Below are 72,089 nucleotides of genomic sequence, written 5' to 3'. Positions count from 1 at the left end.
AACTAAACGACAAAAGTCAAAGCATAAATGAGTCAGAAAAATTCTTTTAAGAAGGAACATATATCAGAGCAAAAACTTTGGTAAATTCTTAAACAGAATGTGTATCAAAACATATGAGGGATAAGAATGTGTTAGAGCATATTCTGCCATGAGAATATCAGAACATTCTTCCTTCTTGCTTCTGATCTTTGAAGCTTCACAGCACTAAGCTTGCTTCAAAATCCAAGAACATGCTTCTTTCTTGAAATAGCATATTCTTCATGTGTTTGCTTCTCAAGCTAATCACATGTTCTTCATGTATTTGCTTCTTATGCCAATAACATCTTCTTATGCCAATCCTGCAAAGATATTCTCAAAGACATAGAACTAGCAAATAGCGTTAGAAATGTTGAGACATAATCCCAGCAACTGATAATATAAATCAAATCAATTATCACGTTTTCTCCCCCTTTTTGTCATAACATCAAAAAGCATATAAAAAATTCAGATGAAAAACAAACAATATGAGAGAAGAGGATAAATTTCATTGATTCAACAAAAATTATCAGAAGATACAAAATGAGAGAGGCAGATGCAGGAAACAGATGCAAGAACAAAGAGACAACTAAGACCAAAGACTACGACTAGCCTAGCTTAGAAATAATCTTGACCATAGGGCTTTGAATCTCATAGGTGCTTTCAGACTGCTTCTCCATAAAAGTTCTGAACTCCTTATGGGTTTCTTCATGCTTATCCAAATGAGAAGCTAGAGCATCTTGGTTCTGTTGAAGAGCCTTGATAGTGTTCACCAGAACGGAGGGTTCAGCAGAAGAAGCTTCACAGCTATCGTTCAGAGGGATAGCATTTCCAGCAACAACATCTAACATGAGAACATCATCTTGATTTTCCTGAACAGGAAGTTTCTCAGCAGGATGATTCTCAGCATCTTGATTCTTAACATCAGCTTCTGACATAGAAGCATCTTCAGAATATTCTGGAGCAGGGATCTCAGAATCTTCATTCTCCAGAGCCTTAAGAATCTCAGCCAAATTCTTTGGAGGAATGGGAGCAGCAACTTCTGAAGGATATACAACTTCTGGATACACCATATCTGGTGCTTTCTTTGAGGGATTCTCCCTTAGCCAATTGAATATCGACTGAAAATCTCCAGTTAAAACAGAATATGGAGGCTTCCATACGACCATAGTTAGGCATAGTGCTTGATCAGACACATCTTCTGCAAGCTCATCAAGACAAACTTTTTCTTCAAGACAATACCTGCCCTTGAGATGACTGACCCATAAATCTTCATAGGATCTGAGAGTCTTAAGAGGACCTGGAGCTTCTGCCATACACAACTTCTGAAGCTTCAGAAACTCAGCATCCATCTTTCTTTTGAGCATCCTCCAGAGATTCCTGAAAGCAACATCATCCATCCCAGCATGATGTGCGGCCTTCAAGGCATCTAACCCTGTCTGCATATTAATGTTTAACAATTCAATAAGTACACCAACAGAAGGTTCCCGGCGGGATTTGAGTTTTGTGATGGCAGACTCTGGATGAAGAATGAAGTAAGGAGAAGGTTCTCTATCAAGACAGAAAGAGGATTCTGCTTCATTCTCAGATTCTAACACAACTAGCTCAGGTTCAGGACGGGGCTTTGGTGTTTAGTTGCAGTCACGGAACAATTGTTCTAATGCTGCAGAATTTGGAATGTCAGATATGGTAGGATTATTTTGCGTGGGGGAAGAGATTGGTTCATAGTTTGAGTGAGGAGGAGGTTGAGAAATGGAGATATTTGTGTGAGGGGGAATGAGAGTTTGGAGAGGTAGAATATCAAGAATGGTTTCAGAATGAGCGTGGTCAGAAGGAACATTGGTTTTGGGTGAAGAAGGAGGGGTTAGAACTTTGGTGGTGGAAGATGATATGGAACAGAAGCAGAGTTAGGGTCAGAATTTTGAATACCTGAAGTTCTCTTCTTCTTAGGCCTCTCAGATTCAGCTTCTGTAGCCTTTCGCTTCTTCTTCTTCTCAAAAACTGTCCTCACCTTTGCTAGAGCCAGTTCTCTCCTTCTGGCGGCTTCCTTCTGCTCTTCTTCTTTATTGACTTCTTCTTGAATCACTTCTTCTTCAGATCTCTTTTCAACTTCAACAGTTTTCTTTTTCTTTTTCTTATCTTTCTTCTTCTTCTTCTTCTCTACATCCTTCTCATTATTCTTCTCATCTTCTTCTTTCTTGGACTTCTTCTTTTTCTTCTTTTTCTCAGCAACTTCTTGTTCTTATCTTTCACTTTCAACAACAACAGTTTCAACAACTGCTGCAGCAGCAACTTCTTCTTGATTATTCTTCTCTTCACAAATAGAAGGAAGATCTTGCTTGCGCTTAGTTCTTCTTTCCTTAAGATGGGCAGCTTCTGAGACAACTTCTGGAACATCTTCTGATACTCCAGCCTTGGAAGTAGAAGGCCTCTTACGACTTACTTCAGCAGGAGCATCATTGGCACTATCCTTCTTGAGAGTCTTATGATACTTAACCTCAACTTCTGAAAGTTCTTTACTGAAAAACGTTTCAAATTCAGCTAGAACAGGGCCTCTTCTGATTCTGATTCCAGGAATAGGTTAAGGAGCATGTTCAACAGCTTGAATAAGATTCATCTTTCTCAAGGTGTTAGCGTTCAAGACACTTCCAGTGACGGTGAGAAGATTCTTGATGACACCAGCAGATTCTAGTTTTTCAACCATCTTGGTTTGAACCAGAATATTGGTAATGATTCTTCCAAAAGGAATAATATTGCCTTTCTTCGTTCTGTTCGAATCCCTAGAATCTCTTACAGCATTCCACAGATGATTGAAAATGATGTAAGGAGCATCAACCTTCTTCTGAGTACCAATGCAATACAGGATGTATTGTTGATCTCTGTTGATAAAGTTTGGAGAATGAGTTGCTTTCCTGTGATAGAAACAACCAAGAAGAATATTTGTCCAGATTTTGTAGATGTCCTTCAAATCCCTAACATCCTTAGTCTTCGTCACATCTCGGTATAGCTCAGTAAGAACCTCTGCCCAGTTTGCTCTTTCAGAAAGATCATAAGCGCCAACAGGCTCTTTCAAATCAAACAAGATTCTCAAGGTATCTTCAGTGATAGCAAAGAACCTTCCATGAACAAACGATACAACTGCTTTAGGAATGACGAAAGCATACGCCCAGAACTCTTTAACAAGGTCAGGATAGACTGGTCTGCAGAACTCATGAAACAGCGATGACCATCCTTTAAAGACCATATTGTCTTTGACATAAAACTGATGTTCTTCAAGGTTATCAAAATCAACCATCAACTCACAAATAACTTCTAAATCTTCCGGAGGAATCGAACACGTGACCGGTGGAAAGAATAGTTGTTCTTCTTCTAGTTGATGTTGTTGAGTAGGCAATGAAGAATCAGCAATGTGTGATGAAGAAGCAGCCATATTCGCACAACTGAGTTGTCTGGGTTTCTTTATTTTAGGGTAAGAAAATAGGGCAAAAAGGTTGTAGAAGTGCATAAATAAGAGAGAGAAAGAATGCGAAAAAGAGAAAATGTTATGATGAGAGAAGTATATATAGACACAGATTTGAAAAAGAATGTAATGAATTTATGAGAATGAACAGTTACAGAATCAAAAGAATCAAATTCATTTAATGATGAATGACTTTAGGTGGGATAACGTGAAATTTGAAATGATTTGCACAGTTACCTAGGGCGGCGTCTCATCAGTTGCACGCATGCCTGTCCAAATAGAGTGAACACATGTTCAACTTCTGGAACAGTTGGTGACAACTGTTTTTGCTTTAACTTTGATTCTGAAAGAGTTAGAACTTCTCATCTTCTCATTCTGATCATAAGTTCTTACTGACATCTTTTAGAAAAGATCTTGTTCTGATAGGATCTTCTTTCTTTCTAAGAATGACATCTTCTGAGTGAGCAGAGGTGAGTCTGGAAGATCTTTTGATAGTTGGTTCTTCAGAAATTCTGAGATTCTCTAAAGAAGCAACAACTCTATCTTTTGATCCTTTGCTTCTGGGTTCTCCAGCTTCTGAGTCACAGACTTCAATATCTGCAAAATTCTCAAACTGCTTTGGCTTTTCAAGACCAAGCTTATCATCATATCTGATATTGATTGATTCTTCAACAATCAATGTTTCAGTATTGTATACTCTGTAGCCTTTTGAGCGTTCAGAATATCCAAGAAGGAAACACTTCCATGCCTTAGAATCAAACTTACTCAGATGATCCTTAGTGTTCAGAATATAACAAATACATCCAAAAGGATGAAAATATGAAATGTTGGGCTTTCTGTTCTTCCACAATTCATAAGGAGTCTTATTAAGAATAGGTCTTATAGAGATTCTATTCTGAATATAACATGCAATATGTATTGCTTCTACCTAGAAATGCTTAGCCATATTGGTCTCGTTGATCATGGTTCTGGCCATTTCTTGTAGAGTCCTATTATTTCGCTCTACAACTCCATTTTGCTGTGTAGTTCTAGGGCAAGAGAAATCATGGGCAATACCATTTTCTTTGAAATAAATCTCAAAGAATATGTTCTCAAATTCGCCGCCATAATCACTTCTGACCTTTATGATTTTACACTCTTTCTCAGATTGAATTTGAGTGCAGAAGTCAAAGAACACTGAATGAGACTCATCCTTGTGTTTTAAGAACTTTACCTATGTCCAACGGCTATAATCATCTACGATGACTAATCCATATTTCTTCCCTCTGACAGAAGCTATTTTGACTGGGCCAAACAGATCAATGTGCAGAAGTTCTAGCGGCCTAGAGGAAGAGACAACATTCTTAGATTTGAATGCAGGTTTGGAGAACTTGCCCTTCTGACATGCTTCGCAAAGAGCATCTGATTTATATTTCAGATTTGGGAGCCCTCTGACTAGATTTAGTTTGTTATTCTGAGAAATCTTTCTCAAACTAGCATGGCCTAATCTTCTGTGTCAGACCCATTGCTCTTTGCTAACAGACATGAGGCAAGTCACCTTCTGATTCTTAAGATCTTGAAGATCAATCTTATAGATGTTGTTCTTTCTCTTGCCTATAAATAGGATTGAGCCATCCTTCTAACTTACAGCCTTGTAAGACTTTTGATTGAAGATTATGTCATAACCATTGTCACTTAATTGACTTATGGACAGTAAGTTATGCGCTAATCCTTCTATAAGAAGTACATTAGATATGGAAGGAGAGTTACCAGTACTTATGATTCTAGAGCCAATAATCTTGCCCTTCTGATCTCCTCCAAACTTTACTTCTCCAGCGGACTTAAGCACCAGGTCTTGGAACATAGACCTTCTTCCCGTCATGTGCCGCAAGCACCCAGAGTCCAGGTACCATGACATGCTTTGCTTTGTCTTCTTTGCTGCCAAGGATATCTGCAACAGAAATTATCTTCTCCTTAGGTACCCACAACTTCTTGGGTCCTTTATTGTTAGTTCTCCTCAAGTTCTGATTGAACTTGGGTTTAGCATAATAAACAACAGGAGGTACAACATGATATTCCTTAGGTTTAGCAGCATGATATTTTCTAGGTTGTGTCACATGCTTCTTAGTGTGTGCAACATGAAATCTTTTGGCATGTGAAGTGAGCCTAATATCATGTGAGTGGACATACCTGAACTGATCATACAATGGCTTGTATGTGATTTTCATATCATCTACAGGTTCAAGTTTGTGTGGGGTATCACCCTCATAGCCAATGCCAACTCTCTTGTTTCCAGAAACAGCATATATCATAGAAGCAAGATGACTTCTGCCAATACTTCTAGATAAGAATTTCCTGAAACTCAAGTTATATTCTTTAAGAATATGGTTAAAGCTTGGAATAGATTCTTCTGAACCAGAAGATGACTCAGCACCTTTGGATAGTTTTAAAACTTTTTCTTTGAGTTCAGAATTTTCTAATACAAGCTTCTCAGTTTCAGATACAAAGAGCTTTCTCAGCTTCTTGTATTTGATACTGATCTTAGCCTTAATTTCAAGAATTTCAGCTAAACTGGAAGCAAGCTCTTCTCTAGATAGATCAGAAAATACCTCTTCAGAGTCAGATTCTGATTCTAATGTAGATTCTGCTTCATCATCCACAGTGGCCATCAGCGCAATGTTAGCCTGCTCGCCTTCAGAGTCTAATTCTGATTCTAATGAATCTGAATCATCCCAAGTTGCCATAAGACCCTTCTTCTTATGAAAATTTTTCTTGGGCTTCTCCTTCTGAAGCTTTGGACACTCACTCTTGTAGTGACCTGGCTCATTGCACACGAAGCAAATGACCTTCTTCTTGTTAGATCTTCTGCTTCTAGAAGATTCTCCTTGTTTAGGCTTCTTAGAACTTATGAAGTTCTTGAACTTCCTTTGTTTGCTCTTCCAGAGTTGGTTTACCCTTCTGGAGATCATGGACAGCTCATCTTCTTCTTCTTTTGATTCTGATTCTTCAGAATCTTGTTCTTCTGCCTGAAATGCGTTAGTACATTTTTTATAATGATTTTAACGCAATAGACTTACCTTTCTTCTAAGGTTCATTAGCATCTAGCTCAATTTCATGACTCCTCAGAGCACTGATCAGCTCTTCAAGAGAGACTTCATTCAGGTTCTTGGCAATTTTGAAAGCAGTCACCATTGGACCCCATCTTCTTGGCAAGCTTCTGATGATCTTCTTGACGTGATCAGCCTTGGTGTATCCCTTGTCAAGAACTCTTAATCTAGCAGTTAGAGTTTGAAATCTTGAGAACATTGTTTCAATGTTTTCATCATCCTCCATCTTGAAGGCTTCGTATTTCTGGATCAAGGCAAGAGCTTTGGTCTCCTTGACTTGGGCGTTTCCTTCATGAGTCATTTTCAATGATTCAGATATATCATAGGCAGATTCTTTGTTAGATATCTTCTCATATTCAGCATGAGAAATAGCATTCATCAGAATAGTCCTACACTTGTGATGATTTTTGAATTGCTTCTTTTGATCATCACTTATTTCTTGTCTTGTGAGCTTTACACCACTAGCTTTCACTGGATGTTTGTAACCATCCACCAGAAGATCCCATAAGTCACCATCTAAACCAAGAAAGTAACTTTCAAGTTGTCATACCCCAAAATTTGCCCATTATAGTTCAAGACATTTGGTCTCCTCATACTCAAGTATCCAAGGTTTTCACTAGATAAAAGTGTCTCCAAAGTGACATCGCCCAAAATTAGGGTTGTGGTTCTTTTCAAGAAAATTGAACTTCTAAGGCTTCAAATGGAATTTATGGTGTCCCATAGGATCCAGGGTATCCTCATACCAAAATTCAAAGCTTTGAATCACAAGATTGCTCATGCAACAGCACAGATGATCAACAGTCGACTAGTTTAAACCTAAAAGTCAACTATGGTCAAATCATAACCAAAACTCCTGATTTTTTATCAACATCAACCTCTTGAAGTATTATTCATCATTTGATCAAGGGTTGATCATGATTCATCAGGGAAAGGTCCAAAATCATCAAAAGAGAAAGTTTCTAAATTAGGTTTTTAAAGAAGAAAGTCAACCCAACTTTGACCAGTCATAACTCTCACATGGTTCATCACAAATTTCCCAACCAAAGCCTATTCTCAAGGAAATTTCATTATCTACAACTTTGATGTTGGGTTCAAAGTCAAGAAATGCACCAGTTGAAAGATACAAGCTAATACATTATAGGTCCTTTTGAAAGTCAACAAAAAGACACTTTTTCTCAAAGGATGGTAAATGAACATGGTAAACTCAATGAAGGTGAAACCAAAAGGATCTTTTAGAGGACTCTTTGAACTGTCTAAAAAGTATAAGAACACCTTCATATGATTAAAAATATGGGAGATAGGCTTGGTACAAGTTGGTCGATTTTCAAGAAAAACATGAAAACCTAAATGGCAAAAATCAAACTTTTAAGTAATGGGCCATATGTTTTGGATTAGCCATGTGAGTTTAAGACCATTCAAGGCCCAAGGATCATTTGATAAGTATTTTTTTATTTTTATTATATTTATTTTGATTTTATTTATTTAAAACCAATATAAATCAAATAAAATCAAAATAAATCAAAATCAAATCACACAAAAAACTTCCATTCATAAAAAAATGTCAAAGTTCATCCCAATATTCAATTACACGTGAAAGAAAAGGAGTGGAAAATAGATGGAAGTTCAAAAACGAAAGATTTGATTCAAAAAACAAATCAAATTTTCTTCAATTAAAATAAACGATTCTTTCTATTTTTTTAACCCTAATATGGTCTACTATATATTCATAATATTGCATCCCTTAAGAGGAACGAAAAAGGTAGCCTCCAAGAGCATTCTAAAAGTTGCAAAAAATTTCAAGAAAAGTGTGTTTTTCGTTTTCTTGGTGGCAGTCTCATTCAAAGACAAACAACCCTTCCAAACATACCTCCAGGTAATATAGAAGGAGAATGGATCATAGTTGAGATCCCATGACACGTATCATGATAACACCATGTTTAAAATTTTCATGCATTCATGAACTTTTAGTTTACCATGTATTAATGCATTTCAATTGATTCTAATGTCTTTTATAAGTTTTTGGTGATGCTTAGGACAGGTATGAGCCATCGGGACAGGCCATAAGGCGTAGAATATAGTTCACCATGGCTAGGGCATAAATTCGTGAGGCCGTCGTTCTCATAGATGCCACGGGTTTCAGGCCAAACAAACCTCACCAATCAACTCCTAGGGGTCAAATTAGTTGATCTGGGTTGATATGTTTTTGTCTTGTTGTCTCTTGTTCGTGTTTCAAATTTGCAGGTGTGGGGAATGACGAACTCGCAACAAAATCCGCAGGTAAATCCCTGGTAGAATCCGCAGCAAAATCCGCAGGGCTGGAGGAAGAAGATGATGACGAGGACCCTGGACTCTTTGACTGCAGACGTGTGGGTTTGCCATTCGCCGGTCAACCACTTCATCTCTCTCCACGCGCGTGTCAATTTTTGGTTCGCTGGTCAAAATCCTCCAGCCTTCTCTCCAAACGTGATTCGCTGATCAAAAGAAAGGGGGGGCCCGGACGCAGACTTTGCATTGAAATTTCATTAATCATTTTTTTGTCTATTTATGTTTTGTTTGATCATTTACTAACAAATAACCATCTGCAGCACAGACGGCCAAGGGACAAATCCAGCATTGTTGAGGACCTGGGTTCGATCCCAGGGTCCCTCAATCCGTTTTTCCTGATTTTCCAACTTTTTTAACTTCACTTTTTAATTAATTATTAACCATATAATTAACAATTAACCAGCTAACAATAATAATAAGAAAACCACTAAAAAGTAACATTTTATTTTTATTTTAGGCTTTAGAATTTGAATTAATTTATTTAATCATTTATCTCTTTTTAATTTCTAGGTTTTTATTTTTAATTAATTTCAATATTAGTTTAATTTAGGATTTAATTTAACTTAGTCATTAATTAATTAATAAAATTAGGTTATTTAGTATAATTTGGTTTAATAAATAATTTAAATATTTTAGGATTTAGCTAATTAGACATTTATAATTAATTTAAGTTAATTTAGAACCAATTACAATTAAAATTAATTTTATCTTCTCTCGATTTCTTCTCTCACCTCAAAATCCTTTGTATGACGCATGTTTTTTTATTTATTTCAGACGGTAGAATGTACATAGGTGAAAAAATGTAAATATCATAGTGAATATCTTTACTTTTCTGCATCTTTATATTATTGTATGATAATTATGCTAGATGTATGTTAAACTAGGATATGTATGGCTAGGGGTGGCAAAACGGGCCGCCTGCCCCGCCCCGCCCCGCATAATGCCCGCCAAAAAGGAAGCGGGGCGGACATGCCCGCCGCGTTGAATTGGGCATATAATTCTAGCCCGCCCCGCCAAGGTGACGGGCTGGCGGGCGGCGGGCATGCCCGCCTTCTTTTATTTTATTTTTTTTCCATTCTTTTAAAGAAATCTAAAGGCTTTTTTTTAACATTTCAATAAAAAAGCATCAAACCAACAATTAGAAAGCATAAATGGCAAACGACTAAAACCATAAGTATTAATTTTCAACTAAAAATATAACCTTCAACAAATATTCACCTAAAATAGTAGAAACTATGAAGCTTCAACAACACAAGTATTCACCTAATAAGCATACTGCATAGTACAACATATTTATTATAACCCTACATGCATTTGTATCAAGCTTACAAAGCATTGAAATAAGCTTTAGCAAGCATTTTAGGTGAAGTCCATTTCAAGGTAGTAGAACTTTAAAGCATTTTAGCTTCAGCAAGCATTTTAGCTTCAGCAAACATTTTATGATGGAGTTTTTTTCACCTAATAAGCATAAGATTCCAATAAGCATAATGCAACAGAGATATATTTCACCTAAAGTTTAAGTTCAACCAACCAAAACCATAAAATTCAACATCAAAGTTTAAGTTCAACCAACAAAAACCATAATAACATTGTCTAACAAAATAAGAGTGAAGTATTATAAAATCTAAATCCTAATCATCAAGGTCAAGAATATTAGATGCACTCTTAGAACAAGTTGGACCATCTTTTTCATCTTCATTGTCATCATCATTTCCATCTACATTACATATATTAAAAAAATAATAGATAACTATATTCATATTAAAAATAATTACCATCATCAAAGGAATGCAACCAATTGCGATAACAAAGCAATGCTTCAACATTTTCAGACAATAATCGATTTCTATACTTGTTAAGAACTCTAGAACCAATACTAAAAGAAGATTTTGATGCAACAGTGGTAATAGGAATGCTTAACAAGTCTCGAGCCATTACTGAAAGTTCAGGAAATTTTTGTCTAGTGTTCTTCCACCATTGTAGTACATCAAAATGTTCTGTGTAATCAAGATCCAACGCCGGCTCTTCCAAATATATGTCAAGCTGACTTTGACCAATTCTTTTTGCTGTGCTAGATTGTTGTCTACCCAATCTAATATCCTAAAATTATGACAATTGAATAATAAATTAGAAGAAACCAATTAGTAAATCACGCTTTCATATAGTTAAAAAGAAATTAATTAGTAAAACATGAACAAAAAACTTACATCAAATAGGCTTGGCTCAGTTGACATAGTTAAAGAGGTGGTAGGAGGAGTACTTAAAGCATTGGAAGAAGAAACAGAATATTCTGCAAACAACTTGTACAATTTCAGTTTTATGTTTTCCAACTTCAATTTCCAATTTAGTGGATCAACCACTTTATAACAATAGCCCAATGAATCCAACTTCATTCTTGGATCTAAAACAGCCCAAAATGCAAGAACAACACTATACTCATCCCAATACTTCTCAAATTTCAAAATCATGCTTTCGGCCATTTTTTTTATAACTCCATCTACATCTTTTTGGTTGTCTATCAAAAGATGTTGTGAAATTCTAGACTCAGACACGTGATGTCTAACAGGATGTCACGACATTACTATCTGAACGTTTTTAAACAAAAGAACAAAGAGTAAACAGAAAAACTACACAGGAAAGTTGTTAACCCAGTTCGGTGCAAACACACCTACATCTGGGGGCTACCAAGCCAGGGAGGAAGTCCACTATAAGTAATATCAATTAAAGGTAATACAAATCAAGATTACGCCTTTCACTTAATATCTACCCAATGCAACTTCAATCTAAACAACTTAGACCAGAGATCCTACTCACTCCCCCTCAATCACAGCAGTGATGAAAACTAACCAACGAATAACAAAAGAAGACACTCTTCAAGGACACAACTTGATCTTGCTTAAAAGCTTTGATCAAGTACAATAGTACTCTTGCTTAAAAGCTTTGAGTACTTCTTACAACTCAAAACAAAACGCCTAGACCAAGACAATCATCATGATGATTGTTTGGCTTACAAGGAAGCTACAACGAAAGACTTAAAAACAAAGAACTCTAAAAGTTTCTCAAACAAAAACCCTAACATCAACAGCAGCACCTGCGTGAAATAAATAGCCTTCATACAATACAGCAGCTGGGCCTTGGATCCACAAAATAGTTTTAACCCTAATAAAACTAATCTCCATAAATCAAGGAACTAATAATAATAATCATCCAAGACGTCCTTAAAACAGATCAAAATCCATCATTACCAAATAAAGCGCATAGGATCTTATCAGATCACATAACCATAAATAGTAATAGAAAAGAACGAACAGCTGCGAATGTCATGACATCGGCCTTGACATCAGGTAAAGGCCTGCATCAGAAAAGTCTTCACAACAGCAGAATGCATGTCATGACACCAGTTTTGACAAGATAGAACCACAACTAGTTTTACCAAAAATTACAGCCAATCAACAACATCTACAAACTCCCCCTTTGGCAAATTTTTGGCTAAAACACTAATAGATGTAAACAGATATCAGAGCATACACAGCAGCCAACAACAGAAAAATAAATTCTGTAACAGAAAAATAAATTCTGACAGCAACTTGATTAATCACCAGAAAACCAGAAAACATCTACTTAATCAACTGTTATAGAAACCACTTGTCATTGTCAGGGAGAACCAGAGAAAACCCAAAATAAAGAAAACCACAAAACAACCATGTCCAAAAAAAAACCAATCACCAAAATAACAGAACAACCATTACAACAAAACAACCACTACCACTACACTACCACTACCAATTACTCCCCCTTTTTAGCCACAAAAGGAGCCAAAACATATGCAGCTCAGCAGAGCTAATCATCAGACCCATCACTGTCTTCATCACTAGAGCCACCAGGATTGTCATCACATGAGCTACTAGTCCATTCAGCAGCATCACTACTCCCACTCTCAGCACCCTCAGCTTCTTCCTCAGCCTCTTTGTCTTCATCCATATTGTCACCACCCTTTTCACCAGCAAGATCATCATCTGTAGACTGCTCAAGACTGTGGATGAGATTTTCAAGTTTCAGCTTCCTGTTGTCCAACTCTTGACAAGTCTCTTTTAGCTCAGCAATAAGAAGAGCTTTGTTCACAGATTTGCTGGGTTGTGATGTCCCAGCAGATGTCTTGTCATCAGACCTCTGCAGCAGCTTGTAGTGAAAAGACAAAGCACTCTCCCTCTTACATACAGAATCTTTACTTTTCAGAATTCCAGGGTGTTGCTTGAGGATTATTCCACATATCAGAGATGGGAAAGCAATGGGAAGCTTGGTAGCAGAGGTACCAACATGCCTCATAGTTTGATCAAATATGTAGGTCCCATAGTCAAATTTTGTCTTGGTTCCCACAGCATATATGAATCTTCCTAGGCCAACAGCAACGGTGGAAGTGTGATTGGTAGGCACCCAGTTAGCAGCACCAATTTTGTGCAGCAATGCATACCTGACATTAAGAGAACTAGCAGACAGTTTGCTCTTTATGGGCCACTTCTTAACCTTACCACCAGTGATTACCTTGCAAACCTCATTATCAGTCACTTCAAGCTCAGGTTGAGCCTTAGCATCTCTACCTAGATATAGGTTGATAACAGCAGGGGAAAAATCTATACACTTTCTTCTAACATACACCTTATGAAAATCATCAGTTGTTCCATCACCACAATCTTGAGACAAATTCACAATAAATTCCTTCACCAGCATTTCATAACACTTTGAAAAATGAGTAACAGTTTTAATCAAACCTGCGGCCTTGATGAGCTTCATGACCTCTTGACATTCCAGAGCATCATTTGCTAATTCTCTTTCCAGAGCCAGCCTTCTTTGATAGACAAACTTCCACTGGATAGCATTTAAAGCATAGTGCAAGTAAATGTTATCCAAAGGAACATCACGAACCTTTGTGGAGGACTTTGTGACAACAATCTTCTTCTTGGATGGGATGTCAGGGACATCACTTAAGACATCATCTTCTGGGACAGAAACACTTCTTTCCTTCCTCTTCTTCACAGTAGCCTTGCTCCCTGTGGTTGAAGGTTCAGCAAGGACCTTCTTGTCCTTCTTTATAGTGACCTTCTTTTGAGGAGTAACCTGAGGTTTGGAGAAATCTTGATCACAAGCCTGTTTTCCCTTACGAGTCTTGACTCTATGAGAGATGCTAGAGATGAGTTCATCATCAACAATGTCAATAGAATCATCCAGATCATCCAGATTCACAACATCATGCACAGTAGGACCTTCATTAGGGGTTTCTTTAGAAGCAGCAACAGGAACCTCTTCAGCTTTCTCAGGCTCAAGAACTTCAGCATCTTTAGTACCAGATGTTTCAACATTAATAGCTTCAGATGTCTCAACTTCTTTGGCACCTGGGTTCTTCTCATCAGTGTTATCAACCGATGTCTCAACATCACCCTGATCTTTGCTAGCATCATCTTGACCATCTTGATCATCTTTGCTGTTCTCAGAGGCAGACATCTGGGCTAGAGGAACAGATATCCCATCAACCTTGTGCCCTTCATTCAAGATTCTTGTGACAATACCTGCGATCGCATTGTGAACATAAGCAGAACCCTCTCTACCTTGAACAGAAAAGGTTTCAGAACAGATCCCCCAGTTGATTTTCTTGCATGCATCTTTCTTGGTGGATTACGAACAGTATCGGTAGCAGGAACAGAGTTCAATGGCACAACATCCAGCACAACATCTTGATCACTCACAACATTTGGTGCCCTAGAACCTGATGCTGTTTCAGAGGTAGGAGAAGATTTCTTTGAGGGAGAACTCTGAGACATGGTGAGAGAAAGTGGAAAGCTGGGTAAGGGATTGTGAATGCAGCAACACAGAGAGATAGCGTGAGTGTGGAGGAGAGGTTTTGGAGGAATGGAAATCGTTTGGGTAACTTGTAAAAGGGGGGGAAAATACACTTTAATGTGTAATGATATCAAAGATTTGGAGAGAGAAATATTGCTGGCCCCACACCCAATTAATTGCTATAATCCTTCACAAAGACAAATGCCTAGTTTGCTTCTTAGATTTTCAAATTGATTTGCATCCAAGGCTTTTGTGAAAATGTCAGCCAATTGAAGGTTTGTAGCAACATGTTCCAAGGCAATTATTTTATCTTCAACAAGATCTCTAATGTAATGATGTCTAATATCAATGTGCTTGGTCCTGCTATGCTGAATGGGATTCTTTGAAATGTTAATGGCACTTAAGTTGTCACAATATAATGTCATGACATCTTGTGTGACATTGTATTCTGTTAACATTTGTTTCATCCAAACAAGCTGAGAGCAACTACTTCCTGCTGCAATGTATTCTGCCTCTGCAGTGGACAAGGACACACAATTTTGTTTCTTGCTGAACCATGAAATAAGATTATTACCCAAGAAGAAACATCCTCCTGAAGTACTTTTTCTGTCATCAGCACTTCCAGCCCAATCTGCATCACAATATCCAGTGAGAATAGGTTCACACCCATGAGAGTAGAGCATTCCATATTCACAAGTACCATTCACATATTTCAGGATCCTCTTGACTTGGATGATATGGCTGATCTTAGGATCTACTTGATACCTAGCACACACCCCAACAGCAAAAGCAATATCAGGTCTACTGGTTGTGAGATACAGCAGACTTCCTATCATGCTTCTATATAAACTTTGATCAACACTGGTTCCCTTTTCATCTTTGGACAACTTTAAGTGAGTAGGAGCTGGTGTTCTTTTGTGAGAAGCATTTTCCATTCCAAACTTTTTAACAATGTTTTTAGCATACTTACTCTGAGAGAGAAAGATTGAGTCTTCCATCTGTTTAACTTGCAGCCCAAGAAAATAAGTTAATTCTCCAACTAGACTCATTTCAAATTCTGATTGCATCTGATCAACAAAATGTCTAGTCATCTTGTCTGACATCCCCCCAAACACAATATCATCCACATAGATTTGAGCAATCAGGATCTTTCCTCCTTCATCTTTAACAAAGAGAGTTTTATCTATTCCTCCTTTCCTGTACCCATTACCAGTAAGAAACTCAGTTAGTCTCTCATACCAAGCTCTAGGGGCTTGTTTTAGGCCATAAAGAGCTTTTCTTAGTTTGTACACATAGTCAGGATGATTTGGATCAGCAAAACCTTTAGGTTGCTCCACATAAACTTCCTCACTCAGGTATCCATTCAAGAAAGCACTCTTCACATCCATCTGATATAGTTTGAATTTTAGAATACAAGCAACTCCTAGCAGTAATCTAATTGACTCAAGTCTAGCAACTGGAGCAAAGGTTTCATCAAAGTCAATTCCTTCAACTTGAGTGTATCCTTGAGCAACTAGCCTTGCTTTGTTTCTGACAACAGTTCCCAGTTCATCTGACTTGTTCTTGTAAACCCATTTTGTTCCAATGACATTAGTACCTTTAGGTCTTGGTACCAGCTCCCATACTTCATTCCTTTCAAACTGGCCTAGTTCTTCCTGCATGGCATTAATCCAGAACTCATCTGTTAAGGCTTCCTTGACATTTTTAGGTTCAATTTTTGACACAAAACAAGAGTTTGAAACTACTTCCCTTGACCTTGTAGTAATTCCACTATTGAGATCACCTATAATAAGTTCACTAGGATGATTTTTTTGAACTCTTATTGATGGACTCTTGTTAGGAAGTTCAGTCTCAGATTCTGTGATAGTAGGACTGCAATCATCTTCTCTGGTAGATCCTTCAGCTGTAATATCCCAGAATGTTCCGACATCTTCTGTGACATCTGCTTGATTGTGGTCATCATCAACCACAACATTTATGGATTCCATTATTATTCTGGTTCTTGAGTTGAACACTCGATAGGCTCTACTGTTCGTAGAGTAGCCCAGAAAGATTCCTTCATCACTCTTGGGATCCATCTTCCTTCTGTGATCTCTATCAGCAAGAATGTAACACTTACTACCAAACACATGGAAGTATTTGACAGTGGGTTTTCTTCCCTTCCAGATCTCATATAGGGTGGTAGAGGTTCCTTTTCTTAAGGTAACTCTATTATGGACATAACAAGCAGTATTCATGGCTTCAGCCCAGAAGTAGATAGGAAGATTCTTAGCATGGATCATGGCTCTGGCTGATTCTTGAATAGTTCTCTTTTTTCTTTCAACAACCCCATTTTGCTGTGGAGTAATAGGGGAAGAAAATTCATGATGTATTCCTTCAGAGGAGCAGAAATCAGCAAACTTTTGATTCTCAAATTCCTTTCCATGATCACTCCTAATTCTCACAACACCATTTTCTTTTTCTCTTTGAACTCTTTGACATAGGTCCTTGAAAACATCAAACACATCTGATTTTTCTCTGATGAAATTTACCCAAGTGTATCTGGAGTAGTCATCTACCACCACATAAGCATATTTCTTTCCTCCAAGACTTTCTATTTGCATTGGTCCCATCAAGTCCATATGTAGCAGTTCAAGAACTCTGGAAGTAGTCAGATGTGTAACCTTTGGATGTGACATCCTGGTTTGTTTTCCTACCTGACATTCACCACATATTCTTCCTTCATCAATTTGTAGCTTAGGAATTCCTCTCACAGCTTCCAGAGAAATAATCCTTTTCATACCTCTTAGATGAAGGTGACCAAGTTTTTGACCAACAAAACACCTTCTAAATTTGGCACTCCTGAACAGTCTAATTTTCCAACTCCTTTGATTTCTCCTTTAGCTCCATCACCAAAGGTTACATAACTAGTAGAATGACTCTTGATATCAACAAGCAGATTCTTGAGTCCAGTCATGTGTCTGGAACATCCACTGTCAAAATACCAGTCTTCTTTGGCTGAAACTCTAAGAGATGTATGGGCTATTAAATCCATATTTTTAGGTTTCCATTGTTGCTTCTGGATGGGCATGATCTGCTTAGGTTTGTAGTAAGTAGCTTGATCTGGGTATCCATATAATCTGAAGCAAAAAGGCTTAATGTGTCCAAATCTTCCACAGTAATGACATCTCCATCTTTGAAACTTTCTCTTCATTTCACTTTTCTCGTGATGTTGAGTCACATGTTTTGACATCGGTTTCAACATCTCAGCTTCAGATTTAGTTCTGCTACTATCTTGGGAATGTTTCTTTGCACCAACAAATCCTATACCAGACATATCTCCTGAACTTTTTCCAACCTGCAAAATCTCCTCCAACATATCCGTGCCACTGTTCAACATTTTTACAGATTTTGACATCTGATCAAGTTTGGATTGTAACATGATAATTTCACTATTCAGTTCAGATATAGTTTCACTAAGCCCTTTGTTATCAGCCTCCAACTGAGCTATGTATTTCTTCTGCTTTTCACCTTGTTGACACACTTCAGCACTTCTGATACACAGCTTTCTGTAGGAGGTTGCCAGCTCTTCAAAGGATAGCTCATCTTCACTAGAATCTTCATCAGAATTGCAAACTCCAGTAAGGGCTGTGACATGTTTGGCTGATTCTTCTTCAAAATCACTCTCAGAATCTTCATCAGACCAGGAGACTGACAATCCTTTCTTTTGTTTCTTGAGATAAGTAGGGCATTCAGCTCTAATATGTCCATACCCTTCACATCCATGACATTGAATCCCTTTGTTGTGATTGTACTTTTCTTCTGGTTTAGCTCTTCTGCCAGAGTCATAAGATCTATTGATGTCAGATGAGATGTTCTTGGCATTAGGTCTTGGCTTCTGATCCATTCTTCTCATAATTTTGTTGAATTGTTTGCCAAGCATAGCTATAGATTCAGATAGATTCTCTTCTCTATTTTCCTCTACTTCTTCTTGAGAGTTGGACACAAAAGCTATGCTTTTGTTCTTCTTTTCATAATTTTCACTGATTCCCATCTCAAAGGTTTGAAGAGATCCAATTAACTCTTCTACCTTCATTTTGCTGATGTCCTGTGCCTCTTCTATAGCTGTAACTTTCATATCAAATCTCTTAGGTAGGGATCTAAGAATTTTTCTCACCAGCTTTTCATCAGACATTTTCTCTCCCAAAGCTCCTGAGGTATTAGCAATATCCAGTATATTCATATGAAAATCCTTAATACTTTCATCATCCCTCATCCTTAGATTTTCAAACTTTGTAGTTAGCAGTTGAAGTCTTGACATCTTCACTTTGGAGGTGCCCTCATGAGTAGTCTTGAGGGTATCCCAGACATCTTTGGCTAGTTCACACTGGTGCACCAGTCTGAAAATATTCCTGTCAATTCCATTGAATAAAGCATTTAAGGCTTTAGAGTTGCCAAGCGCCAATGCCTCTTCATCTTTGTCCCATTCTTCCTCTGGTTTAAGAGTTTTCTTGCCATCTTTATCAGTAATAACAGGATGTTCCCATCCTTTGTTCACAGCTCTCCATGCTTTACTATCCACGGATTTCAGAAAAGCCACCATGCGAGGTTTCCAATAATCATAATTAGAACCATCCAGAATGGGTGGTCTAATCACAAATCCACCACCTTCTTTGTCCATAGTACCAGAAAATACTGTCCCTAGATCTCACCCAGTAAAAACAGGCAGGGTGCCTGCTCTGATGCCAATTGAAATTCTGGACTCAGACACGTGATGTCTAACAGGATGTCACGACATTACTATCTGAACGTTTTTAAACAAAAGAACAAAGAGTAAACAGAAAAACTACACAGGAAAGTTTTTAACCCAGTTCGGTGCAAACACACCTACATCTGGGGGCTACCAAGCCAGGGAGGAAGTCCACTATAAGTAATATCAATTAAAGGTAATACAAATCAAGATTACGCCTTTCACTTAATATCTACCCAATGCAACTTCAATCTAAACAACTTAGACCAGAGATCCTACTCACTCCCCCTCAATCACAGCAGTGATGAAAACTAACCAACGAATAACAAAAGAAGACACTCTTCAAGGACATAACTTGATCTTGCTTAAAAGCTTTGATCAAGTACAATAGTACTCTTGCTTAAAAGCTTTGATACTTCTTACAACTCAAAACAAAACGCCTAGACCAAGACAATCATCATGATGATTGTTTGGCTTACAAGGAAGCTACAACGAAAGACTTAAAAACAAAGAACTCTAAAAGTTTCTCAAACAAAAACCCTAACATCAACAGCAGCACCTGCGTGAAATAAATAGCCTTCATACAATACAGCAGCTGGGCCTTGGATCCACAAAATAGTTTTAACCCTAATAAAACTAATCTCCATAAATCAAGGAACTAATAATAATAATCATCCAAGACGTCCTTGAAACAGATCAGAATCCATCATTACCAAATAAAGCGCATAGGATCTTATCAGATCACATAACCATAAATAGTAATAGAAAAGAACGAACAGCTGCGAATGTCATGACATCGGCCTTGACATCAGGTAAAGGCCTGCATCAGAAAAGTCTTCACAACAGCAGAATGCATGTCATGACACCAGTTTTGACAAGATAGAACCGCAACTAGTTTTACCAAAAATTACAGCCAATCAACAACATCTACATGTTGAATTTTCCAAATTTGCAAGAAGTACAAATTTGAAGTGGGATAGCTTGTTCCGGACATCAAAGTGGTAATTTCATAAAATGGCAACAAGAACCTACTCATTTTTTCAAGTCTCACCCACTCTTCCTTTGAAGGATTAGTTGTATAATTTGCATCATAACAATGAAGGTTTTCAAATGCACGTTGATATTTCAGAGCACTTTTAAGCATCAAATATGTTGAATTCCATCTTGTAGGCACATCTGTAACCAACCCACTTGATACATCAATGTTACCAACCATATCAACGCATTGCTTAAATTTTACCATCCTACTCTCTGAACCCTTCACTTGTTTAATGCTTTCCCTAATCTTTTGCAAAGCACCATAAGCTACTTTAAGACCCTCTTGCACAATTAGATTTAAGATATATGCAGAACAACGAACATGAAAAAACTCCCCTTTACATAACAACCAATTTTGTAAGGCTAGCTGACTCTTCAAAGTTTGCTGCATCACATCATTTGCAGAAGCATTATCCAAAGTAATGGTAAAAACCTTTTTCTCTATTCCCCAATCATTCAAAAACTCAGATATTCTTTTACACAACTCAAAACCTGTGTGAGGAGGAGGCATGTGACAAAAGTTGAGGATTTTACTATTTAACTTCCAATTTGTATCAACATAAAGAGCAGTTAAAGTAATATAGCCCTCGGTATTAATTGATGTCCATAAATCAGAAGTTAAAGAAATCCTACAAGGAGTGTGGGCCATTTGTATCTTAATCTTTTCTTTTTCCCTTTTGTATATTCTCACAACGTCAGCCTTGGCGGTATTTCTAGTGATAGGAATGTAATCAGGATTTAAGTACTGAAGCCAAGCTGTAAGCTCTTCAAACTCAGCAAATTTAAAAGGAAGGTCCCGCTTGATAATTAGCCGAGCACACATTTCACGAGAGACCAAATTATCAATCTTTAATGATTTTAGCTTTCCTTGCATGTCTAACATAATCTGACCAACATCTCCAAAATTAACTTTCTTACAAACTTCAAGATGACGTTTTAGAGAAGTTGTCCCATATTGTTTTCCTCCACGGGCATATGATGTACCACAAGCATTGCATTTTGCTCTTTGCCTTCCCTCATTATCCAACCCCTCTATCATAGTAAAAAACTTCCATACCTGAGATTTTGGCCTTCCCTTAGTGTTCTTCGTTTTACTAGGTCCCACTAACACATTACTATTAGGTTCCACCGACTCACAATCTTGTTCAACTGTTAGGTCCAAATCCACATCATCACTCTCATCAATTGGAGCTAAGAAATCCATATTCAAACTAAGTCCTGAAACACAATAAAAATAAATAGAGATAACAATTAGTCAATAATAATAGCAACATTTGCAATGTTTATTACCAATTAGAGAAATGAAAACATAAATAAAAACAAATTGAGTTAGATAACTAACATCACTAACTTTTTAACATGTCAGTATTAAAATTAAATGTATAATACTTTTTAATTCTTCATGTTAGTATTAAAAAACTATTTAATTTATGCTTATAGTTATAAAAACTATTAAAACTATTTAACATGTCTTATAAAAACAGTCCGAAAAACAATAACAAAATTGAAATTGAAATGGATCCTTAGAGATATTATGCTTATAGTTAACATTAAATTAATCATTCAGGCCTCAAAGATTTCATGCCATCATTGGATCTATCATATTTCATTAAAATCAAAAACAAATTAATTCATAGAAATGGGGGAAATAGTGATTTAGCAATCTGTTTATTCACTGCACTGGTGGAATTCACGACGGCAGAGCGACTCAACAAGGCTGCAAAAATATATGCCGCTTATTATCATAGAAGATGAGATAAACAAACATTGGAACATGAGACATCTCAAGAGGCCATTGAAAAAATCTGAAACCAAATCAAATTACAATAACACAGAGATATTTGAAAAAATAAAACACGATGAATTGAAACAACAAAGAGAAAGAGAAATCTGGAGTTATTTCAGCTACAGCTACTATATGAGAAATCTGGATTTGGAACTGTTTAACTTTGTTTCAAGTCAACCAACAATCTAAGAGTGAATAGCTTGAGGAATTACCTGGAAGATAAGAGAGATTCGTCGGAATCGTGAGCGGCTTCAGATGTGCGTGATTCTTCCTTCGTCTTCATCGTGAGCATGACCGTCTGGAATTGTAAGCGGCAGCGGCTGTTAGTGTTACGTGACTTTCTATTTTGTGAGAATGAGAGAGTGAGATGATAGCTAGGTTAAATTTGGGCTTGGGCCATTTTATTTTTTAAAAAGTGGATGGGAGACATACTGCAAGTGCATACGTTCATTATCACTATTTTTTTAAAAATTGGATTATTTTAAAAAGTTTTTTTTAACGGGCTGCGGGCCAGCCCTGCCCCAATATGTCTTCAGCCTGCGGGTATTTTCGTTTTGGCGGGGCGGGCTAAACGGGTGGGCGGGCCTAAAACTCCAACCCAACCCGCCATATTTTGGCGGGCTGGCGGGCCGGCCCGGCGGGCCGCGGACCGTTTTGCCACCCCTATGTATGGAAAGCTCGAATTGAATGATAGCTCACTAAAAAATATAAGATAAATTATAATCGAATTCAACACACTTGCACTCACTCACCCCTAGGGTACGCCCCTCTTGGTTGCATTCGAATATAAGGTCTTGTCCCTCGAAATGTAGAGGTACCCATTAGCAAAGGCCCTCTCAAAGTAAAATCGTCACTAAGTCCCTCGATGACCCTCGATTGCTGCCTACGAAAAAGTGACGATCGTCCCTTCGAAATTGCTAAAGGTACCTCTACTTGTTGCCTTCAACGACCTCGATGACCCTTCTATGACCCACACGTCTAATATAAACAAGGATTACCTACTTCTATATAGTATGGATAGTCCTAGGAACTTTAAAAAGCATAGAAAAAGACCAACTATTTAGGTTAGTGCTCTTAATATGCCTAGCTCAATAATAAAAAACATCTTTTCAATACTCTTTCAAAAACTAAGGCTACGCATTGTCGTACGCTCGCGAAAAATGAACAGAGTCGCCACTAATATATTTATCCCATAAGGGAAAGGAATATCAGAAAACCTAACAAAGGGTAAGAACAGGGTCTTGCGACCAGAGAATCTAGGTATGGGAGTCGGTTACGCAAGGGGAAGGTATTAGCACCCCTCGCGCCCATCGTACTCGATGGTATCAACCTATGTTTGTTTCTATCTAAAGGGTGTGTACTATATCTATGTCTATATGCGAATGAATGCAAAATGTAGGGAAAATAAAGAATTGTACTCGCACGGGCCCTACCCCGCTGCCTACGTATACTTTTCAGGAATCAGATTTATCGTAGCTCGGCTCAAGATTTTCTGTTTGTTTTGTGTTTTTTAGTTGGGCGGAGTTAACGTTCGCGCTCTTGCATAAGGGACGATCTACGATGCAATCGAGCGGAAATAACAGTGCCCTTAGGTGCCAACGAGGCAAAAGAAAAAGAAATGATTGGTTTGTGTCTTTTAGGGTAGATGAGTGATGAATAGTTCCCAATACCGGGCCACTCACCACTTTCTCTACTTTGTTTTGAATTTGAACCATTATTAGGTGCTTTAAGTGTTTTTGGTTGTGTGTTTTTTATGGGGAATTTGTTTGCAACTTGAATCACGTAAAAAGTGTATAATGATCGAGAAACAGATTAGGGAATGAAATCCCACTCATTTCTCTCCCATTATGTAGTGATCAAGAAACAGATTAGGGAATGAATCCCACTCATTTCTCTCCCACTAAGTGACTAAGAAACAGATTAGGGAATAAATCCCACTCATTTCTCTCCCACTAAGTAACAAGTGATTCGCGTCTTTTATTTATTAAGTATTTTAGAAGTTAAAAAGAAAAAAGGAATGAACAAGGGAGACTAAACTATTCACTAGCCTAATTGTTATTTATGCACAAGGAGTGATTCTAGTCTAAAGTTAACATGGTAATGAGATAGATTCTAAAAGGAGCATACAAGTAGTATTAACAACATAGGCCAAAAATATGGCCAAAAACAAGTAACAAAACCACACAACAATTATAAAAAATAACATGGAAGTGGTATAAAGGAATAAAAGAAACTATTAGCACAAAATTAGTCTAAAAATATTACTATTTTTATGAGTTTTTTAATGCTAACAATCACCTAAAAATCTAACAAAATTTTAATGGTTTTATCGTCTTTAATACCTAAAAAATAAAAGAAGAACTATGTGAAAAAAACTAAAATCTACCAATTTTAAATGTGAGTCAGGGGGGGTGAAATCAGAAATGGTGGTGCTGAGAGCAAAGAGGGCGCAGGCCTAGGGATTGAGATGTGAGGCCCAGCAACTTGATTTTATTATTGTTACAGATTTTCTTATGCTAAAAACGGTGCCACGGGCCTAGAGATGGGGACGCGGTTCAGTAAAGGCGCTGGGCCCAAATGGATGTTTTTGTTATTGTTTTTTATGGCCAAAAAGTTTGCTATGGGCCAAGGGGGGTGAGATAGCAATTCGGCCCAGTGCATTTTGTTGATCCATATTTTATTTCTAGAATTAGTCTAATTAAACCTAATTAATCCTAATTAGTCCTAACTAAATCTAATTAATACTAACGCTAATTAAATGAAAAGAAAGGGGAAATTAGGGTTGAAGTAATGTGACGATTGAACTTTTCAACTCACAGAATCTCTCTTCACTCTCGTTCTCAGACGGTGCGGCGGCGCCGCCCCCAAACCCCTTCTCCGGCTAACAAAAACCCGATGAAACACCATCATGAACAAACAAACTACCCCGCCTCCGGTCCATCTCTTGCATTTACCTCATCAATTTCAAACTAATTCGCCCCGATTCTAACAAAATCCCTTAGAACCCTAAGCGTGGAATTCCAATTACAAAGCAATAATTGATTTACGAAGCTTCAAATTTATGATGAAGGAGACAAAGGACGAATGAAGATGAAAGGAGTTCCAAGGCTTACCTACCGGAGACAAGTCCGGTGCCTCTTGAATTTGGAGATGGAGAGATTGAAGTCCAGCGACGAGAATCCTACGAACGCCTGTGCGAAATAAACGCAGGGAGGCACGACGATTTTCAGGTATCGTTCTCGAATTCTCTTAATCTTGTGTTCACCGCAATCCTCTTTCTTCTTTTTTTTCTGATTCTTTGAATTTCTGTGAGGCTGAGCCTGAGAGGAATGGAGTTTTAGCTCTACTCCATTGAAGTTCAACGAGAACCTTCAATGGAGTTTTAGGTGATGAGCGTATAGTAGTGAGGGAGACGTGTTTGGAGAGAAGAAGGATGAAGTGAGAGAGAACCGTGAGAGAGAGGTGAAGAGAGTGCAGAGAGATTGAGAAGGTTGGATGAATGGCGATGGTTGAGAGTGATGAGATGATGAAGTGATGTGTCTGTGAAGCGTGAAGAATTATGGAAGGTGAAAATGAGCGTTAAGATTGAAAATGGTGTGAAGAGTGCAATGAGAGTGATGAGGTTCTGTTATATAGAGTTTGGAAGAGTGAATTGGGTTGAGGGTGGAAGATTGTGAGCCATTGGATCAGTGAGACAGTTAGGAGATTAAAGGTGAGGATTGAGTTGGTTTTTGAGGGATCGGCAATTAGTTATGATTCTGTTAGGTTGTTATAGTTAGTAGTTCATGATTGAAAGTTAGTTATAGGAATTGGTTAGAAGTTAGTTATAGTTGTGTTTTCTGTTATAGGTTAGTTAGAGAAACTGTTATTTCTATTTTTGTGGTTAAGGGTTGTTGGGATTGGTTAGTGATGTGAAGCTTTTTCTTTGTTTGATAAATGTGTATGTATGATTTTTTATGCGACTGTTTGGTATGCTGTTTGAATAAAATGTATATGGCTGAATGGCAGTTGAGCTAGTTTTTGTAGAAAAATTTGATTCATTTGTGACTAGCTTAGGGTATTGAAATGCTAATAGGGGACCTAGAATGAATTGTATACTCTGGATGCAGTAACTTATGAATGAATGGAGTTGGAATTTGGTAAATGGTGGACTAACATGGATTGGTGTTATGCAGGTTTGGAATTGGCATCTGGTTTTGTGGATGTTTGCAGGGTTGGGGTTTTGGATTTCTTGGCTAGATGGTATGAGCTTGGTAAGAAGAGTTAGGACTGATATGAATTGGCTGATGTATGCACAATTTTGTTAGGGAGTTTGTAGTGGTTTGTGAATTTGTAGAAGCTGTAGGGATTTTTGGTTTTGGACAGCATATGTTTTGAGTCTATTTTTTGAATGACTTTCTTGAATTCATTGTGAATTGAATTGGATTTGTGGGACCATGACATGTTGTGGTTTTGTATTATGCAGGTTTGCTTAGAAAAAAGAACCGTATGCACATATGGTGGGGACAAGGCAGAAGTAGATCATGAAGGCCAAGGGTACAATATGAAGAGAATGCTTGAAGATTGACTCGGAAGTGGGCTTGGGACGTCAAGAAAAGTCTTGGTCAGAGGCCAAATGGTTAAAGGATAGGTGCTGACTTTGGTTAACTGTTTAACCAGAAAGTCAACAGTTGACTAAAGTCAACCATAGGTCAAAATGTAAATTCTTGTGACGATGTATTGTACTTGGATTTTGTAATGGGAATTGGACTTTGGAAATGTAATTTGACCTTTGCACCTTAGAATAGTGGAGTGTTGACCTTTGATTTGAATGTTGAAGTTTTGTGGTTTGATGTATGTTGGACCTTGATGGAATGTGATGGATGCATATTTTGTGTAATTTCGGTGTACTCTCTTTGTAAATGGATTTGTAATGGAATGTAATGGTATTGTATGAACATTGGATGAATTTGATGATGTATAGAACTTTCTCCTGGTAGCTTATTTTTATACCATTCAATTAGACAAAACTTGTACAATGGTGGCATATATCACTCACTCCTTTGAACTTGCATTTTCTCTTGTCCCTTATTGAGCTGAATTTACGACTTGTAATTAGAATCCTTCTTACATTTCATTTGGATCCTTCTTGTATCAGATGGAGAGTGTAGCTTGGACCTTGAATATATGTATGCCACATTTGAATTCAAAATGTCCCAAAGAATTCCTCGCGCATTTTCTTTCCAACTCTACGAACCTTAAACATCATTAACCTCAAATCACATTGAGAACCTGACCTTTAGGGTCCGTTTGGTTCAACGGAGGGGAGGGGAGGGGAGGGAATTTAATCGAGGGGAGGGGAATGAAGGGGAAGGGAGGGGGGAATTTAACTAAATATATGTTTGGTTCAAAGAGGGGGAGGGGAGGGGAGGGGAGGGATTTTTAACAAAAGTATGTTTGGTTCACAAGGGGAGGGGAGGGATTTTAAAATCAATTTACCTTTTTATCCTTATAAATATTATTATTTGTACTTAGTAAAAATAATTCTAAATAACTATAGTATTGAGTAAATTTCACCAAATAAAAACTTGTTCATTCATAAACTATAATATAACCGTAAACAACAACACACATTAGTGGAACTATATATCTTCAACGCAAATCAAACCTTTATCTGATCATATGATTCATCTAACCCAATAAAAAAAATTTATAATTAAAAATAAATAAAATAATGTTAGAATATTAAAAAAATTGAACAAATAATATTAGAGTTAAACTTTTTGTTTATAACATAAATAATTATATTTGCATATTTTGTATATTATTATTATTATTATTATTATTATTATTAATAGTATAATAAAAAAAACTTTATTACTATCATATATTATAAATAAGTACAGATATAAGTATAAGTATGTTATTATTATAAAAAAAATCTAATATTAAAAAGGGAACTTCAACAAAATAAAAAAAAAATTCACTTGAGAACAACAACGCACAAATAACAACCGCACAATAGAAAAAAATAAACGTGAAATAATGCAGAGAAAAAATCTAGTCTTTAATAAGTCAATAAGGACAATTTTGGAATTAAAAAAATAATTGAGGTTAAAATAGGGAAAATAATAAAATTCTGATTATTGAATCTTCCCTCCCCTCCGAATCCCTCCAATTTGGAGGGGAGCAAAAGGTGAGTCTAGGAGGGATTTTGCTCCCCTCCCCTCCCCTCCCCTCCCCTTATAAAAAATGAACCAAACACATATTTTTATAAATATCCCCTCCCCTCCCCTCCCCTTCCCTCCATCTACTCCCAACCAAACGGACCCTAATGGTTCTTGATCCCATGCTTTTAGATGCTTTATTTAATGAATGTATGCAAAGTCATGTTAAGGCCCTAATGGAGGTATGCAGATGAAACGCGAAGCTAAAGCCAATTAGAAATTAAAGGGTAGGACAAATTTGGGGTATGACACGCATTTACGCTAAAGTCCTTATGCCCCTTTTCAACTCAAACAAACAAACATGAGTTAAGCAAATTAAGAGCCCGTAGATAACTACAGATGGAGAGGGTGCTTACACCTTCCCTTTTCATAACTTACCCCCCGAGCCCATTTTCTTTTCAAAAGGTCTTTTTCTGTACTTTTTAACTTTCCTAACATTGGATAAAATAAAAGTCGGTGGCGAATCATGCTCACCGCAACATTGTTGCTTATAAAAATAAAAGTCAGTTCACCGAGCTACACGAGTTTGTCTTTCCAATATTCAAAGTTTTCACCATCGAATACTGGTGGTATAGTGTAGCCGTTGTTTCCACTGTTTTGCTCAGCAGAGCCAGATGTAGATGTAGGTGTTGGAGTATCAACCATCTTGACATTAGCGTTTTTCTCTTCCTGAATCTTTTCTTAACACGGTTAAGTGCTTGCACCTTAGAACCGGCGCTCTGATGCCAATTGAAGGATAGAAAAACACTTAGAAAGGGGGGGGGGAGGGTTTGAATAAGTGTGACTTTAAAAACTCTTAAGATAAGAACAATTGCACAATGATTTTTATCCTGGTTCGTTGTTAACGAAAATACTCCAGTCCACCCCCTTAGAGTGATTTACCTCACCTGAGGATTTAATCCACTAATCAATCTTGATTACAATGGTTTTCCACTTAGATACCCTCTAAGTCTTCTAGAGTATTTTGATCACAACCTGATCACTCTAGGAACACAATGCTTAGATACCCTCTAAGACTTCTAGAGAATCCGGTCACAACTTGATCTCCTCTGGTTCCTTTACAAATGAATGTAAACAAATTCTAATAAGAGTTATACAATGTTTCTTAAAAAGCTATAATCACAATTTTGATATTTATCTTAAGATTAAGCTTAATCCCACTAAGATATTACAACAGTAATGAAGTGAGGTTGAAGATGAAGTTTGAGAGCTTTTCACTTTGACAGCGTTTCAGTATTTTTGCGTAGAGTGTTGTGTTCAGCTTCTCATCAGAACTTCAATTTATAGGCGTTTGAGAAGATGACCGTTGGGAGCATTTAATGCGTTGCATGTTCCGTACAGCATTGCATTTAATGTTTCACTCTTTTGTCAACTACCTCGAGCCTTGCTTTTCCTGCTTTAACTGACTTTGCCTTTAATAGCTTCTAACGTTCCTTTTGTCAGTCAGCGTAGCCTGCCATCTTGTACTTGCTTCTGATATGATCTTTGTAGATACAACGTTTGAATATCAGAGTCATTCAGCTTGGTGCAGAGCATCTTCTTGTCTTCTGACCTTGAAGTGCTTCTTAGCGTGATACCATAAGAACTTCAGTGCTTCTGCTTCTGAACTTAAGTTCTTCTGATGCTTCATAGACCATGTTCTGATTCTGCTTGACCATCTTCTGATGTCTTGCGAGAGCATGTTCTGATGTTGCATACTTGAACCTTCTGAGTCAATGCTTCTTGCGCTGAATTATGCATACTCTATATATTTCCTGAAATGGAAAATGCATAGGATTAGAGTACCACATTGTCTTATACAAAATTCATATACATTGTTATCATCAAAACTAAGAATATTGATCAGAACAAATTTTGTTCTAACACCACATACATTGGTTGAGTTCACAACGTTTTGACATCATGAAAATACGCATTTTCCCTCACAGTGGCGGGCGGCATGGAGCTGTGGCACTCGTCACAACAGTTAGTAGAAAACAGTTTCCTTAAAATGGTCGTAATTTTTGATCTAGGAATCTGTTTTAGGTGCCGTTTGAAGCATCAGAAAGCTAACACAATTATCTACATTCTAATAAAATAATATGAAGTATAGAATACAGTTATATAGTGATTGTGTCATGATTAAGTAACAAGATTTTATGCTGAACTAACATTATGTGTGCTTTACTGCATGAAATGTTATGATTATATCTTAAGGAGATTTTTTGGTGTCTGTTATAATAAAATGATGTCGTATTTGACTTTGATGTATGTGTATGAAATATGTGAAGAGAACATGATTATTATTAATGGATGATGATGCATTTTGACTAGCCGTGGTTGTAATTTCTGTGTTGTTTCGCATCATGTATTCATAGCATTTGTCAAGACAAATAGTCCAGTGATGTTTTGCAGGATGATAATCCAATGAAGTTTGTAGGACGCTCCGTTCCAGTGATGGAATTAATCCCATAGTGTGGATTAAGTGCAATTTATGATGTACTCCGATTCCAAGTGAGAATCGATCCTATGGTGGGGATCTTTGTAGGATAACGATGACTAAGTCATCAGTGATGTTTTTGGTACCACATGCATTGAGTCTAGTGAAGTTGCATTTCATTATTGGTGGCGTTGCACAATATTTGTGTTAAGTAAAGTTGTGTTTATATATATATATATATATATATATATATATATATATATATATATATATATATATAAACACAACAATAACACCAATCCTTCACACTTAACTTCACAAGACAAACATCGTTAAAATACATCACTTAACACAAATATTGTGCAACGCCACCAATAATGAAATGCAACTTCACTAGACTCAATGTATGTGGTACCGAAAACATCACTGATGACTTAGTCATCGTTATCCTACAAAGATCCCCACCATAGGATCAATTCTCGCTTGGAATCAGAGTGCATCATAAATTGCACTTAATCCACACTATGGGATTAAGGCCATCACTGGAACGAAGCGTCCTACAAACTTCATTGGATTATCATCCTACAAAACATCACTGGACTATTTGTCTTGACAAATGCTATGAATACATGATGCGAAACAACACAGAAATTACAACCACGGCTAGTCAAAACGCATCATCATCCATTAATAATAATCATGTTCTCTTCACATACTTCATACACATACATCAAAGTCAAATACAACATCATTTTATTATATGATGTTGTTATTCGCATGTTATAACTACTATATTTCTCTTATGTATTTTATAATGATTATGATTTACTCACCTTTCTGCTTGAATGTTAACTCTATATGGGTAACGTGCAGGTAATCAAGATTAGTGCGAGAAGCTTAGAGGATAACTTCAGAGTGTGTTTATTTGCTTTCGGTAGAGTAAAGGGAGTCTTGCTCTGATACGTAACATCGGGGTTGGGATCGTTTGACGTTGTGAATATTTTATGTTATGCTATTTTGGATTTTATGTATTAATTCTGAATTATTTATTCTCTTTCGATTTATGATGTTTTAATGGTGAACTACCCTTTTTCGATAGATGGCATTTATTGGAGTTTTTGAGACTTACACACACACACACACACACACACACACACACACACACACACACACACACACACATATATATATATATATATATATATATATATATATATATATATATATATATATATATATATATATATATTCCGTTGCGAAGTTTTGAAGTAAATTAAATTAGTAGTATTTAAGATGCTATCATATTATAATTATGTTGCAACCTGTGTTACGAAGCATGGACAATTGGGAATATGGCTGTATGTGAAGATGTGACATCCTTGCTGTTGTTTTACGTTTATTTAATTTATTTAAATTATTCGTGAAATCATGGGATTTTAGAAGGATGTTACTGAAGACACCATAAAATTTGGCAAAGGGAAAGCTACTTATACTCCATATGTAGCCAAGCATCATAACAAGGTTAGTGGGGAAGTTTTAGGCGAAAAGCATATTGCTTTTCTAGCTCTTTGGCTATCAAGGTGAGTTTTTTGCTCGAGGTCCCTCTAAGTGGCAAAGAGATATCTCGCCATGGCCAACCAACTACAAATCTGGACGAAAGCTTGGTTTAAGCCAGATGATTCTTGCTTACCTCTATGAATCTCTGGGTGAATCAGTAGATTTCCTTAAGGCATACAAAGTGGGAAGCAGCCTAATCTTCGCAGGTCCTTTATGGTTACTACAACTTTGGTTAAACACCACGTTCGAAGCTTCACTGTCCAAGAAAAACCATGTTGACGAGGAAGATGAGGCAATTAAGAACAGATTCGTCGAAGGGACGAGGCTAGAGCTCTTGACTCCTCAAGACGAAGGAGGAAGTTTGCCAGAATCCTTCACCTCATTTATGATGATGTTCGCAAAGCGATACAACTTTACTCTGTCAATGGCTCCATTTGCAGACAAAGCTCGAGGACCAGAATGGTCACAAGGGAATTTCCTACTCCTTCGCCAAATCAACAAGCGGAGTCGATGACTATTTGGGAGGCATTTCTAAAACCTAAGATATTGAATCATAGGTTGAGGCCTTCAAAGAGCCATTATGATATGCTTAGCTACCAACCCAATCTAGTTTCCAGACAATTTGAACTTGTTCAGTTAAAACCAAAACCTCTTTACGAGAAGAAAAGCCACACGTGTCTACATAGCATGTTTTCCACTGAAGAGGGTTTCGAGACGAAAACAACCAGATATATTGCTATTACTTCTCTTACACATATCTCCTTCCAATCATCCTTCTATTGTACTCAATAATTTTCTGATTAGTGGACAAATTATTATACCAATGATATTTTCGACGTGTCTGATTTTACCCAACAATTGACCCAAGATTTTGCTTCTACGCAGGAGCATTTCAAGAAAGGTACCTTTACACACATCAAAGAGATTCACGCATTCCAAAAGAACTTTGAAATTGCCTATAGGCCTGATGACCTTAGTCGAACCATCTACGATGCAGCGATTACTTTCAAAGAAAAGTTTACCAAGAAAATGGAGACATTGAAACTGCCTTTGTAGGTTAGACTTGATCAACGCTATGAAATAACTTTCAACATGTATCCTCTGAAATTTCCTTTTCTACCAACTTCTGAATTTGGTGTGGCTCTAAGTCCTCCATTTCCAGACTGGTTCATCTGTGGGGATTATGTAAAAATCCTCCATGAGGGATCGAAGAAACACGCTGAACAAGTGGTTCCGACTACTCCTAAAAAAATATAAAGACATCACAAAAAATTACTCTTCCTTAATTTTTGATTAAGGTAAAAATGTTGGTCTCATGCACACTCTCATCTCCAAGTGTCGTATATAGCATGGTCAAGGCGGCTACTCCCCAAGCCCAACATGGAGTCTCTAGGCTAATGAACAGCCACATGTATCAGACATCAATGTAAACAACTAACTTATCGACAAAGAGAGTACATGCCATCAAATGTAGTATATAAGCCCTAACGACAACCTTATACCTCGTTGCCTCCATAAGCTCCTAGTACCTATTAGCTGACATTTTTGACACCATATTATTGTTTAAGAAAAACAAATGAATTTTGTGAAGATTAGAAATGTTCGACAAGATGGCATGATTGAGGAAAGCTTATCGAAGTGTTCTTTTGATAATAAAGTTATTGGACATGGACTCAAAAATATTTTATAAGTTTTTATTTTTTATTCGACGGAAACGAGCCTTCGACGGAAGGTTAAGTCCAGACGAAGGCGTAACCGCTTTTTGTCTTGATCCGTTGTGTAAAGGGACGCATGGAGCTTCAAGACAAAAGGAAAGCGTGTCAAGCGCAACGTGGCAATCTCATATCAAAAGACCGTTGAACGGTTATTTCGAATTAGTATATATAGGAGTCTTAACGTTTAGATTCAGTGTAACACCCCAAATCTACCCCGCAATTATAAACGAAAATCAGAGTGCATTTAAAATTATTCATCAAACGATGGGATGTCACAATTCGACTTAACCAAACAAACATACTTATATTGCATTTATTAAAGATACATAGCATTCAGAATAAAACTTCATTCACCACTTACAACTTAAACTTATAAACATCTTTATTATTCAACTTAAACACAAGTGTCATCATGGAATACAACAATCAAGTAATAATCGACTAATCCCCCCGAGTGCTACGTATCAGAGCAATGGACACCAACTCGACTAGCCATAAAGCAACATAAAGACTTCACATCAATAACCTCGAACATCCACGACTAATCTTGAGTACCTGCCCATTTCTCATGGTAGGGGAAATATCAGCAAAGGGGTGAGATATCTTACAATATAAAGGAATGCATGATAAATAATATAGGAGATATAGATCATACATAATTTCACCACTTCGCATCACATAACATCTTACAACAAGTTTCACCGCAAAACAACTTATCAATATAATACAACTTTCAAAACGGCAACGATGTCATTAATCACATATTCAAATATACAAGTATGATATCAAATACGTCACAACAAACATATCATTATCACGTCACAACAAATACCTCATCATCTCAACAATCCAAACACAATTCAAATGCGACTCGAATGTGACTCAAACTTATGCATATGCATGTGGTACCATTGGAGTAAAACTCCCATATCAAACAGTTTGCCATTGGGCCGTCTCAAACATTTGCCACAAGGGCTGTCTCAAACATTTGCCACAAGGGCCGTCTCAAACAATTGCCACAAGGGCCGTCTCAAACAATTGCCACAAGGGCCGTCTTAAACAATGCAATGGATGCGACTCAAATGATGCACATCCACAAACACAACTTAAACCACTTAATCAACTTAAACGACATAATCAACTTGAACAACATAATCACATCACTAAACAACATCAACTCAATGCCAAGGTTCTATGGCAATAACCGTATCATAGTAATTTACCACATCTCAATCACATCATCACATCATATCGACATACAACATCTATTCAACTTGATTCTTATCAACATAATACAACTCATCAATAGTGACCATAGGGTCTACAACAACACGACAAATTCATCATGTCATAGCAACAATAACAATTCAACATATTGCACAACAACAACAAACACCAACATGTTACAACAATAACAACAATTCATCATGTTATAACAATAACAATTCATTATATTGCACAACAACATCAACACATTCATCATATTCCTTAATTCAAGTAATCATCATAATACGTTATATTCAATCTCATATATATTGTTAAGTCATCGCGTGACAATCTTCGTCGACTCATACATATCAAATACGCACAATTAATCGCATATAGCATACAACATCTTTGTTAATCATGCATATCATCACATACATCATTATCTCATTCATCATAAGGAAAACATACATCAAGTTATACCGCAACATGGTTACATTGATTCATAGCAAAGAACATACTTCACATGTTAACACAACATAGTTCATCACTTAATCCTAATAAACATAATAGGAGAATAGATCCTATTAATCATTTTATTGCATCATGATATATTTCATTGCGTTAGCTTTCCAACGCTTCGAACGACGCCTAAAACGGAGTTACGGATCACAAGTTACATCATTTCAAAGTTTGGAAAAAGTTCTGCAAAACAGGGTTCGCGGCGCCAACAGGGTTTGCGGCGCGAACTGAGCGAATTCAAAAATTCCTAACTTTCTGCCAGACAGTTCGCGGCGCCAACAGAGGTTCGCGGCGCGAACTGGCGATTTCAGAAACCCCCAAAACAGCATACGAAACTCATCCCAAAACCCCTAAACTCAACCCAATCAAGTTGGAAAACACCAAACATCACGAACAACAATAGGATACATGTTATAAACACAATTATAACACCTATTATGGATCTTCTAACATCATAACATCATCAAACATCAATTAAAACACATTTCAAATCATAAATTTACACATTTGTTCATAAACCCTAACATCTCTACGCACAACTTCCATGGAGAATAACATACAATCTAACCCACCATATACATCATCATGCCAACCCTTAGAGAGTAAGAACCCCACCCTTACCTTAGCAAAAGCTTCACTTCAATGGAGTCATCCCTCTCTTCATGCCATAACTTTCTTCTCTTCCTCTCTTCTTTCTCTTCTTTCTCTTCTTTTTCTTCTTTTTCCCCAAAATGAGTTATGAGGCCAAACCTCTAAAACCCTAACTCTAACTATCCTTCTTTTCTTTATTGGGCTTAACCCACAATCCAATCTCTTATGTCATATTTCTTCCACTTAGGCCCAATTCATAATATTCCTCTAATTAATCAATTAAGCCAAATAACACACATAATTGAATAATCACATAACATCACGAATATCATTCCCAATAATAATCCACAACTACAATTTCTCCTTAACTTAATTAATACCAACTCGCAATTGTATTTCTCCGACTAATTAATCCGACCATAAACTTAACTGCTCAAATCAACATATTAATCCATTACGTTTGTAGAATAATACCGATAAACCTCGACTTCAACTAATTCCAATGAATAAATCCTCGATTAATCTAATTAAATAATTAATTAGATTCGGGGCGTTACATTCAGGATGTTCATTTTGTACAAAATCTCAATTGTTTACTCAAAGTATCTGTGTGTGAGAAACGAGTCAATCTAAGATTGTACGTATAAAAATACCACTTTTATATTCCTTTTTACAATTTTATACAGTTTTCACATTTCCATAATTTTATATTCTCGTTATTTACATTATTGCAATCTACCTTTCAATTTCCTTTACATTGTTTGTTTTACAAGTTACAATGCTACCTTAAACAAGATCCGTGTAGATTAGACAAATTTCAAACGAGAACGTAATTCATGTCGAATTTTTCTTTAATATTTGGAATATAAAGTACATGTCTTAGGATCAATCTAGTCGATCTTGTGAGTAACCAAAAGTTTTTCACTTTTGAAAGACTAGCGCTTATTTACTAATTTTCACAGTAAACAGTACTTGTCACGCAGCTAAGACATCTGAAGGTGAAGAAGTCCCTTATTAAAATCAAACTCTGCTATTTTGACATCCTCAGGGACTGAAAGATCCTCTACAACCTGGAGTAATGTTGTCGTCTGGTTAACGACAGGACTGGTAAAGAATATACCGTCAATGAGGAGATGAAACAACGAGGAGACATCATCCAAAATTATAGTCATTTCCCCAAATGAAAGATGAAAAGAAGATGCCTCATAGTGCCACCGCAAGCAGACAGAAGGGAGGCATCGAGTATGGTCAATGAATAATCAGCAAACTCCAGGAAACTCAAATAAAAAACAATACGCCTAATCTGGGCAGGTATCGAACTACGGGGGAAGTTCTTCAACTTCAAACTGTAGGACGTGACTGTTAGCTGGAGATTTCGATGACCAAAATAAAGTTGTTAGACTGTATGTTTCAAAGAGAAAATAAGAAAGATTCAGGAAAAGATATTTCTTAGTGTCCCTTCGAATAAGAGCTTTTTCTTTGCATTGAGTTGGAACTTCTATTGGAAATTCTTCGAGATGTTTAAAGCGAAGGTCGAAGATATTTGCAAAATATTTCGAAGAGTATACACGTCTAAATAAGTCACGTGGATCGTGTTTCGAAGGCTTCAAGCGGGAATATTTGAATTTCGAAGTAATTCGTTTAGTCGAAAGGACGCGTGGAAGCAACATGACATTTCGTTAGAAAAAGACCGTTAGGGTCGAAGTTGTATAAATAGGAGTCTTTTATGTTAAAAGGGGTGTTCATTTTGTACAAAGTTACTCAAAATTGCTCAAGTACCAAGTGTGAGAGAAAGAGTTTGCTGAGAATGTACGTCTAACACCATTGTCATTTTAATATCATTTTCGTTTCATTAATGCAAATCATTTACATATTCCTTGTCAAGTTATATCTTTTATATTTACAGTCGAAATCCTTTAAATCTTAAATTTCGTTGTTACATACTCCATTGCCTTTACACCAATCATAAATTCTAGTATCCTTTTTAGAATAGAGTTAAGAATATTAATATGATCATTAAGACAGAAGCAATTAGGCACATGTCCTAGGACCAATCTAGTCGATCCTACAAGTTACCAAAATATAAATAAGAATTTGGAAGACCAGCGGTTGTTTACCGAAAATCATCGTAAACAGCGACCTTCAGCGTCAAACGCTCTTGTAGGAAACAAAGTTAAAAAAAATTATCACTAAAATTTCAACACATCACCAAACCATAATAAATATTTTGTAAATAAAAAATATAACATATATACCTCTCCCTGCCATACTCGGTATACGACATGGTCAACATATCCTGTGAGCACATATCAGTCATTAGGTTATCCTGGGAAGGCTCCATCTGTGTGAACAAATGCCTCTATAGAACTTGCTCAGCTAGAACAACAACCTCCTCATCACCTATATGAACCTGCTCAACCACAACAGGCACCTCCTCTACAACATTAGGAATTACTTAGTTGCAACATGTACCTCCTCCACAACAACAGGAACATGTACCTCCTTAACACCAATAGGAAATTGCACAGCCTCCATAGGAGCAGACTCTACCTCAGCACCACAAACTATAGTAGCTCGACGTTGGGGTGCGCAAAATTGGCCTTGCGCCTGCTCAGCCATCCGTTTTCGGTGAGAACCGGTCAGAGCAGGTCGTCCAACTTGTAGCTGGGAAGCCTCTGTCTCAACAGCTCTAACGGAAGCTTCCGCTCTAATTTCCTCTAGTCCTTACTGAAAACAAATGGAAAAACGAAAAAAATTAGTAAAGAAAAAAGGTATCGGAAATTTGAAATTTTTGGATTTTTTTAAAAAAGTTTTAAATATCGAAAATTTCAGAATTTTTGGTAAAATTACCGGAATTTCTTGAATTTCCGTGAAAATCTCCCGAAAATTATGAAATTTATGTGAAATTCTTTCGGAAATTCTGGAATTTCCCGTATTCCACTAATTTTTTTCAAAAAATTTCCAATATAAACGTAAAAATTTCGGTATTCGACTTATTATTTTCAAAGAATTTTCGGTATGCTCGCCAAATTTCCAGCGTCACCCAAGATTTTTAAAATTTTCAATTTAAAAACATGAATTTGTAAAAATGATAAAAAAAATTAGGATTATAATAATCTTTTCATTGCATCGGGGTGCCAGTTGCCATCGCGGGGTTGGAATTTAATTCCTCCAAAATTGAGTGCTTTCTTTCTAAAGCCCATTCACCCATTCAAGTTCCCTCATCATTGTCCGCGACGCGCCATTTTTACAAACACTTTGCAAGCACACTCAGTTTGCACTTGACAATGGCGTCGACACCGTTTTCTGCTATCCTTCAAAAGTCTCGTAACTTCACTTCAACTTTTCTACTCTGTAAACCGTACTGTTCCACAGTCACAAACCGTAAAAACCTCTTCTCCGGAATAAGCCCACTTGGTGACCCTTCCATCAGCATTTCCCCATTCTTGAAAACTGGCTCTAAGAAGGTAACTCTCTCGATTATCAACAGCTTCATCGCATCATCAGAACCCTCCGCTCTAGCAAACGTTTTAATCAAGCTCTCCAGGTCTCTCATTCTTAATCTCATAATTAGGGTTTTTTCTTACTAGTTCATTCATGCTTCAATTTAATTTAATTTTTCTATGTTAAAATCTTATTTTATTTGTCCATTTTATGAGGTAATGACTTTGATATAGTTAATGTTGATAAGTTCAGGTTTCTGAATGGATGAGTAGCAAAGGGCTATGCCCAATTTCAGCAACTGACCATGCCGTGCAACTAAATCTTATTGGTAAAGTTCGTGGACTGGATAGTGTGGAGAGCTATTTTCAGAATTTAAATGATGAAGATAAAACTGAAAAGGCTTATGGTGCTCTTTTGAATTGTTATGTAAGAGAAGGACTAGTTGATAAGTCACTCTCTCTGATGCACAAAATGAAGGATATGGGTTTTGTTTCTGTTCTCAATTACAATAATATTATGTGTCTTTACTTGCAAACTGAGCAATATGAGAAAGTCCCTGATGTTTTGGCATTGATGAGAAAGGACGGTGTTTCTCCCGACACTTTCAGTTATAGGCTTGGCATAAACTCTTATGGTGCTCGATCAGATCTTATGAGCATGGAGAAACTGTTGGAAGAAATGGAACAACATAGCCACGTTGGATCGGATTGGATCACGTACTCTATGGTGGCTAACTATTACATCAAAGTAGACCTGAAAGAGAAAGCTTTGGTCTACTTGAAGAAATGCGAGGACAAAGCAGACAAATGCGACACGATTGCTTACAATTATCTGATTTCACATTATGCAAGCCTTGGAAACAAAAATGCAATGATGAGATTATGGAAACTTCAAAAAGAGAATTGTAAAAAGCAACTTAACAGGGAATATATAACCATGCTGGGTTCTTTGGTGAAGCTGGGTGACCTTGATGGAACTGAAAAGTTACTTGGAGAGTGGGAGTTATCTGGTAATTTTTATGATTTCAGGGTTCCAAACATCCTCTTGATTGGTTATTCCAAAAATGGCTTGATTGAAAAAGCCGAAACAATGCTGCAAAGCATGGTTAAGAGAGGGAAGAATCCTATTCCTAATAGTTGGGCTATCATTGCTGCTGGATATGTTGACAAGGGGAACATGGAGAAGGCGTTTCAGTACATGAAAGAAGCTGTGGCTGTACAACCCAAGAATAAAGGCTGGAGACCAAAAAGGGATGTTGTTTCCAGCATATTGAGTTGGGCTACCAGTAACAGAGATATAGATGAAGTAGAAGATTTTGTGAATTCACTGAAGAATGTGACTTCAATGGATAGGGATATGTATATGTTCTTGATCAAGATGTATGTTAGATGTGGGAAAGAGGTTGATAAGATTTTAGAGAGTATGGCAGTTGATAATATAGAGCTTGATGATGAGATTTGGGAAATTCTTAACTCAAGATTGCAATAATATTGATTTCTAACTCTTTCTAACTATCATATTTAATTGGTGTTGATGATGATGAATGTAGTACATTGCCTGAATTATACTAGAATGTGGCATTTTGTGTTTTAGATCTATTTATATCTGCAATTATCACGGTAAGCTAGTGCTGCAAGGCATAGAAGATTAAACTTTAACATAGCATATCATAGACCACCTATAACAATGCTTCATAAGCATATACATACGAATTTATTCATTTTATTTTTAGTTGTGTATGTTCTTTCAAACATATTACTACCTATGTTTTTAAATATAGACAATTTTTTTTGAATTCCTTTACCTGTAAACCCATATGAAACTGCTTCGTAAACCCGACCCGACCCATCCATTAACACTATCTTTTACACGACTAATTCGGTTTTTGGTCGGGTTTGGTTTTCTTGTCCTCCCCTAGTACAGAGGCAGTTTCATATGGATTAAGACGGGCGGTTGCGGATTGAAAATTTTAATTCATTGCACCCGCAACCGACCAAATAGGCTTATGATATAGTATTAATATTTAATAAAAATATTATGTAGCAGTCGTTGTTACTGCGCTATACTGCAAATTCTGTAATTTGAGAATTCATGAGAACATATCTATGAAGTGTCTTACAGTCGCACATTAGCACCGCCAACATTTCCTTATGAATTATAACACACTTGTCTTTTTGAGTTTTAACTCTGTTCATTTCTTTCTTTATTTTTCTCTATCAGTCTTATAATATTCTTGATTCATGAATGAAATCTTTCAAAAATGATGAAAGTATAAAATAATGGTCTTGTTTGTATAAACAAATAAGAGAAGAAGGTGGAAGTTGTGGAAGAACTTTTTGGTTGCTAAATACCATGAGCATTACTGTACGATTTAGATGTCAAATATTCAACATGATCACATGATGCATGATGGCAATGAACTCTGAAACCAGTGTTTCTTCCTAAGTCACACTCTAGTCCATTATTCCTCAGCTTTCTCACTTTCTAAATTATTATTATATATTCTTATGATTCAAGAAAAAAATGTGTTAATTTTCTAAACTGTTTGACTCCCCAAAATACCAGTCATTCGAAGGATCTGTAATGCGAACTATCCGATGACACATTTGGGCGGAAACGGATGGGCATAATATGGGCATCCAACGATTTGTCATGGATGAACATTTTTGAACTGAAAACTGGTTCTATCCGATGACACATTTGGGCAGAAACAGATGGGCATAATATGGGCATCCAACGATTTGTCATGGATGAACATTTTTGAACCGAAAACTGATCTGAACCGTTTAATGCCCAACCCTACTTTGTTTACATCTTATAAAATAAAGAAATATGGTAGTTTGACAGGCATGGTATCTTGTCATTGTGATAGGAAGAAAAGGATAAAGAAAAAATTGACGAGTTGAATGAATGTAAAAAAAGTTAGAAATGTTTAACTATAGCCATCTTTAAATATAGGACATACTATGAGAATTTAAAAAAAAAAAAACTAAGATAAAAAAAAACCTAAGATACAAGTTTTTAGATATAATTTATATTTTTTTCAATGTAAATATGATAAGTATATTTAAATATCATTTAAGGAATGAAAATAGGAAAAAATTGCATATGTGTAGGAGAAAATTATACACTTGTCATATTTTCATTTGAAAAAAGTATAAATTATATGTAAGGAATTGTATCTTAGTCTCCTTTAAAAAATCGTAGTCAAGGAACGAAGTTTTTACCTGGACGTTTTGCCCAGATAAAATCGAAATGTAAAATCACAGAGCTTACTTTATTAAAATAATATTAAGTTTGTTCCAGACTGACCCAATGGCTAATACATGGCCCGATCCACTTCTGCACCCAAAACGACCCAATAGCCTTAACCCAACCAGTTAAGGGCAAAGGAAGATCCTTTTCCTCTAGTCCCTCTGTCGAGGACACATATTCGTCTGGCCCGAGGACAACAGACCCTTATTGTCCCCTGGCCAGACCTCAATCTGCACCAGCAGCAAGACGTCCGCTCTACCCCTCAGTTGGGGATGATTGACCTTTTGCTCGCTGAGCACCTTTGTCGCCCATAAGTACGTGTCCGCCCGACCAACTACTAGTTTCTGGCAGCCTCCCAGGATTCCTAAACATACTCCAAGAATCCTGGCAGTCACGCATTTTGGGCCTTGATCCACTATCCATCCTAAAATATGGACCAATGGCATCAGGAGAAATAATTAAGATCCCAACTCCACTACCTTCTCTATGGGTAGAACCAGCGAAGAATAATCTCCAAGGTTTCAACTCAACGTAGAGTTGAGGATTTTTTACCATTGTATGGTCTACAATAAAATCTGTGACCACTTGCTTTTAAAGGCAGGAAGGCTAAGGAATACTCAGTAAGAGCCAAGGCCCATTTGCCAATTCTACTGCGTAAGATTGGCTTCAACAACATGTGCTTAATAACATCAAAATGCAAAGAAACATACACATCAACATGCTTTATATAATACTTTAATTTTTTACAAGAGAAGTATAAGCAAAGACATAATTTTTCTATTGCATTATATGTTTTCTCTGCATCATTTAAAACCCTACTAAGATAATAAATGAATCTTTCGACGCCATTATCATCCTCTTGTGCTAACATACTTCCTATTGTTACATCAGAAGCTGATATGTATAGCCTTATAAGCCTGTTCCCACAAGGAGGTGACAAGATTGAAGGACGCATTAGATATTGTTTGATTTTGTCAAACGCTTCTTGATGTTCTTTATTCCATTCGAATTTTCCTTGTTTCAGGCGCATGAGGGGGGAGAAGGCTTGAGTTCAACCACTTAGATTAGAGATAAATCTTCTCAAGAAGTTTATCTTGCCCAGTAGTGATTGCAACCCTTTCTTAGTCTATGGTGCTTTCGCTTCCATGATAGCTTTCATTTTGTTCTGATTTATCTCTATGCCTTTTTTATGGACCATAAAGCCCAAGAAATGTCCAGCTTGCACAAAGAAAGCACACTTAAGAGGGTTCATCTTCAAGCCATGCTCTCTCATTCTTTCGAATGATTGGAGAAGGTGATCCAAATGACTTTCACCTGATACAAATTTTATCACTATATCATCGATATAGACTTGCATAAAAGTTTAGACGAAGTCATGAAATATAGATTTCATTGCCCTTTGGTAAGTTTCCCCAGCATTTTTGAGGCCAAAAGGCATGAATACCCACTCATAGGTGCCTATTTCCCCAGGGCATCGAAATTCCGTTTTAGGCACATCTTCCTCAGCAATGAAAATCTGGTTATATCCAGAGTATCCATCAAGCATACTTAGATACTCAAAGCCTGCAGCTGAATCAATTAGCATTTCTGCCACAGGCATTGGATATTCATCTTTAGGAGTTGCAACATTTAAACCACGAAAATCTATACATACTCTTAAAGAACCATTTTTCTTAATAACAAGAGCGATATATACCTTGTGGTCCTTATGAATTTGCAACGAAGAAGTCTTTCAAATTTCTTTTTTATTTTAGAAAGGATATCTGGAGCGAATCTCCTCGGAATTTCTTGATGGGCTTCTTGCCATCCTTAATAAGCAGCTTCAATTCGATCAAATTTCTCTTCAAACCAGGCATCTCGTCATAGTCCCAGGCGAAACACTCTTTATGCTCTTTCAACAATTTAATTAGCTCTACTTCTATACTTGGGCCTAGTTTAGCGCTAACATATGTGATTCTTTTTGTGCTTCCATCCCCAATGTCTACTTCTTCAAGGGGGTCCTGCACCAACATCTTCGCGCTTGACAAAAATGGATCTCTTTCAAATTCTAGAGGCTCTTCGTCATAAATGGCATCAGGCCTCTGGTCTTTCGCTTCAACAGGTACCTGTTCGTTGGGGGGTTTTGGTTTGAAGTGCACCCTAGTTCCTATTTTACACAATTCTTTATCTATGGCTTCAACAACCATGTTTGTTATTTCGGCTTCGAGAGCCGCCTTTATTTTGTTCTCAGCCAAGTACGCCGAAATCGTTTCGAAGAAAAGTGACTCAGACATAATCAACGTCTTCGTTAGACCAGCTAGTTGGTCGTACACCAAGTAGTCCTTCAAGGTCTTCTGGTTCTCCCATGATCTCACTGTCCCATTGAAACCCATTTGGGTGTAGGGTGAGGAAATAAAGAGTGTTTTTGTTAGGTGAATAGGCTTCTTCAGCTGGGTTGCATGGCCCTATGTTGTCTAGATTCCTATAGAAACTTCTCCTATCCACCCGGTTGACTTCCTCCATGTAATAACTTTGGTCGACTTCAATGTTTTCGAAAATTCCATCATCTCTCTAGATTGTTAACCTTTGATTCATTGACGTAAGGACCGCTCCTATCCCATGTATCCATTCTCTTCCAAGTAATAGATTATAGTTCGCCTTTGCTGGTATTACCATAAACATAGTTGGCCTTGTAATCGAACCAACTGTTAAGTCTACTTGTACTACTCCTAGAGTGTGTCCAATCTTGCCTTCGTAGTTGGAAAGAACCATATTATGGGGTTTGACATCTGTGTCGAACATCCCGATTCTTTTCAGCATGAACTGTGGCATTAGATTCATAGAAGCGCCTCCATCCACTAGGACTTTGTTTATTCCTACATGTTCCACTCCAGCTCTTATGTATAATGGTTTCAAATGCCCTTTCATCCCTTGATCAGGCCTCTCGAAGAGTGCCTATTATGTAACTCAAAATCGTCCGTCAACATATCTTCTTCGTTCATGGGATTCTCCTAGATCTTTTCACCAATAGCCCCCTTCTTTGGGGAAAACAACATTCTCCCCACTGGTGGTTTTTCTGAATTCATAGTATTTAAGGGAAACTGGTTGCTACTGGATTCGCCAACCTCCTTCGACGCAAGTTCTCTTTCAGCCTTTTTTATTCTTTGATGCCTTATCCATTGTGATCTGGACATTGGGTTTTTACCCTTGTAGTTCTCCAACCTGTATTCTTCCCACTTCAATGCTTGAAACTGCTTTCGTACGCCATAGAGGTCCCGCCTCCTTGGTCGAAACTCCTCCACTTTCTTTTTCCTTTGTTTGCACTTGCTTGAATCCATTTGTCAGTGGGGATATCAGTAGGGAGTTTGAAAGTAACCCTTTTGTTTACTTTGGGATGGAGATTATCTTGCCTTCTTGGGACTCCCCTCTTGTTGAATGTAAAACTGGTTGGGTTACCACTTTGCTGACTCCATCCATGGGCAAATGGGATCCTCTCGAACATTTCAGACATCTCCCTATCATAGACACCGCTCATCTAGGGCACATCAAGCATTCTTATTCTGCCTTATGACAACGCACCAGGAAACTCTACAAACTTTCTCCTGGCTTTGGGTAAACCTTCAGCAACTGGCTTTCCTGTCTCCAATTGCCATAGGTCCTAGCATGTTAAGCTCTCTCATATACTTCAACAACCCTTCGATTCAACAAGATACTTCACCTGGGACATAGTAGCATCCCAACATTCCTATTGTTGCATCTAAACAAGTGGTCATGTAAGGTTTCGTCAGCCTTTGGGTAGCCAAATCTCGTTTGTTCCTTTTCTAATTCGAGACATCGTTCGACCTTCTCCATTTCTGGACAAGGCTGGTTCAAGTCTACCATGTTGACTCCCAAGCTAGGACCTTCAACAATCCTTACCTTTTCGAACTTGACTCTAAGGACTTCAGTGGCCTTAATCATTTTAGCAATTGGGCCTTCAGTAGTCCTTAATTCATCAATTCTTACAGATAAACCTTCGACAGGAGTGTCAAAGGTAACCACGTTAGTGAGGCTTTCAGTAGCCTGTTCCCCGACCATGACAAATCCTTCGATTTCTTTGATCCCATCTTCTTGCTCCATGTCGAACCCAATAATGTACACCATATTGACATCACTAGGTTCACCATAGTTGGTCTCCGCAACATTGAGGGGATCAGTGTCAACCTTCATGTGACTCTTAGCTTTTTCGCCAAACTCCAGCCTTCCCTCCCTGGTAGCATTTTGAATAACATCCCTGAGAAGAAAACATTGTGAGGTTTTGTGGCCTAGAAAGTTATGATATTTACAAAAACCTCTTTTCTTTTGTTGTTCTAACGGAGGAATTTTGGTATTAGGAGGCACTATCATTTGGCCATCTTTTACTAACAAATCAAAAATCTCATCACATTTGGTTACATCAAATGTGTAAGTTTTCTTAGGGAACTTATCACTCTTTTCGGTTTCGATAGGGTTCTTCCCATTTGAAGGGGTAAGCATTTTTCAAGAGTATGGTGGTGCTTCTTTTAGTTCAGCCAAATCTACTTCACACTCTTCGAAACCATATGGATCATTGAAGATCTCTGGTTCCTCTTCTTCGGCTTCGACGTAAGCCACCCTCTCTTTCTTCTAATTCTTATTTGCTCTGGACTTTTTAGCTTTTAATCGTTCGACCTGTCAAACTCTATCCGCTAGTTGGGCCATATCTCTCAGATATTGAGTATCTAGTTTCTTTCGAATAGAATAATCTAGTCCTCTAGCGGCCATTTCGACCAGTTCATGCTTAGGCACTACTGTAAAGCATCTAGATTTTAATAGACGGAACCTATTCAGGTAATCATCTATTAGTTCAGTGAATTTTCTCTTGATGCTGGCTAATTCTTTGAGACTTAATTTAGATTGCCCCGTTTAGAATTGCTCATGGAATAATCTTTCCAAACGAGACAAAGCATCGATGGTTCCTGGTGGGAGTGTAGTAAACCATGTGAATGCATTTTTGGTTAGGGAACTTGGGAAATATTTTATTCTCAAGCTTTCACTATTTTCTAAATCTCTTACTTCTGTCAGATATCTAGATATATGTTCGACAGTAGACTCACCAGTGTCTCTTGAGAACTTTGTGAATTTAGGGACCTTGCAACCCCTTGGTAATTCAGTTTGCAGAATATATTCTGTCAAAGATGAATTATAGTTTGGCCTCCTCAGGCTCGTGTTTAGACCATTCTGTGCCATGATCCTTTCGATCATGGTATTCAAATTATTCTCTCCCAGCATATTATCCTGCCTAACTCTATGGACTACTTCGCCTGCATTTTGATCTTTATTAACCACCATCACCCTTATGGGTTGTTCTTCATGAATATCATGTCGAACCTCTTGTTGTTCCACCCTTGCCCCCATTTTTCTTTCGACAACACCCTGTCTGGGTAGTTGACCCTGGTTAATGGTTGGTTATTTCTCCTGGATTACTGCCTCATTTTGCCTACATCGAACAGGCGCTTCAGGGGCACCAAAGAAATCTGTTATTCGCACCATCTGCGCTGACATTCGCTGGTAGGTTTGTGTGTTTTCCTAATTCATTCTATTGACATTTTGGATTAGGGGGGAGAAGATGATACCCATTTCTCGGACCAGGACTCCTACCATGTCATGGTTACTAGCATCCATTTGTTGCCTAAATGCTGCCTGATTGTTTGTCATCAATGTAGGCAGAAAACCTTGATTCTGGATATTCCGACCTACATTATTCATGCCAGAATCAGATGTTTGGATAAGCGAAAAAGTTGTAACTACAGGCTGTGTATATGTGGATGTGTTGTTATTTAATCCTGCCATGAAAGTGCTTGGCATTCCATATTGGGGTTGTTCTCTCCAAGGTCTGAATGTTTCATACCCTGGATGCCTAGGGGTCAAAGGCTGAGTTGGGTTCCTACATATGACAAGATAGGTTCAACTTGAGTATTCGACGGGATACTCGCTGCGCTGGAAGGAAAAGGCAAGTTTGTCGAATTGTTTATAGCCATGGAGCCCGTCGATGTAGGTATGGAATTGTTTGAGGCCATGGGTCCTGTGGATGTAGGTATGGCCTGTGAACCAGAGATTGCAGTCGATGCATCCGTCGAACTCGCAACGACTGTGCCAGATCCCTGTGGGGGATTTTGTTCCCCTTGGTTAGTTGTGTTAACCATCTTTCTGGTGTATTTTCTTTTGGGTATTGGTTGGTTACTGTTTGCTACTTTACCACTTCTAAGGTTCATACAACAACAACGAAGGTGTACTCAAAAGATAAACAACGAAAGACAGACATTCACACAAGAAAAAACTAAGTTTAAAACTTTGACACTGTCCCACTGGACGTGCCAATTTGTTTACAGTGATTTCTGGTAAAACAACCGCTAGTCTTCCAAATTGAATATTTTGGTAACTTACAGGATTGACTAGATTGATCCTAGGACATGTGTCTAACTTTTATTACACTTATGGTTGAATTCATGTTCTGATTCTACTTCGTTTGGCAAAGATATTGAAAGTTTCTCTAAATGTTATGACTATTTGAGAATGTGAATAAAAGTAACTTCGACTGCAAAACTCTAAATGATTAAAATAAAGGTTCAAATTGAAAGTTTAAAGGACACGAAAGACATATAAAATGATTCTGAAAACTAAAGACTTCGACTGGAAAAGTAAAGGAAATCGAAAGGTATATAAAGAACTTGTATTGATAAAGTAAAATAACTTTGAAAGATAATGATGGTGTTTCTTATACCTACATTCTCAACAAAAACTCTTTTCTCTACGCTGGTACTTTGAGTGTATTTGAGTGATTTTTGTACAAAGTGAACACCCCGAATCCTAACATTAAGACTCATATTTATACTAATTCGACCCTAACGGTCTTCCTACAGAAACATGCCACGTTTGATGTCTGCATGATCCTTTTGAATAATAAACTTCCACGCGTCTTTGATGGATGACTTGATCGATTTTGAATTCAAATCTTCTCTGCTTGTAGGCGCCAAGTCTTCGACGTCTTTCTAACAAAACTTTAAATTCGAATTTGCCAATGAACAATTTTATTTTAAATCTTCTATTCCTAAAACAACTTGGGCCATTGTTCAACTTCATTCAAATGAAGCCAAAAACCACCCAACTACTGTCGAAATTGCCAGTTAACAGTGTACCTGACAATATCCTCAGCCTCTCCTCTGTCTTTGGCTCCGCCTCTGCATCCACCATGTCGTTTACTCTGCCTCTAACGTCAAGTGTCCGACATGTCCTTGCACGATGTCGACGGTACAAAAATGTCTATCTACCACCCTAATGATACCATCCAGTATAAGAGTGAACAACTACCAACCACAAGCCTTTCCTTCCACTGACATCCCTCTTTGAGTCTGTAGTAGCTGTACGCCACTGTAGCCGCTCCCCAGTTGTACTCATGGATCCGTGCGGTATCCGATAAGTACCTCAGGTAAACAATTAAATTGAGTTTTGAAGTTGTTGGAATGTGTTGATTGTTGATGTTGACGTTTACCGCCAAACTCGAGAGAAAAAAACTTTTGTGGATTTTGATTTTTGAGGTTGAAAGAGTTTGAGCGTGTGAAGAAGAAGAAAAGTGAAGAATGAAGGAAGACAAGAGTCTGGCGCGAATATAAGATCAAATGTTTCCGTAGATGCATCACTGGAAGTCTTCCGTACAGGGCCGGCCCAAAGGCCAAGCCACTAAGGCTAGGGCTTTAGGTCTCAAAAGTTTAGGCTTAAAAAAGGCCTCACAATTTTTTTATTCAATTATAAAAATATATAATGACATATTAGTCACATATATAATTGTAATTGAGTTGCTAAAATTTAGGCCTCCCTTTTAGTCTTGAGTTCAACTCTTAGCAACCACAAAATTATTATTTAAAAATACATTTTGAAGGTCTCATTTTAAAATTTGATTTAGGCCTCTAAACTGGTAGGACCGGCCCTGCTTTCGTAGATGCACTTACAGAACAAATGAACTTTGAAATTAAAAAATGTACTTCTAAAGATACATCTACAGAAGCAAAAGACATTTTTGGCAGCGCGCATGATGCATAAGAAGCCGAAGGTGTGGATTAAGAATTTATTTTATTTTATTGATTTTTTATGGGAAATGCTAATCAGTGCCTTTGGGACACTTTTTAAGTGATTAAAATGGTAAGTTTTTTAAAAATTTATACATTCAATATTCAATATAATGAAATTGCATTAGAAATTGAAATCATAACTTTTATAAAAAAATATTTTCTTTATTTAATATGCTACCATTTTTTATTTATAGTAAGTGGCAAAGAGTTCAATATTGAACTTTTAGTTTATTTAAGCCTAGCCGAAGAGTAGGAAGGTCATAGTTTAAGTGTGTCGGAGAAGCCACAAAACACGGATCCGTTGTTGTTTATGAAAAAGAAAAAATAAAGAAAAAACATCCACTTTAGAAAATCTGTGTCTTAATAAATAAACTAATAATTAATTTTCACTTTATTATATTAACCCAAATCTAAATCACTTTACTTTTTCACACTGCCTTTTCATGCTCTCCCCTAGCTAGCTCACTCTCTACTAACCCCCTTCCTCTTCTACCACCACATTCATTGAAGCAAAGCTTGTTACTATTTTGTATACATAATTGAAAATGAGGGGTTCCTTAGGTGCTGTAATTGGAAGTTATACATCAAGTGATGGAGTTACTCAATTGGGTGGAATCATTAAGCAAAACAGAAAATGCAGAGATATCATTGCTCTTTTCATCTTTATTGCTTTTTGGATTGCTATGATTGTTAACTCTAGTTTCGGTTTCAACCAAGGAAACCCACTTAGGTAAACCTTCTCTGTTTATGGACTTTCTGCATTTCCCAAGTTTTTTATTTTTATTCCAAATTTTAACAAATCTGCTACTTTCTCTTTCATTAGTTAGTTTATTTATTTCAGATTTTACGAAAGAAAAAAAAACATTTTTCCTAGTAAATGGGTGTTTTGTATACCTTAGAGCATGCTTCAGATTGATTGAAATTCTGATTTTATACAAGAATTGTGTCAAATCATTAAAATTGGTATCTGTAGCAGGATGAGGGACATGATTTTTTTCTTTGTTGTTAAAATTGTTTAAGTTCTTGATCACTGTCTCACTAACAATACGGGTTTACCTCAGGCTTACTTATGGGCTGGATTACAAAGGCAATGTGTGTGGAGACAAGCATGCACATCCTGGCCTTGGTGAATTGGAGCTCAGATATTGGCAAAATCCTAACCAAGTTTATCAGAGTGGATTGAAGGATGGCCAATTCAAACTAGTCGATGCCCGTAGTATCTGCTTGTCAGAATGCCCTATACCTTCTGATGATTCCCTTAGCTGGGTGTGTGATTATCCTGAAGGAGATATTCGTCTTTCGGTGGAGGTTTGGATTAATAGGAACTATGATTATTATGAATTCCTTACACCTGAAATGAGAAACTCCTCTCTTCAACTTCAAGGCCCGTGTTATCCTGTTATATTTCCCAGTGTAAATGGTGAGTTATGAGTAAACTATATCTTACGGTGCTATTTGGTTATCAACCCGCTTTTCAATTTCTGGTTCTAAAAGAGTATTTTGTTTAGTTTACTGGAGTTGCCAGTTTATTGCCCGGGCATCAAACACATCGCTGAAGCATTGGGAGCAGATGGGTGGAGTTAGTATTAATGAAGACATTGTTATTGATAAGTCAATTCACAAGTCTATAAATTCTCGGTCAGCTGTCTTAAAGGTTAAATTTTTTCAACTTCCTACCACTGATATTGATTATTGGCCACGGCGGTTATTAGTGGCAATTTATGGACCTGCCGCAATGGTAAATATTGGCTGATATTGCGGGTTTTTCCGCCATAGTCCGCTATGACGGTGCCACAAAGCACCCGATATGGCTGGATTTTGACTCTCCACCATGGATCGTCACCTGCCATAAACAACACTGCTTCCTACTACTTTTATTGGTATTATGATTGTAAATTTATCCAGGGAAGGCACAACATTTCAATATCAATATTGTATGTCATGTTTACAATGCATTAGCTGCATGTTTGTGTCAAAAGTGTTGTTAAGTAGTTGAAGTAAGAAAATTTTGGGAGGGATTAAGCATATTTAGTATCGTTCATATGTATATGTGCTATAGAATTTAAAATGTGTTATAATTTGTTTTTACAGAGGTACATGGCTGACATAGGAAAGGCATGGCCTGTGCTGATTGTTTGTGGAGGGATTTTACCTCTCTCTCTGTCTGTGATCTGGCTCATGATGATTAGGCATTTTGTTACTGCAATGCCGTGGATAACAGTGGTTTTCTTTAATGTTCTAATAATATCAGTCACAATGTTCTTCTACGTAAAAGGTTAGGATCTCATAGTCAAGGCTATTTCAGTATTTCTAGACTCAAATGTGTGCCGTCTTATAAAAGTATCATTATACCGATGTAAAAATAAACTATGAATACTCCTTCTGAATTAACTTATTGTTGTGAAACTATGTCTAGACACTTAAAATCCAACTTTTTGTTTTGAAACTTACACTAGAAAAAAAGGATTCCTGGTGTAGACACAAGTTAAGCGCTCTACAGGTTTTTGCTTGCTAAGTTATTGTTTTATTTTTTTGTGATGTGGAGCATGCTAAGATGGTTTCAAGTTTTATTCTTGGAGATTGAATTTTGGCCATAATTATTGGTTTTGTTCTTATGCTATTTCTGTGCTGTTTGGGCTTTGGAATAAAAGTTTATACTTTGTTGGTGATTCTTGTTGAAAACTATTCTCATATTATTCTGTTGAGTTATATAGCTAAATACTCTCTGTCCCAAATTTAGTGTTAGGTTAGCATATAAAAAAAATTCCCAAAACAAGAGTCGTTTTACGTTTTGAATGTGCATTACTTGTGGTTTTCAAATTCTACCTCCAAATCGATACTATTGGCATCACTCTTAAGTCATTTTACTTCTCTATACATTTATGCCAATGGTTAATAAGTTAATAACCAATAATTAATAAGGATAATTTTTTATAATTGTAGCATTCTTTCATTCGTTTATAGTTTTTCTTAATCTGTGTGAAAAAACTAAGACGACACTTTGGGATATAGAGAAATATTTTAGTTTTTTCGTTTGGATTTTGGACAAACATCAGTCAAACAATAATACTGTTTCTTCCTACTTTTTCAGCTGGATGGATCGGAAATGATGCTATTTCTCCCATCATTGGTGAGCATGACCCTTACATCAATGTATTTGGGAGGGTGAGTAACATCCTATTTTGAAAATGGACTCATGTTTTTTGAAGTCTTCAAAGACATGATAGTTTTTTCCATGTGTATGTCTAACTAAATGATTTTATTTTCAGGAGTTGACTCATCTACGTGCTGTGACTGTACTTATGACTGTTATTATGGCTGTTTCCATTATGACTTCAATTGCTATCGTTCGACGCATCCTTATGGCAACATCTGTTCTGAAGGCAAGCATTACTTTGTGATATGAAACTTTAAAACTTATTTCTAAATTATTTTATATGACATCAGATCTGAAAGTGATTAGGTGTGATTTTTTTTACCTTATCTAGTGTTCCTATAAAATATAGTTTTACTTGCTGTTGCTATTAAGTACTAAGCAATTGAGGGTACACATATAGCCTTGTTCTAGGAAAATTGGATTGACTTATTTGAGTTTATTTACATAATAGGCACTCGTGAGACTGTTTGAGAGAGTTTATGGAAACAACTTAAGACATGTCCATAAGCTATTTTTTAGCTTATTTTCGGTGGGCTCTCTCTAGGATTGCAAATGAAAACAACTTACAGTTTATATGAAAACAATTTGGCTTTAATTTATCTTTTGTTATAAAAATCTTAAACACAAGCATTTATATGATAAACACTTGTGCTTTAAGCTTTTCATTAAGTTGTTTATCCAAATGAAAGTCATGCTCATTTTCCTTATTTTCTACGTGGGCCACAAAATCTAACAATGGTTAAACATATTTGACCATTCATTCAACTTAGATCCTCCTCGTTTCTGACAGTTGTATCCATAAACCGTAAAACTTTCTGTGCTGGCTTATGATATATATCATGATTATGGAACTAACTTTTTGCATATTTGTGGTCCCATCTCCAAGTACTGTGTTGAATTCGTACATCCAGTTGTCACGATGTTAAACAACTTTTTACCAAAACTTGCTGATAAAACAAGAGTGGTTCTTCAATTATTTGAGTCAAACAATTTAATTAATCCGATGCTAACTTTGTTCACAGGTAGCTGCAAAAGTGATAGGAGAAGTCCAAGCACTCATAATTTTTCCTCTCATCCCGTTTGCTATCCTTGCTGTGTTTTACATGTTTTGGACATCAGCTGCTCTCCATTTATTCAGCTCTGGCCAGATTATTCAGAACAACTGCAACTCTAATTGCTGCACATATGATCTTGTGGCAAAACGGGTGAACTGTGATCGTTGTTGTGGATATAGCATTCATTACACACCACATATTGGAGTTTCCATTCTTTTTCACCTATTTGGGTGCTATTGGGCTACCCAATTTTTTGTAGCGTGCTCCTCAACAGTGGTTGCCGGTTCTGTTGCCTCTTATTACTGGGCCCATGGTGAAACATCTGTAAGTTTCTATTTGCCTTAGAAGTTGTTCCTCATTGTTATAAGATATAGCATAATAAAGAATTAAAATATAGCTTATTCTGTGAATGATAGATTGCGGACCTATTTATGTCAGGACTCAGCAAATTTGAGCTTCATAATTGTGAAAAACATCTTCAAATGAAGCATGTAAAATACCAGTGCTTATTTATGTACTCCTTTCGGACCCTTTAACGGGTAGCTTTTGTAGACAAGAATTGTTTTTATACTCGTCGTTTTCAATGCTTCAATACAACATTGATATTTGTTTGTTAAAAATACCTTCCACGTATTTATTGCATTGAGAAGAATATATGGAATAAGCTAATAAATTGTTGAGAGTACTTATAGGAAAAGACAAATAAATTGAGAAAAGGTAGCAAAATTTGTTACTAGTTTCCTTAGTATATGTAAATAACCTAAAAGGAATGTAGGGGGTATTTGTTTTGTCTGACTTGAACTAGACCATCGACTAATTAAGCTTTTTCATTGATGCTTGAAAAATTATCTGTTGTCTATGTTATTAAATACAATTAATATTTCTCGATGCAGCACGAAATTCCATTTCTTTCAGTCTTTTCCTCCATGAAGAGGCTTATGCGTTACAGTCTCGGATCTGTGGCTCTGGGTTCTCTGATTGTGTCATTTGTAGAATCAATCCGGTTTCTGCTTGAATCTCTTCGTCGCAAACTAAAAGTATCTAGTCATGTGCATGACAGCTGGATAGGCAAGGCTGCATACAAATCTTCTGAATGTTTTCTTAGGTGTATTGAGTGGACAATCAAATCAATAAACCGAAATGCTTACATCATGGTAACTTTTGTTAATCTACATTTTCACCATAAACCATAGTTTTGGTGCCTGCTGACTGTTATATTCTTAATATATTGTTTCGGCTTTCTTGATGTTAACTTTAAGTGTGTTTTGATGCTTGCAGATTGCTATAACTGGCAAAAGTTTCTTTCGTGCGTCTTCTATTGCAACAGATTTGATCATGAATAACATTCTAAAGATTGGGCGTCTTAATGTGATTGGAGATGTGATTTTGTTCCTTGGAAAACTGTGTGTCAGCCTGTCAAGTTCGGTGTTTGCATTCCTCATGTTAGACACACACAAGTACAGTTCTGGGCATAACAAGACCTCATCTCCACTCTTCCCTGTTGTGGTATGTCTTTTTTATAATCATACATATATTTTAATGTCAAATCCATATATCTTGATATTCTAATTTTGTAGCTGTCAATTCCAATTTGTTAGAATATAGACTTTGTTTTGAAACTCAATAATAGTTCAAAACCATTTTGATTCTGCATAAGCCCATACTTTTTATCGTACAAATTGTAGAAATTTTATAAATTATATTTCGTTTCCTACATTTACAAATGAGAGATCACGTGTATGTATATATACTTATACACTAATAGGCTTATGCATTCAACACTTAAAAACTCTAAAACTCTACTCAAGCTGGATCACATAGATAATATGCACCAAGCTTGCTTCAAATAAGCTCAATCTTATAACCCGCGAGAGACCTAGTGGGATTATCAGCTTGTTGATCATTAGAACAAATGTAACTAGTTACAATATTGCAGGATTAGAATTTTTCTCTAATGAAATGACATCCCACTTAAATATGTTTGGTCCTCATGCAAGACTTCCTGAACAGAATTGCCTCCCTGCACCACTGTTCTGCGAGCCAATATGGCCACTGGGTTTCAACTCGCTGCTGGTGTCTCCTTCTAACTCTGGCGGTAGTTTGCCTTGCACGTCATAATTGCCAACAGCCTTCTTAAGTAAGGAACATGAAATATGGTATTAATATGCGATGTTTCAGGCAGTTGGAGCTTGTACGTCATAATTGCCAACAGCCTTCTTAAGCAAGGAACATGAAATATGGTATCAATATGCAGCGTTTCAGGCAGTTGGAGCTTGTACGCCACGGCCCTATGCGCCCCAGCACCTGAAAAGGGCCATAGTAATGAGGGAACAGCATGGGATTAATTTTGGCCCGTACCGTGAGCTGACCATGGGGTCGCAGTTTGAGAAAAACCCAGTCACCTACTTTGAACACTGTCAATCCTATGGCAATTTGCCTGCATATTCATGCTGTATAGAACCCATTGCAAGTGCCACTTCAGTTGCTAAAGAGCCTCATCCCGATCCTTCAGCTCTCTTACCTCTCCTGGTAGGAAACAGATCAGCACTGCACCCCACTGTTTCGGCTGATCAGCAATGAAACAACGATGAATTCTCCAAACACAGGTTAACGACCTCCGATTTGAGGATATTATGCAGTGCTCATTTTCAATTGAGTACCTTGCAGCCTTGGAACATTTTTTTTCTTTCTAAAAAGAGCTTAAAAAGATAGGGCCCCGGTCGCTAAGGGTTGAAACAGGGATTCCATGCAAGCACACCACCTCTTTAGTAAAGATTTCAGCCAACAATTTAGCGGAATAAGGATGTTTGAGAGGGATAAGGTGGCTGTACTTAGTCAATCTGTCCACTACCACCACCAGAATAGCCTAATAGCCTTTGGATATTGGAAATTCGGTAATGAAAGCCATTGAAATCTCTTCCCAAACCTTGCTTTGGAATGCCCAGAGGCTGTAGTAAATCCCTGGGGAAGCCCCAGTATTTTTGACGCTGAAGGATGTTGCAAGCTTTCCCAAACTTCTGGGCAGAATTGGTCATATCAAGCTACATGTTGATACATTCGGTAATAACCTAAATGTCCTCCTTGAGGAGTCTCATGAAATTCCTTCAACATTCTTGGGATACTTGTGGATTGTTCAGAAGCCTCCCCTTGAACAATAGCTCCCTATCCTTGTAGCCGAACCCTTTATTTTCTGACCTTTCAAACCCTGAATGAACTGAATTAGCTTGGCATCTTAGTGAACCTCATCAATAATGGTTTTGCTCCCATCCTGTTTGGCATCTTAGTGAACCTCATCAATAATGTTTTGAAGCAGTGAATCGCCTCCATACACAACTGGGCCAAACTCATCTTCACCTCTGGGCTAGTATTCATCACCTGGAATCAAACCTCTGCGTGAGCTATCTTCAAGATGGAATTAGCCTAGGAGAAAAGAACAGCATAAATGAAGTGCTAGGAACAGCTAAAATAGTTGCAGTTAATGGCGGCTTGCTATGAGGCAAGTAGGGAGCACAATGGTGATTGCAGTGCGAGAAGACGTGGCAGAGAAGGGGAGGAGAAATGGGGTCATCAGAGGTTGTGATATCATGTGACAGTTTTTGTCAAGGTGCAATTTAGTGGGCAGGCTAAGGCGGCAAGGCAATGGTTCGGAGGTGACTGCCGCACCGGGGAAGGTCTCATCAGAGAAACTGATATGTCACGAGAAAAGAAATTGTATAAATTATATTTCAATATGTACTTACAAATGAGAGACAAAATTATATATGCATTTACACTAATGGGATGAATACTAAGAGCTCAAAACTTACATCAAGTTCATTGTATAGTTGACATCAAGTTCTCAAATATAATGAAATCACACTCAACATCACGAGTTGTCAGAACCTTACTTTATGTTTGATATGATATAATGCAGGTATGCTGGGCTCTTGGATATACTGTTGCAACTCTATTTTTTGCAGTAGTGGAGATGTCAATTGATACCATTGTTCTCTCATTTTGCCAAGATTCTGAAGAACACCAAGGGACAGCACAGTATGCTCCACCTCTTCTCATTGAAACTCTTGGTAACCAAAGTGAGATGCATAGACTCACCCAAGGATCACAATGAAACTTGATTCATGTATAATTTTGGTGATTATGACAACATTTAGATTTTAATTAAGGTGCTTATTTTTGCCACCATAGTTCTGTTCTGTTCTTACTTCCTTTGTAAATATGTTTGTATTGTATGCATTTCTGGTCGATCATCGGGGTTACCTTTTGATACATGGATGGATCAGTTACAGAGATAGACAATTTATTAAAGACAGACACCCTTTGCTCACTTTCCTAACACATAATACATTTTAGAAAAAAAACTAGTAGAAGACCCGTGCGTCCGCACGAGTAAGTCAAATTTTAAGATGAATAATGTATTACAAACGCAAAAAAAAAGTTTGAAAGTTCGAATGAGGAATGTTAATTTAAGATTAACAAAACATAATATAGATGAAATAAGTCTATATATAGTAGTTATGTTAAAAAAAAAGAACATGGAAATGCAATAGTCATTCGTGTCTTAGTTAATTCGTAATATCACTAATAACTGAAAATATTTAAAAAAAAGTATTTATCAAATTACCAACATGATAAGTTTAATATGTCTAATAAATATAAATATTTACAAATATGACTAATAACTATAAATATTTACAAATATAATTGATGATTATAAATATTTATGATATTTAATTATTTAAGTAAAAAATATATTGTAGAAGACCCGGACCCCGTGTAAGCATGATGAGGTATAAAAGTCTTATAACTCATATCAAACACCAAGACCCCGTGTAAGCTCTTGACCAATAGCAACTGGTTCTCACAATTGACATGAGGCATTCTCTTAGCTTGAACATCAGTGATGAGGACATGGAGATACAAGACATAAATGAAGTAATCCAAAGCTTGGGAGGATTTATGACAAGGGCACGTGCAAGGAGAGTCAATGGTGCTCTAATACAATTTATGAACAAACCAACGGGAGAAAGGGATCAATTGAAAGGAAATGAGCCAAGACTTGTCATTTTGATCCAAGCTAATGAAGAGGGCATGTCATGTGGGCTTGCTGCCCCATTTTGATGTTTTTAATCAATTATGTTGTAATAAAATGTGTTATGGCCCAACTTTTGAAATTTTGGCCCAAAACACTTGTTTTTTTTTATTTTTTGTGTGTTTTTAAATATTCTATAGCTCATAAAGCTTAGAATTTTCGTGGTCTATATATTTATAAGTAAATAATGGGCTCAAGAAATCAATAGGTCAAGATTTTAAGGAAGGAGAAATAGAAAGGTGAGATTCATTAATCAAAGTGGCTATAAATTGCTATTATTCATCAAGGCAATTAATATCCACTTTCTCCACTACCTTTAAGTGTGTGACCTTTCTTTTTCAAACCATTATTGACTAGTTAGTGGGCTGAAGTTGTAGAATTTCTTGAGTTAATATTGTAAGCTACCTTTTACCTATAAATAGGGAGCTAAATATGAATGAAAGATAAGTTGAATTTTGTTAAACACTTTGTGTGATTTTGAGAGCTTTGCTCCTTTGGTTCTGGATTGGACCAAGTTTTTGATCTTATCAAGAAACCAAGTTTCTTGTGGTGATCTTCACTTAAGGCTTATCATCCTTTCTAAATCATAGAAAGAGTGTGGCGCCCCATTTCTATCCTTTTCCACCCATTTCTTTCAAAATTTTCCGTTGTTACAATTCTGTCCCAACCCCAAATATAACTTGTAATTTCGTGTTCCTTACTCTATATTATCATCACTAATCACAAGTTTCACAAATATAACAAAGTATGAGAAAAATGGCCGCTTTACAAATCGGTTATCCATCAAGTGGTATCAAGAGCACGGTTCGTATAGGACCATTTCTTTTTGTAAATTTCAATATTGTTCTTATTATATTGTATTGAATCATATATATAAAAAAACAAAAACAAAAATTCGAAAAAAAAAATTAAAAAAAAGTCGAAAAAAAAAACAAAAAAAGAAGTACTCTAGTCTTATTTGAGCTTGTGATTATTCTTATAGTTTTGTTTGCTGCCACATTCTACTTTTTCTTGTTTTTCTTACTTTGTCTAAATTTCTCCCTTATTTCCTTGATTTTTTTTCATTTCCTTTATTTCCAGCCTTTTAAGTATTTATCATTTGAAATTTGTTTTCTTGTGTGATTGAATTTGGTTTCTTTAAAGAACTAAAAAGAGCAATTGAGTGGAAAAAGGCAAGAGTGTTCATTTGAAAAAAAGCCAAATTTGAGTGTAAACACGTGAGGATTATTGTTGTTATTATTTTGTGATTAACCATGTCAGGTGGTGATGGTAGCCCTCGTCAAATAGAAGCTAATAGACTATTATTGGAAGCTCTCACAGCTAAAATGAGAGAGATGATGATAGAACAAACGGAGGCAATTCATGCGAGGATTGATCAATTAGAAAACCAACAAAGTAATACTGATGAGGAGGAAAGAGCAAGGAGAAGGAGGATGGGTAGGCTTAGAGAGGAAAGATTGAGTGGTATAAAAATTAAAGTTCCAACCTTTCAAGGGAAAAATGTTCCAGAGGCTTATTTAGAGTGGGAAACCAAAATCGAACAAATTTTTGCTTGTAACACTTATAGTAATGTTCAAAAAGTGCAGGTTGCTGCCCTTGAATTTACAGAATATGCCTTGGTGTGGTGGGATCAAACTGTCAAAGACAAGAGAAGATATGATGAACCATCCATTGACACTTGGGAGGAGATGAAAAGAATTATGAGAAGAAGATTTGTTCCTTCCTATTACCATAGGGACTTGCATAATAAATTACAACGGCTCACTCAAGGTTCTAAAAGTGTTGATGAATATTACAAAGAGATGGAGGTTGCAAAGATAAGAGCAAATGTGGAGGAAGATAACGAAGCAACAATGGCAAGATTTCTTCATGGCCTAAATCGTGACATAAGTGACATAGTGGAGCTGCATCATTATGTGGAAGTAGATGATTTGGTGCATCAAGTTATCAAGGTAGAACAACAGCTCAAGAGAAAGGGTCAAGGAAGGAGAAGCACAACTACTTTCAATTCTCAAAGTTGGAAGGACAAAACAAAGAAGGACGGTGCTTCATTATCCAAGGAAGCCACAGTTGAAAACAAAGGTAAAACTATTACCCCTGCTTCAAGTGTTTCAACTAACAAAAATGTTAAGTGTTTCAAGTGTCAAGGCCAAGGACACATTGCATCTCAATGTCCAACAAAGAGAACAATGCTTATGGAAGAAAATGAAGAAATTGTTGAAGAGGAGGATGATGATTATGAAGAGGAGTTTGAAGAAGATGAAGAAGAAATACCTAATGGAGATTTACTCATGGTGAGAAGATTGTCAGGAAGTCAAATCAAAGAGGCGGATACAAGTCAAAGAGAAAACCTTTTTCATACAAGATGCCTTGTGCAAGGAAAGGTTTGTTCTTTAATTATTGATGGAGGAAGCTGTACAAATGTTGCTAGCACCCGTTTGGTTTCTAAACTAAATTTGGAAACAAAACCTCACCCAAAGCCTTACAAACTCCAATGGCTTAATGAAAGTGTAGAAATGCTTGTTAATAAACAAGTTGAGGTCTGTTTTAAAATTGGAAAGTATGAGGAAGTAGTGTTATGTGATGTAGTACCGATGGAAGCTAGTCATTTGTTATTAGGTAGGCCTTGGCAATTTGATAGAAAAGCCAATCATGATGGGTACTCCAATAAGTACTCTTTTATGTATCATGGTCAAAAGATCAATCTTGTACCATTAAATCCTTGTGAGGTGAGAGAAGATCAAAAGAAAATGAGAGAAAAAAATGATCAAGAAAGAAAAGAAAAAGAAAAAGAAAAGAATGAACAAGAAAAAGAAAAGAATGAAAAGAAAAAGAATGATAAAAAAGAAAAGAAACGAAGTTTAATTGCAAAAAAAAAAAGATGTGAAGAAAGCAATTGTGTCACACCAGCCCTTATACTTGCTTTTTTGCAAGGAGGTACCTTTACTAACCACTGTTTCTAATGAAAACAAATTGCCAACTTGTGTTGAGTCTCTTTTGCAGGAGTTTAAAGAATTGTTTCCAAAAGAGGTGCCAAGTGGATTACCACCCATAAGAGGAATTGAACATCATATTGATCTCAATCCAGGAGCATCTTTGCCTAATAGGCCAGCATATAGAAGCAATCCACAACAAACTCATGAGATACAAAGACAAGTTGCTGAATTGATAAGTAAAGGATGGGTAAGAGAAAGTTTAAGTCCTTGTGCTGTCCCTGTTATTCTAGTCCCTAAAAAGGATGGTAGTTGGAGGATGTGCACTGACTGCAGGGCCATTAATAATATTACCATCAAATATAGGCATCCCATTCCTAGACTAGATGATTTGCTTGATGAATTGTTTGGTGGATATCACCAAATTAGAATAAGGGAAGGGGATGAATGGAAAACTGCTTTTAAAACAAAATTTGGTTTGTATGAGTGGATGGTTATGCCTTTGGGGTTAACTAATGCACCTAGTACTTTCATGAGACTAATGAACCATGTGTTGAGGGAATTTTTGGGTAAGTTTGTTGTTGTGTATTTTGATGATATTTTGATTTATAGCAAGAACTTAGATGATCATTGCATTCATTTAAGGGCTGTTTTGAAAGTGCTAAGACAAGAGAACTTGTATGCCAACCTAGAAAAATGTGTTTTTTGCACCGATCATGTGATTTTCTTAGGTTTTATTGTGAGCTCTAAAGGGGTACATGTTGACGAGGAAAAGGTGAAAGCCATTCGAGAGTGGCCTCCTCCCAAAAATGTAAGTGAGGTAAGAAGCTTCCATGGTTTGGCTAGTTTTTATAGGAGGTTTGTGAAGGACTTTAGTACCTTGGCAGCACCTCTCAATGAAATTGTTAAAAAGGATGTTGGTTTTAAATGGGGTGAAAAACAAGAGCAAGCATTTGCTTCCCTAAAAGAAAAGCTCACCCAAGCACCTAATCTTGCCTTGCCTAATTTTTCTAAATCTCTTGAAATTGAATGTGATGCATCTAATGTGGGAATTGGAGCTGTTTTGTTGCAGGAAGGTCATCCAATTGCTTATTTTAGTGAAAAGCTAAAGGGAGCTGCCCTCAATTATTCTACTTATGATAAGGAATTGTATTCCTTGGTGAGAGCTCTACAAACTTGGCAACATTACTTGCTGCCCAAAGAATTTGTCATTCATAGTGATCATGAATCCTTGAAACATTTAAAAGGACAAGGTAAGTTGAATAAGAGACATGCCATGTAGGTTGAGTTTCTTGAACAATTTCCCTATGTAATCAAGCATAAGAAAGGTAAATCAAATGTTGTGGCAGATGCACTCTCCAGAAGACATGTCTTGATTTCTACTCTTGAAACTAAAGTGTTCGGTCTTGAGCATGTTAAGGATTTGTATGGAAGTGATTCTGAATTTTCTTCTAAATTTTTCTCTTGTGAGCATGCTGCCCAAAATGGATACTTTAGGCACAATGGCTATTTGTTTAAGGAAAAAAGACTATGTGTGCCAAAAGGATCCATTAGAGAATTACTTGTGAGGGAAGCACATGAGGGTGGATTAATGGGGCATTTTGGGGTTTTTAAGACTTTAGATTTGTTGCAAGAACATTTTTATTGGCCTCACATGAAAGTTGATGTACAAAAGTTTTGTGAAAAATGTATTTGTAAAAAGGCAAAATCTAAGGTAATGCCTCATGGACTTTACACTCCTTTGCCTACCCCTGAATTTCCTTGGATTGACATCTCTATGGACTTTGTTTTAGGGCTTCCCAGAATAAAGAATGGAAAAGATTCTATTTTTGTGGTTGTTGACAGGTTTTCAAAGATAGCACATTTTATACCTTGCAGGAAAGTAGATGATGCTTGTCATGTTGCTGATCTCTTCTTCAAAGAAGTGGTACGCCTTCATGGGCTGCCAAGGAGCATTGTTTCAGATAGGGACACTAAGTTCCTAAGTCACTTTTGGAGGACTTTATGGGGTAAAGTGGGTACTAAATTACTTTTTTTCCACAACTTGTCATCCTCAAACGGATGGACAAACAGAAGTAGTCAATAGAACTCTTTCTACTCTTCTTAGGGGCGTTCTTAAAAAGAATTTAAAAATGTGAGAAGAATGGTTGCCTCATGTGGAGTTTGCTTATAATAGGGTTGTTCATAGTACTACAAAGTTTTCACCTTTTGAAATTGTGTATGGCTTTAATCCATTAACACCTCTTGATTTATTGCCATTGCTTAACACTTCTCTTTTGAAACATAAGGATGGAAAAGCTAAGGCTGACTTTGTAAAGAAATTACATGAACAAGTTAGAATACAAATTAAAAAGAAAAATGAAAGCTATGCTAAATTTGCAAATAAGGGAAGAAAGAAAGTGGTGTTCGAACCTGGAGACTGGGTTTGGGTTCATATGAGGAAGGAAAGGTTTCCATTGCAAAGAAAGTCCAAATTACAACCAAGGGGAGATGGGCCATTTCAAGTGCTTTCCAAGATAAATGATAATGCCTACAAGATAGAACTTCCAGGTGAGTATGGTGTTAGTGCCACTTTCAATGTTTCTGATTTATCTCCTTTTGATGTAGGTGATGGTGAACTCAATTCGAGGTCGACTTCTCTTCAAGAGGGAGGGGATGATGAGGACATGGAGATACAAGACATAAATGAAGTAATCCAAAGCTTGGGAGGACCTATGACAAGGGCACGTGCAAGGAGAGTCAATGGTGCTCTAATACAATTTATGAACAAACTAACGGGAGAAAGGGATCAATTGAAAGGAAATGAGCCAAGACTTGTCATTTTGATCCAAGCTAATGTTCATTCTGTTTTGACCGATCGAACAATCATCGATGAAAATCATTAACAGTCAAGACAATGATATGAATTTATGGTGATAGCTACTGTTGTTATTCACCTTCAAGACCCGAAACTATCAAAACCGTAAAACATAACCAAATGTAAATAAAAATTGCAGAACAATGATTCAAAACTAAAATAAAAAATCAAATAAAAACATGGAAACTTCCCTCTTTAAACTTGAAGCCATGATTGAGGTTTCTCTTCCTTAGATGAGTTGTGACGGTGGTTGACGATAGGATTCGCCAAAACTAACAAACTATTTGGTTCATTTTGAAGGCAATGAGATGGGGATAACAAAGATGAGATTAGTTTCGTAATCAGAGGTTGTTATGGTCATATGAGAGTGGAGAAAGTGGTTGCGGCGCTAGGGTTGGAGAAGGAAATAGAGACGAGAAGAAAGGGAGGCGAATAGGGTTTGTTTGGGTGAAACAGAAGAGAGTGTGTGTGAAATTTGTGTTTGGAGAGAGAAATAGAAACATGAAATGAGAGGGGTAGTAGTGCATAGTTGAGGAAATCTGTAAGAAGACAATAGCTTTACCCGGTTAATGGTGTGTAGTTAGGAAATTTTGAAAAAAAGAGTGTGCCACTTGGATGAATGGGTTAATATTACTAGTTGAAATTAACTCATTTAGTAAATTACGATAAGGGGCAAATCTTAGTGTTAATTAAAATGCAAAAAAGGGTATTTTAGGCGGTTTGGTGGCATCTTCTATTCTTAGTTAGGTAGTTGATTGTCTAACCTAAACTTGTTTACAGCAAGTATTTATTTATAAAAAAAGGGGGAATTTCTTATCCCACCCCATGTAATTGAAAAACACCCTATGTAAATCCAATTTTGTCCCTTAGATTCTGGAGATGTGTCTTTGGACACACATTTATTTGGGAAACGTTAGATTGGGTACGCAGATGCATCTCTGGATTAATTAAATGTCTACATCATGACTCACTCTTTAAAACAATCCTTTTTGCCATAGATTGTTCTGGAGATGCATCTTCGTATTCTCATTAAACAGAATTCAAAGACACATGTCTGTATATAGCACAAACAGTAAATTATAAGTTTTTTTAGTGATGCTTAGATGAATTATTCAGAAGGGATATTATGATTGAATTAGACAATATAAAGGCTATGTAGAAAATGACATATATATAGTTATAAATCAAGAGTACATAAATCCAATCCAAAAGTCATAACGAAGTTGATAAGTAAAATACAATCCAAAATAAATCCATAGTACAAGTACTATAATCTATTATGTATATCGGATTCGCCTTAGAGCCACCATGACATCTACAATGTCCCTCACCATCATGTTATCTACGATGTACCTCGCCTTAGAACCATCCGAAAAGATTCTTCTGTCAATAGCTGTCTGTCCAATCTCCATTAGACGATGACATATAGGCAACATATCAACAACATGATCTCCTCTAGCCTTCCCCTTCTCTAGTATCTTCTGATGAGCTGGTCTCGTTGGATCTCCTGGAGCATCCTGCACAATATAAGGATGTGACACTCGGAAGAGCCACCAGATGTAACTATCTACGTAGCTCCAGCCGCTCTCAGCTGTTGTATTCCATGCCTCCTCCTGTACCAGATGATTAAGATAATCATCAAACATAGCACCTATATCTCTGCGTGTCATAGTGGGAGGAACAGACACAAAAATATTTGGGAATGTATTACATGTTGCCGAACTGACGCATAACACGCTCTGGCAGATGAGAAAACCTCAGACGTGACCTGCAAGCCAACCATCTAGAGTATAAGATATTTCGTCAAAGGGACGCGTCTCACGGTGATTGACGTAAGAATGAAGTGTATATCCTTTGCTACCAAGCGGTCAAGATAAACTCTGAACAGTTCTGTCGTCTGGTTTACTTTGAGCGGGGAGAATGCAGAAGCACATGGCATGTCCTCAGTATATGTGGTACACATGACCAGCCGGAGATGTGTGGGAAGTGCTGGAGGATCCAAGCCTGAAAAGTGTTGGAACACATGAATCATTAGATAGTAACAGAGTTGCAATAATGTAATGAAAATGAGACGCAATCACTAAAAGACAAAGAAATATTACCGTTAGTATTGTGATGTTGCCTATCACCTGTTTCGTCTTCCACATATCTTCAAATAAATTAGTACAAGTAGACCAAACAAGCGTCCCCTTAGTTGTTCTCATGGATCCGATCAAAGTCATCGAAATACCGCAGGTAGATGACATCCACATAAGTGACACTCTTGTCCATAAGAATGGTAGTGCCAATCAAATACAACATGTATGCTCTCATAGCACACACTCTATGCTTCCCTACTTGCTCGTTATCACCAACAGGCTGCTATGCTCTCAATAGCTAATCTGTATATACCTTTAAGAAGCTAAACGTAAAATGAGAAGCTCAGGTGAATTCAATTTTACCCATGGTAGCCTATGGGTCAACTCCCAGATAATCTACCATCAACTCCAATGCCTCATTTCTGGTAAACCTCCCATGATCTACAAGTTTCCTCCTATTCGGAAGATGCAGCAGACACGAGACATCTTCCAGCGTGATAGAGATCTCACCATGTGGTAGATGAAATGATGATGTCTCCGTGTGTCATCTCTCTTCAAACACATTAAGCATACCATGGTTAATAGTAACATACCTATTCTTGCACAAGTCTCGCAGCCTAGATAGCTGCAAAAATTTCTAAAACCATTAATCATTAGTAATCTTCCGCCCATGGTTGATAAATTTTAGTGGATCACGGTCCTGTATACATAATTTAATAAGAATGAATCCAACATACATGATTTAATATTACGACAAACATATGTTCAAAAGTATGAATCCAACTAAATCTTACCTCTTCGTCCTAGATATGTATGGAGACATGGTCTGGGTAAAGAGGAAACAATGATAAGTTTGACAAGCCTCCTTCAAACCCCTGAGGTGCCTCTGCTGCCTCCTGGGATGCCTGAGGTGCCGCTGCTGCCTCCAGGGCCTATGATGCCTCAGGTGCCACCGTTATCTTCTAAATCTGGGGTGTCTCAAGTGCTGCTAGTGTCTGAGGTGCCTCTACTTCCTGAATAGGCAAACTTTGCCGTCTACAGGAAGATGGAGGCAGAGATGCATGAGAAAGGGACACTCGTCTCCTACGGGAAGAGGAAGATAAAGGCGGAGATACATGAGCCCCATAAGCTAAAGCCTCTTCATCATCCGGGCTATAGGTAACCGGAGCTTGTGATGGTTGACTCTTTTCTCTCTAAACAGATGCATGTTGTGCAATCTTGCCATGTCTCAATCGGTCTTGTCTATCAACCATAATTCTTATAAGTAAACCACACCATAAGCGTTACACCATGAGTTTAATAAAAAAAAAAAGCAAAAAAAAATGCAGACTGATAGGCTATGGAGATGCATCTCTGGTTTCTGAGTTTCCAAATGTTGCAAAATTTCAGAGATGCATCTTCAGAATTATCTACAACTCTCATCATTGTCAATGGTAGAAAGCAGACCCTTAAATCTTCAAAAACAATGCATAGATCGTAAAAACTACCTATCTATGAAACGTATACGAAGATGTATCTCCATAATAATTTTTCATTGAATTAGGGCCTTGTCATACCTCAAAATTTGCCCACTATATTTCCAGCTTTGATTCAATAAACAGCTCAAATGGTCAACAGTCGACTGATTTGACCTAAAGTCAACTGTGGTCAATACAGTCAAAATTTCTGATTTTTGGTCAACATCCTCATATTGAAGTATCATTCATCATTTGATCAAGGATTGATCATGATTCATCAAGGAATCTTCAGAAATCAACAAAACCTAAAGTTTCTAAATTAGGGTTTTTTGGTCTAAAGTTAACTGAACTTTGACCAACCATAACTTTCACATGGAACATCAGAAATTTCCCATCCAAAGCTCATGTTGAAGGAAATTGAATTCCCTACAAAATTGTCTCTCACAAGCCAAGTCTAAAAATGCTCCAATTGAGAGATATGGATCAAAATATTACAGGTCCTTTTTGAAAGTCAACCAAAAGCAGTTTTTTGTCAAAGCCCATATCTAGATAAAATCCTCAAATGGAAAAAGCTTCCAAAGTGGCTTGTAAAGGACATCTTGAGGTTTCCAAAAAGCCCTAGAACTCCTCCATATCTTAAAAATTGAGGGAGATATGCCTTGTCAAAGTTGGACAATTTTAAAGGGAAAAATGTGAAAGAATATGGTCTAAAATGAGTTTTCTTGCAAATGGGCCCAATCTATTTTGATTCAATCTTGTTCTCCAAGTCATCAAGAAGATATAATCTCAATTCCACGAATTTATGACTTTTATTTTATTTTATATTGATTTTTAAATGGTATAAATCAAATAATTGAGATAATAATCAAAGATTTGGTGGGAGAGATTTTTCTAATCAAATCCAATCACCAATTAGACATTATATGTGATATAATTTCGTGCTAAGTGAGATTGGTGAGAGAAGATTAAGATTGAGACAAAATTAGAAGGTTTCATAACATATTTCAATCAATTTCCAAATCAAATTTTCCATGATTGATTCACAAGGATTTGGATCAATTCCATAACCCTAATCCAATCCATTATAAATACATAGCATTCCTAGACACAAGGAGAGGATTCGCAGGCAAGGGGACCGGTGCAAAAACTCATAAAATTTCAAGAACAAGTGGAAATCAGTTTTGGAGAGAAAGAGGGATTCGGAGCATCTTAAGGCTTCAAACGCATTCCTTGGACGTTGCTGAAGCCTTCCAGATCATCACCCTCAATCAACACGTCCGAAAATGTCCCTCACAAGTCACGGTTTGCATCAAAATTTTCGAATTCAATTATGCCAAACCATGCATCATAAATTAGTTTCAAGTGCATATTTGTGTTTCCCATGATGTTTACAATCTTTCTGGATAATTAATTTGATTTTGGTTGCAGTTTAAGGGCTCTACCATGGTTAGGGTTCATAAGCTCTGAATTGGGGATTGCTAGTTAGGGTTGAAATTAGCCAAAATAAAGGGCCCTATCATGTTCATAAGAGGATTTCGGTTTGAATCATGTAGTTAACTGGGATTTATTCTTTATATTCAGTGAGTTTCATGTTTGCAGGGGGCTACCTACGGCTGCAATCGTAGCCAACTTGTGGCTGATTCGTGGCCAAGAACCAGGGTACCAACGAAGAAGAATACCCCTTGGTTGGGCGCGCGCTTCTTTATTTAAAATTCTAATAATGTTTTTGTATATTATATTTTTGAAGTATTTGTTTAACAGCAAAGAGCATTGGGCCTGGTGGAGAGTGAGTGCGTTATTGGTTGTGTACAAGGTCAGGGGTTCGACCCTTGCGTGTGTCAAACCACCTTTTTTTTTTTCTCTAACTGTTTACGCAAATCCTGTGTGCGATGCGCATACATGTTATCGTGCACCTTCTTGATCCATCCATCAGATCTTCCCAATTACAAATCCAACGCACGCGAGGATGCATGAGCACCATGGACCTTCACCAGCTTGCCACACTGGATCGCAAGTTAAGTTTTCCAATTTTTTTTATTTTCATTTATTCAATAACTATTTTTTATATTGTTTGTTTGTTTATTTAATAAAAACTTCTTTTAATTTGTTTTTCTTTTTTAGAAAATCATAATAATTTGTTTATTTGATTCAAATAATTAAATAATTAAT

The 72,089-nt window shown here is 37.0% G+C and overlaps 3 protein-coding genes, 1 non-coding gene and 1 pseudogene across 4 annotated transcripts; 2 read left to right on the top strand and 3 right to left on the bottom strand.

Moving 5' to 3' along the window:
• Window positions 1-12,726: 12,726 nt before the first annotated feature.
• LOC131618688 (uncharacterized) lies at window positions 12,727-22,683 on the bottom strand. Its single transcript, XM_058889856.1, has 4 exons — window positions 22,487-22,683; window positions 17,720-21,706; window positions 13,810-14,547; window positions 12,727-13,602 (listed from the first exon to the last, which is right to left on the bottom strand). Exons 2-4 carry the CDS (start codon window positions 19,379-19,381, stop codon window positions 12,727-12,729), a joined length of 3,276 nt encoding a protein of 1,091 aa, XP_058745839.1. The 5' UTR covers window positions 19,382-21,706; window positions 22,487-22,683.
• On the bottom strand, window positions 19,501-39,109 carry LOC131618687 (zinc finger BED domain-containing protein RICESLEEPER 2-like). The gene is made up of 5 exons (XM_058889855.1): window positions 38,963-39,109; window positions 38,746-38,831; window positions 38,631-38,647; window positions 20,362-21,706; window positions 19,501-19,504 (listed from the first exon to the last, which is right to left on the bottom strand). The coding sequence occupies exons 1-5, from the start codon at window positions 39,107-39,109 to the stop codon at window positions 19,501-19,503; spliced, it is 1,599 nt and encodes a 532-aa protein (XP_058745838.1).
• On the bottom strand, window positions 22,008-22,083 carry LOC131621192 (small nucleolar RNA R66). The gene has a single exon (XR_009289518.1). It is a non-coding gene; the product is annotated as a small nucleolar RNA R66 (small nucleolar RNA).
• Window positions 39,110-39,706: 597 nt separating the features above from the next.
• Window positions 39,707-41,437, top strand: LOC131616976 (pentatricopeptide repeat-containing protein At4g21705, mitochondrial-like; annotated as a pseudogene).
• Window positions 41,438-51,688: 10,251 nt separating this feature from the next.
• On the top strand, window positions 51,689-59,830 carry LOC131620332 (choline transporter protein 1). The gene is made up of 10 exons (XM_058891375.1): window positions 51,689-52,024; window positions 52,356-52,714; window positions 52,803-52,948; window positions 53,386-53,569; window positions 54,386-54,459; window positions 54,564-54,677; window positions 55,474-55,830; window positions 56,400-56,660; window positions 56,785-57,012; window positions 59,420-59,830. The coding sequence occupies exons 1-10, from the start codon at window positions 51,840-51,842 to the stop codon at window positions 59,612-59,614; spliced, it is 2,103 nt and encodes a 700-aa protein (XP_058747358.1). The 5' UTR covers window positions 51,689-51,839; the 3' UTR covers window positions 59,615-59,830.
• Window positions 59,831-72,089: the final 12,259 nt, after the last annotated feature.

Source organism: Vicia villosa, linkage group LG7 (genome assembly GCF_029867415.1).
Source record: "Vicia villosa cultivar HV-30 ecotype Madison, WI linkage group LG7, Vvil1.0, whole genome shotgun sequence".
Lineage (NCBI taxonomy): Eukaryota > Viridiplantae > Streptophyta > Magnoliopsida > Fabales > Fabaceae > Vicia > Vicia villosa.
The sequence above is the reverse complement of the archived record's forward strand: the minus strand, read 5'-3'. Positions and strand labels throughout refer to the sequence as shown.

What these genes read in the sequence shown, in the direction of transcription:
- LOC131618688 (XM_058889856.1), bottom strand. Translation starts at nt 19,381, where the DNA reads ATGGACAAAGAAGGTGGTGGATTTGTGATTAGACCACCCATTCTGGAT. An exon ending in ATACATCTCTTAGAGTTTCA is followed by an intron (nt 14,548 to 17,719) that starts GCCAAAGAAGAC and finishes TAATCCACCAAG; the next exon opens with AAAGATGCATGCAAGAAAAT. An exon ending in TCACAAAGTCCTCCACAAAG is followed by an intron (nt 13,603 to 13,809) that starts GTTCGTGATGTT and finishes ATGCTGGTGAAG; the next exon opens with GAATTTATTGTGAATTTGTC.
- LOC131618687 (XM_058889855.1), bottom strand. Translation starts at nt 39,109, where the DNA reads ATGGCTGAGCAGGCGCAAGGCCAATTTTGCGCACCCCAACGTCGAGCT. An exon ending in TTCCTGTTGTTGTGGAGGAG is followed by an intron (nt 38,832 to 38,962) that starts GTACATGTTGCA and finishes TTGTTCACACAG; the next exon opens with ATGGAGCCTTCCCAGGATAA.
- LOC131620332 (XM_058891375.1), top strand. Translation starts at nt 51,840, where the DNA reads ATGAGGGGTTCCTTAGGTGCTGTAATTGGAAGTTATACATCAAGTGAT. An exon ending in TATATTTCCCAGTGTAAATG is followed by an intron (nt 52,715 to 52,802) that starts GTGAGTTATGAG and finishes TATTTTGTTTAG; the next exon opens with TTTACTGGAGTTGCCAGTTT. An exon ending in ACATCAATGTATTTGGGAGG is followed by an intron (nt 54,460 to 54,563) that starts GTGAGTAACATC and finishes TTTTATTTTCAG; the next exon opens with GAGTTGACTCATCTACGTGC.